The sequence below is a fragment of the Phaethon aethereus genome (assembly GCF_964289735.1).
Source record: "Phaethon aethereus genome assembly, chromosome: 2".
NCBI classification, from domain to species: domain Eukaryota; kingdom Metazoa; phylum Chordata; class Aves; order Phaethontiformes; family Phaethontidae; genus Phaethon; species Phaethon aethereus.
The window spans coordinates 171456979-171512938 of record NC_138582.1 but is presented as its reverse complement, the minus strand read 5'-3'; the positions used below and the strand labels follow the sequence as shown (position 1 = coordinate 171512938).

The following is a 55960-nucleotide window of genomic DNA, read 5'->3' as shown; positions in this document are numbered from 1 at the left end:
CGGCAGCACGGGCGCCCTCCACCCAGCGCAGCAGGGCGGCCTCGAGGGCCGCGTCCTTCCCCTCCCGCTTGCGTTTGCGCTCGGGGTCACCGTTGCGGTGCCACTCGCTCAGGATCCGCTCCTTGTTCTTGATGATACGGCAGATCTGGGGCTGCGACACCCCGAAGCGCTTGGCCAGCTCGCTCTGCGACACCTTGGGGCCCTCCAGCATCTCCAGCACCCGCACCTTCTCCGTCAGCGACAGCTCCTTCCGCTCCTTCCGGGGTGCTGCTGTCCCCCCCTCTGCCGCCGCCGGGGAGCGGCTGGCACAGGGGGCCGGGCGGCAGGGGCTGCCCGTGGCCCCAAACCCCGCCGGCTCGGTGAAGCCTCTTCCACAGCGGCCGCAGGCATAGGCACGGTCCCCGCCGTGTGCCAGCCGGTGCCGCACCAGGTCCGGCTTCGGCCCAAAGCCTCGGCCACACTCGGCACACTCGAGTGGTGGCTCCCCTGGTCGGCAACGGCGGCTCTCAAAAGCAGGGGGTGGGGAGATGAATCCCCCATTACCGGCACTGGCATTCAGCTCCGGCTCAGGGACGCCACAGTAGCTGCAGCCCCGTTCCCGTGGCGGAATGGGGAAGTCGCTGGGGCCCGCACGGCGGGACAGGGGGGAGCCAGGCGGCGGGGACACCCCCTCCTCGCTCTTCACCTCCTTCCCCAGCCAGTCCCCTGCGGAGACAGGAGCGCGTTGGGGAGCGACTGCCTCACCGGGAGTCCAGCGGGGCCAAGCCCTCTGGTTCGGCAGGATTCTGCCCATCACTGGAGCCCCATCCCCGGTCCCACCCGCTCCCCCGTGTCCCACTCACCTTGGGAGGGGCCAGCGGGCGCCGTGCGCAGCCGGGGGGTCCGGTGTGCGCTGTAGCGCGCCGCCGCCGCCTCCTCCCCTCGCTCCACCTCGGCCAGGATGTCGGGTTTGGTGATGGTGTAACCTGTCATGGAGACAAGAGGAGGGACAGCTGGTGATGCCGCCGGTGATGCTGCCGCACGGCACCATGGCAGCCAGTCCTGAAGGGCCTGGGCTGGCGCTCCCCCGCCACGGCTTCCCCGTGGGGATGGGGACACCGGCAGTCCCACCGTGATCCTGGAGCCGCCCCATGGCCGCCTGCTCCCGCCACCCACCGGGCCGGTGTCGATGTGCCGCCGGGCTCGCTCACGGCCAGGCCACGACCGGCAGGACCAGGGCTGGTGCCGGGCAGGCTCCGCGTGCCTCACCCAGGGCGACGGGGTGCTCGCGGTCCTCCTTCATGGCACCGGCACCGTTCCAGCTCCTCAGGGAGACGCGGCGGCTGCTCCCGGTGCCGCTCCCGGTGAGGCCTCACCTGCGGGAGAGACGGTGGCAGTTGAATGATGCGCCGCAGCAGGATGACGGTGCACGGCCGGCCGGCAGCGACCCCGCGGCGCGGGGGCACGGGCATCGGCGCTGCCCGCGGGGCCGCCCGTGGAGAGCGGCCGGGGCCGCCGAGGCCCGGTGGGCCGCGGTGACGCGCCAGTGCCGGTTCCGGTGTCGTACCTGGGGCGGGCTCCGTCCCCTCCCGTCCGGCCGGGCCCGGTGCAGCCCCGGCCCAGCCGCCGCCGCCCCCGCCCCCGCCCGGCGCGGCCCCGCTGCCGGCGGCGGGAGCGCGCGTACCGGCACGGCCGCGCGCCTGGCGCCCCGCCCCGCTCCGCTCTACCCAGTCATTGGGCCGCCGCCAGCGGGCGCCGCGCGGATTGGCTGAGCCGCCGCCCAATCCGCGCGGAGCAGGGGATGCTGCGGCTGCTGCCCCGGCGCGATCCCTCCCGCCTCAGGGGGCAGCCCTGGTGCTGCGCGGTCCCCCTGCCGCTAGGTGTCGCTGCGGTTCCGCCCGCCGCCGTCGCCGCCGCTCCCAGCGTGCGCCGCGCTCTCGGCATGGCCGCTCTGCCCCGCCGCTGCTGAGGAGGCGCCGGGCCCGCGCCGCCGCCGCCCGCTCCGCTCCGCCGCTGCCCCCGCCCCCGCCCGCCGCGCGCCGCAGGGCCATGGCCGACTGGGCCCCCGCTCAGGTAAGCGCTGCCGCTGCCACCTCCCCCTGCCCCCGCCACCGGCTGCCGCCCCCCGACCTGGCCCCCTCTCCTGTCCCCCGGGCGGCGGCCGGGCCCGAGGGATCAAGGCGCCGGTGCGAGCACGGCCCGTCCCCCCACGGAAGCCCCTTCACCCCGCGGCCGCCCGGACGCCAGCCGCGGTGCCACCTCGCTCGGGCGGCGGAGCCCACGGCCCTGTCTGTGCCCCCGCAGGAGCTGGAGTGGGACATGGAGTCGCAGGAGCTGGCCCTGGAGCAGCCCCTGCCCGCCGCCGAGCAGGGCCCCGCCGGCGAGGCCGAGCTGCCGGCCGCCGAGATCTCCCTGACGCTGGTGACCGAGATCCAGGCCGTGGACAGGAAGGTGGATGCCCAGGCTGCCCAGCTGATGAACCTGGAGGGGAGGATGAGGATGGCGGAAACCAAGCTGATCGGCTGCGAGAAGACGGCGGTGGAGTTCGGGAACCAGCTGGAGAGCAAGTGGACCGCGCTGGGCACCCTCATCCAGGAGTACGGGCAGCTGCAGAAGAGGCTGGAGAACATGGAGAACCTGCTGAAGAACAGGAACTTCTGGATCCTGCGGCTGCCCCCGGGGGCGAAGGGGGAGGTCCCCAAGGTAACGGTCCACATGTACTCTGCAGTCGCAGCCCTGTTTCAGGGCAGCTGTGGTGCTGGGTGGGACGCAGCTTCCCTGCGGCAGTGTCTTGCCTTTAGCACTTGGTGAGAAGCACCAGCACAGGTCCATTTGCGTTAATAACGCACCATTTATTATATATGTGTGATCCCCACCAAAATGCATCGCCCGCTCTGCACAGGGTTGCAAATTCCTTAGCGTGGCTGGAGCCGTGTTTGAGTTGTGCAGAATTGCATGGCTCAGTGCTGTGTGCCTGGCAGGTTTGGTAATGTGTCCCCAGTTCCTCTTCAGAGGCAACTGCAGCAGAGCTATGTCAAAAATGAAGTGGGAAAAGAGTCTGTGTTGGGCGCTGTGTACAGGATATCGCCCGCAGTGTGGGGAGGCTGAGCCGGGGGCAAGGTGCAGGCAGGTGATGAGGGGAAACTCCGTCGTGGCCCTCTCGGGCAGGCACGAAGCTGCCTGAGCCAGGCATGAGAGTCGAGTGAGGTGCTTGGGAAGGAGCAGGCATTGCTGCGTGGAACCGTCCTGTGTGGTCCTTTGAGGAGTTTGAATGAGAAAATGTCCACGGATGTTTTCTTCAAAAAGAAGCAAAACGTCTGAGCATACAATGCTTCTAATTGCAGGTCCCCGTGGCATTCAATGATGCTTCATTTAACTTCTCTGAGGAGGAGTGGAAGAGCTTGAACGAGTGGCAGAAGGAGCTTTACAGGCATATCATGAAAGGCAACTACGAGGCCGTCATCTCGATGGGTAAAGACAAGCTGGGGTTTGCCCTGAGCCTTCTGATGTGCTAGGCTTTCCCGGGGCCCGGCAGATGGAAGCACCGCTGTGCCTGGCAGGATCGGGGAGGGTGGATATGGCATGCTGGTCTGGGCACACGTTATGCCGACTTTTGACAGCAGCCCTGGCCATTAGTTCAGTCCTCACCGGTTTAGTTTAGCGGTGGATGGATGTCACGACCATTGCTGCAGTGACCGCATCTCCCTGACGGTCTCTGTGGCTGGTAGGAGCCAAGCAAGCACCTGGGTCGTGAGGAGGAGGGGAAGCAAGAGGACCCTCAAGCCAAGTAAAGATGGGGAAGAGGGGAGTTTCTTTGTCACGCAAAGATCCACAGATCCACTGCGCTGGGTGCATCAGCCCACTGGCCGCTTAGGGCAGCAGAGGGGTGCCCTGCCCCTGAGCTTCCTTCCAGCCCTTTCTGCGGGTGATCCGTCCTTCAGCTGCAGAGCCTCTTCTTTCGTAAGGGAGGAGAGCGAGGTTTGTCAGCTGCCTGCCTTGGTGCTCTGTCTGATGCCAGCCTCATCCCAGGGAACGTTTCTTGCGCTAGCCGCTGCCTTATCTGCTCCTGTAGTGCCAGGGTAGGGCTGGGGAGGAGCAGCAGGCAAAGGCCAAAGGCAGGCTCTGCCTTCTGCTTTCCCCCCCAGTGGCTCAGGGCAGCGTGTTCGCAGCTAAACGAATGTGCTCTGCTTGCTCCTTCCAGTCCTGGCTGCGGGGAGACACTCGGGGGGGGACGCATTGACTTCACGAGCACCTACGTGTGTTCTGAGAAATGACCTTGCCTTGGCTGGACGTCCGCGTGCAGCGGGTGGGAGCGCAGATGCCGTCCCCGGTAGGAAGACATCTCCTGCCTGTGCTCTCAGCACAGGTGTGCAGGGCTGGTGTGCAGGCTCACCCGCCACCCTGCCATCCAACTCTGGCCGATCAAGGCCTTTTGTCCTTTTTTTTTTTTTTCCCCTTTATTTTTTTGAATGGAGGTCTCCTGCAGTTCTTGTGTGCAGGGGAAAAGGGGAAGGATAAATACTGGCCCCCATTCTCCTGTTTAAAAAACAATCCTGCGTCCTGCTCTAGAGGCACAGGAACATAACAGTCCCGCTGAAGGAGATCTGAGCCTGGAGCTTAGAAAAATGTATCTGTGCTTCATCTGAAGGTTTCCTTTGAGTAATGAGGTTTAGAGGTTTAAAGGCCCTCATGTAAGGCAAACAGATCCACCAGAGCAGCGGTGGAAATTAATACCCAGAGACTCACGCTTGTTTGGAAATGAAGTTTTCCGCTCTCCGCCCTAGGAGAGATTGTGATTGTCCCCTTTCCCCCACCAAAATCCGCAAGCAGCCTGTGACTCGGACGAGTAGGATGGAGCGGTCCTGGCTGGAGGGAACCGCATGGGGAGGGCACTTCCCCTGCTGCCGCTGGCTGACAGCTCTGGTGCTGTCCCCGAGCTGAAGTCCCCATTGTAATGGATCCGCGGACCTTAGCAGAGAGGAGAAGAAAGGAAGCCTGGAGGTAAGCACAGATGCATTTTCTTATTCTCCTCCTCATGCTGCAGGCTGGGAGGTGCTCCTCACCTGAGCAGAGTGTGCTCCTGCAGTCCGCTCATGTTCCCAGGGCCCAGACAAGGTGAGCGGTGCAGATGTGTGAGAGCATCTTCTTCTTAAGCCTCTCTTTCCATTACCTGTCATCCCCAGCAGCGAAGGAAGGTTGGTGGGCAAAGATTTGAGAGTCTCTCTCCCGCGAGGGCAGAGGAAATGTTCTGATCCCCTTTTTATATGCAGATGCTGCCATTTCGAAGCCTGACCTCCTGTCACGGATTGAGCAAGGAGAGGATCCCAACACAGAGGATCAGGATGACTCTGAGGGAGGAGAAACCCCTACAGACCCCAGCACCGGTGAGCCATAAGGTTCCTAGGGCTCAGTGGGGAGGTGGAAAGCAGACACATGGTTGCCACCGACCACCTATGCTCTTCTGCTTGCCTCTGCTCTTGAGTTTTGCCAGCTCTGTCCTTGGGTATGGGGGTGACTTTGCTTTCCTAGTTGGCTCTCACCCCATGCGGCCATCTTTCCTGAAATCCTCTGTAAAGCAGCTGGGAGGCGTGAGCGTAAACTCCTGTCATTCTTTCTCTTGTGCACAGAGTTTTCCTTTCCTGGTCCCGATGACAGCTCGTGGAGTAAATATGAAGAGACTCTGGCTGAAAGCCACGAGGGCTCTGAAGAAGAGGAAAGCATGGAGGTCCCTAGTACATGTGAGTTAGAAGCGCAGAGCTTCGCCGAGCGCTGCGCAGAGGGGAAGATAGCGACAGCCTCTTGGCGCTTGCTGGGGATTGCGTGGGGTGAGATTCTGCCTTTGCCGTGGTCTCTGCCAGGCTTGCTTCAGGGGTCAGCATGGGAGCTGGACGGCAGCTGAGGCAGATGGGTAGCGCACATGCAGAAGAAGCTGTGGTACACGAGCAGCAGGCTGTAAAAGCAGCTGTGGGCTGGCTAGGGGCATGCAGGTCATCTGTACAGTGTTGCATCACTCGGTGTTTGGTCAGCCTTGAGGTAGAGGTGAGCGGGAGCATGCGTAGCACAGGCAAACTTCGGTGACGTGAGCAACAAAGCTCTTTAAAAAAGTCTTTTCCACAAATATGTAGTGATATTTTTCGCAGCTTTCTCTGTCAGCCAAATGTGAGGCTTCTTGTGGTGTGTTCTTGTCACCGCCCCATCACTCTGGGTCCCTGCTCTGAAGCATGGGGACACACGAGCTGCTTTAGGAAGCATCCCTTGCTAGGATGTGCCTTTGGCTTCCTGGCCATGTTCTCAGAAGCAGCTCACCTCTTCTGGCTGATGCTTTTCCAAAATTTCAGCCTGATGCAAACTAAGCAGCCCATTTTCAAACACCATGTGCATGTTTAGGTGTCTGACAAAGTGACAAGCAGATGAAGTGCCCTGTGACAGGGAGAGCCAAGCAGTCTTCTCTGGGCACGCAAATGCTTGGCACAGCTTTACCTTCTTACGCTCTGCGGAAACCTGTGGTGTTCAGCCCTCTCTGCTACATCCCCAGATCTTCTGGGCTTTTTTCATCCTCCCTTTGCGAGGGTCCTTGCCGGTTGCTTTGAGTTACCATTTATACCATGGGAGATCCTTTGGGCCCAGGCACCGTACAAGCCCAGAAGGAAAAGAGGTTTTATTCCCCTTCCCTCAATTTTTTTTTTCCTTTATCCTAAGTCACTAAGTGGCTATCTAAGTTCTCAAAGACCTGTTCTGCTTCACCTCCTGCTGAGGAACCCACTTTTTCCTTTTGTCTAGCTATATATAGGGATCTCGTCATTGTACTGTCTGAGCTTTCCCAAGAAATTTATTAGTGATCTGGACTGAGGGGACCGAGTGCTCCCTCAGTAAGTTTGCAGATGACACCAAGTTGGGTGGGAGTGTTGATCTCCTGGAGGGCAGGAAGGCTCTGCAGAGGGATCTGGACAGGCTGGATCCAAGGGCCGAGGTCAACTGTATGAGGTTTAACAAGGTCAAGTGCCGGGTCCTGCACTTGGGTCACAACAGCTCCATCCAACGCTCCAGGCCTGGGGAGGAGTGGCTGGAGAGCTGCCCGGTGGAAAAGGACCTGGGGGTGCTGGTTGACAGCCATGAACACGAGCCAGCAGTGTGCCCAGGTGGCCAAGAAGGCCAACAGCACCCTGGCCTGTACCAGCAATGGTGTGGCCAGCAGCAGCAGGGCAGGGATCGTGCCCCTGGACTCGGCCCCGTTGAGGCCGCACCTCGAATCCTGTGTTCAGAGTTGGGCCCCTCACTCCAAGGAGGATGTTGAGGTGCTGGAGCGTGTCCAGAGAAGGGCGACGGAGCTGGGGAGGGGTCTGGAACACAAGTCTGATGAGGAGCGGCTGAGGGAACTGGGGGTGTTCAGCCTGGAGAAGAGGAGGCTGAGGGGAGCCCTCATCGCTCTCTGCAACTGCCTGAAAGGGGGTTGTGGTGAGGTGGGGGTTGGCCTCTTCTCCCAAGTAACCAGCGACAGGACGAGAGGAAACGGCCTCAAGTTGCGCCGGGGGAGGTTTAGATTGGGTGTTGGGGGAAATGTCTTCACCCAAAGGGTTGTCAAGCCCTGGCACAGGCTGCCCGGGGAAGGGGCTGAGTCCCAGCCCTGGGGGGATTTAAAAGCCATGTAGGCACGGTGCTGAGGGACATGGTCAGTGGTGGGCTGGGCAGTGCTGGGGTGATGGTGGGACTCGAGGACCTTAAAGGTCTTTTCCAAGTGAAACGATTCTATGATTCTAAGTCAAAATACTTTGGCTTTGTTTGTATTCCAGTACTGCTTAGGTAGGTCCCAGGTGGGACTTGCAACCCTGTAGTGCCAGGTACTGTCCTGAGTGTGCAAAGCAGAGACCACCTCCGCCCCGAGAGAATTGCGGTCTAAATAATGAGGCAGTTCTTATCTCAAATGACATGAATGTCTCTGCTCTGCCAGATGAACAGCAGTGTGATGAGGAAGGTTCTGAAAGCCTTGAGCTTCCTAGCTCATTGGCAGGAAAGTGGGAAGAGGTTTTCTCAAGCCCAGAGGAAGAGGTAAAGCCCAGCAGCAAGAGCCGTAGCGGATCGACCTCGCAGCAGAGAACCGCAACGGGCAACGGCCTAAGGCGCTCCGCTCGCCGCGGGAGAGACTTGGCCAAGAAGGACACTCCTGAGGACGTGGCTGCAGTAGAGGGGCCCTACATCTGCTGCGAGTGTGGGGAGAGCTTCCTGGACAAGCAGCTCTTTGCCACCCATCAGAAAGCGCATGCCAGCGAGGAAGCCTGTACTTCCCTGGAGCATGGAGAAAGTTTCAGGCAGAAATCCAAAACAACCCCTACGAAAGCCCAAGGGCCCTCCCGCTCCAAACCGTCCAAGCGCCCCGATGGGGAGAAGAGCTCTGGTTTCAAGTACGGCTTCGTCAGGCACCAGGTGAACAACATGGTGGAGAGACCGTACACCTGCTCCCAGTGCAAGGAGAGCTTCAGCCTGGAAGTGAGCCTTATCTTGCACCAGAAGCTCCATACAGGGAAGGGTGACGGGCCGCTGACGTGCACCTACTGCGGGAAGGACTTCCGAGACCTCTCCAAAGCCATCCGCCATCAGCGCATCCACACTGGGGAGAGGCCGTACCAGTGCACCGAGTGCGGGAAGAGCTTCATCCGGCGGGACCACCTGCTCAAGCACTGGCGGGTCCACACCGGGGAGACCCCCTACCAGTGTCCCGTCTGCGGGAAGCACTTCCGCTACAAAGAGTCTCTGAATTGTCACCAGAAAATCCACTCCCGCAACCCCCGGCCCATGGAGGATTCGCAGCACAACCTGGAGTCGGCGACTCAAACCGGCCATTTCTGCGTGAAAAAGGAAACTAAGCAGTAGCGCTGTGGTGGGAGGCCGGGGCAGAAGGGCTCGCGGTTACGACAACGGTCTAGCAGGTGGACGTGCAGCATGATAGGAGGTGAACTTGTATCGCAGCTAATCCACTAAGTGGTCATGCTACAAAGCCCGCTTTGTTGAAGCATCAAAGGAATTCCTCTTAAAAACTGATCGGACGGCCTAGGCACCTCTTGGACCCCACGGGGTTACGTGAGACTTCCATAGCGGCGTAGGCCTTGTACTAGTTGTCCCCTACGCAGGTTTGGATTTTGCCTGTAGAGAATAATCTCGAGCGATTCTCTGGGGTCCGTATTTAGCAGGTGTTTCCCCACCTATCTTTGTGCATATTCAGGAGTGACAAGCTTTTGCTTTCTTTTTTCCACTCGTTTCACCGCAAGGCTGGAAGCGCGAGGGAGGGAGGGAAGGCGCCACTCCCAGGCAACCGGCCGCTCGCTCCCGTTGCGTTGCCGCACCTCGAGCAGCAGCCCCGTGCTGCAAGGCCAGGGCTGGGGTGCAGGGTAGAGAGGTGAGGCAGAGACATGGTATGGGGCACGACGCAGGATTTGTCGAAGGCAAAAAAGCGGAGGGGAGAGAGCAGCAAAGAGCAAGGTGAGAAAAAGTAGGTGCAAGAGGAAAGGACGTGCAGGAGAAGGGGCTGAGGACATTGGAGCAGGTGGAGTTGGGAAGGGCAGCGTGTGGAGGCGTGGTCGGGTAACTCACCGGAGAAGGACACGTCTCTGTTGTTTCGAAGGATGTTACTGGCACCAGCCGGGCTGTAGTTTCCCTCTGGCCCAAGGGAACGGAGCCTCTGGTCCGTCACATGAACTCCTGTCAATGAAGGCGATTTTATTATTATTTTTTAACTGGGTTTGGTCTCACACTCAGGTAAGTCAGATGAGTGAAAGCAACTTCTCCTAACCCCTGTAAAGAGCTGTTTGGTTTTTAGTTAATCTAGAAGTAGTGTGTTATTATTGTTATTATTATTGTTATTATTATTATTATTATTATACTACAAGGAAATGTGTGGCACTATATTTCACAGTTGATCTAAAACACTTAAATGTATGAGATAACTGACCAGAGTTTTTCAGACGTCTGTGTAAATATTGGTTGAGTTCTCGGAGCTAATCGGTGTTGTTCCTGAGGTGGCTGTAAGTGGTGTTTCTTCCGCTGTGTGTCGTCAGCTGCTGGTTCGTGATCGTGTTTTGTAATAACTTTTGTAAAGTCTGTCAATACAGTGTTTCCATTCTGAAGCCCGTGTCGGGTGAGTGATCGCAGCCCCGGTCCCCTCGCTGGCTGCTGTGTTTCATCCTTGCACGCCCCTCTCCATGGTGACGCCTGCAGCAGCCATGCCTGGCTCCTGGCTGTTATTTATTAGCGTTTTTCCAGGTAATTTGCAGAACTGGTGAACCGCACAAGCTGAGCGGGCTCTGCTCAGGTCCGTTACTGTTCCACGCTGAGCATCCGGGGAGCCACATCCGGCAAACGAGGCTGCTTGGCACGGCTCTTGGGGCTGCTGTGGTCGGTGTCCGGCATTTGGGGTTCATGTTTTTAAGCTCTTTCTTTGCTGCTGCTATGGCTAGAAGCAGACCCGTTTTATGTGAAAACAGCGTCACAGCTCTGGGAGCTGGCCTGCGCCACGCACAAAATAGGGCTGCAGCAGTGGCCGAGGAGTCACCAGCCCCAGCAAGGCTCTGCTGTGGGGCAGAGCTGGGACAGTCCCGTGCCGGCAGAAGCGCCGGTGTGTGCGGCTGCAGTGCTGCTCTGCACCTCGGAGCTGGGACGTCGTGGACTGGCCCTCCGATACTGACTGTGGCCCACTGCGGTGGGCGAGAAGAGCCCCGGTGCGCTCTGCTGAGGGTCCAGCCGCCAAGGCTGCGGCTTCGTCTCCCACCAGACAGGGTGGCCTGGCCCCACGGGGCCCCATGGCATCCCGGCGGAGCTGGAGGCACCTTGGCACGTGGGGCCGAGCTCACTCGTGCCCACTGCCCATTGGAGCCGCCGAGCCGGGCCGCGCTGGATTTGCATCGCCGTTTCCTCGCTCGTACGTACCCAAGCTTTGTACCGGGGCTGCCAATAAACGGTTCCTGCCAGGCCTGGCCCCGCCGGGCAGCGCGCCGTTTTGTCTCGCGCCAGGGCCTCGCGCGTCCCGGGGAACGCGGTGCTGGCTGGGGGCGGGGGGGGCGAGCCGCGGGGGGCAGCGGGTGCCCCACAGTGTCCCAGAAGGGGACAGCAGCGCCTCCCCCAGCACTGTGCCCGATGGGGCTTGTACCCCGTCTTCTCGCCCCTGCCCGGCCGTGGGGCCTTGCCTGGTGGGGGCGGTCCCCTCCCTCCCGTGGTGTTTGCGGAGGGGGGGGCTGGCACAGCCCCCTCCCCATGTGCTGCCCAGAGGCCGGGTCGGGCCTGCCTGGCACCAGCTCCTTGGGCTGCTCCTGGGTCTCTGCCCCCAGACCTCAGCTGTCCCCGAGTCCCCTCTTCCACGTTCCTCGCGCTTCCCCCCGCCCCGGGGGCCTGGTCCACAGCTCTGCAGCGTGGTGGCCCTGGCTGGTCCCAAGCCCTGGCTGGTGGAAGCTCCCCTTTCTCCCCCGTTCCCATCCTGGAGCGGGTACAGGGCAGCGGCTGCTCCCCTCTGCCGCTGCGAGGAGCTGCCGGCCGTGCCGGGGTGGTGCCGCACACGGGGTGCTGGGGACGGACGCACTGCGCCTCCGGCAGAGCCTGGTGCAGGGGGACGGTCCCCGCTCCCACCCCTGCCTGTGGTGCAGCCTGGCCTCCCTTGGGGGGCAGCCGCCGGCACCCCCGAGAGCTCTGACAACGCCCAAGGGGTTGTTACAGCTTGGAACCAAATGTGGGGCGTGAGTCAGAGCCAGTGTAGGGCCGTGGCACCCACAGGTCCCTGGTGTTGCTGCTGGGCTGAGAACGGAGGGTGCTGGGGCTCCTCTGCTGGCCCAAACTGTGCCGGGTGCCGCAGAGCCCGAGCGCGTGCCCCCGGCTGAATCCCCCCACGCTCTCTGGAGCAACCAGGCGGGCTGGGGCTGCCCCACGCAGGGACGGAGATGCCGTGGGTAGGGGGGAGGAGGAGGAAAAAGGCGTGAGCCCATGGGACAGGCTCCTGGCTGGGGAAGAAGCGTTGTGCTGGATTCGGCAGCTCGAGCCCCGTGCCCTGGCCGCGGCCGGTGGCGAGGCTGAGCACGGCTCCTGCTACGAGCACACAGAGACACCGTAACTATCCACATATGTACTTCTACGGTGTATACGTGTGCTGTGTGTATATATATACACCCACACATACATGGCCGGCAGCACAGACACGCAGCGCTCGCACAAACACAGCACCGGTGGCCACATCCTGATCCACCTCTGGCTGATCACGAAGATCCACAAGTGGGAAATAAACACACCTGATAAATACACATATGTATCTCTCCATGTGTACAGCGTGGGTCGCTCCAGCAGCCAGGCCCACGCCGTCCCTCTGCCCAGTAGCTGCCCTAAGACTCCAGTCTCCCCAGTTGCACTGGGACATCCGAGCCCTGGGGCCGTGACCCTCTCTCTGTCCCAAAGCTGCTCCCAGTGTCCCCTCCCAAGGGGTGTCACCCCCAGCCGGGGGCTGCGGCTTCCTGGAACAGCCTGGGGCGGGCAAGGACAGGGGGTCCCTAATTTGGGTCCCTGCCTGCATCACTCCCCTGGGCAGGTGGGGATTGGTGCTGTATGCCCCCAGCCCCAAGTGTGTGTGCTGGTGGGCAGCCCGTGCTCCTCGCCGTGGTGCTGCGGCTGTGCCACAGCCGTGCCCCCCTGTTCTGGCATCGCAGCAGTGACTGGATGCCACCTCGTCCCCATCCCCCTCATCTCCTCCCTTTTTCCGCAATCCAAAGGGTTTCCTGCCCTTCCCCATGTTCGTTGTCACCAACTTCCCCCCATTGGCACCCCATGCCGGGGGTTGCTGAGGTCGGGACCGGGGATGAAGCCATGTGCCATGGGAGTGCCACCATGCACAGGGTCCTGCTGGGGCTGTGTTTGGCACGTGGTGGCACTGGGATGGGAGAGGACAGGGTGGGACAGGACAGGGCAGATGGGACAGGATGGGATGGGATCACAGAATCACAGAATCATTGAGGTTGGAAAAAACCTTCAAGATCATCAAGTCCAACCATCAACCCAACACCACCATGCCCACTAATCCATGTCCCCAAGTGCCACGTCCACACGGTTTTGAACACCTCCAGGGATGGTGACTCCACCACCTCCCCGGGCAGCCTGTGCCAATGCCTGACCACCCTCTCAGTACAGAAATTTCCCCCAACACCCAATCTAAACCTCCCCCGGCGCAACTTGAGGCCGTTTCCTCTCGTCCTGTCGCTGGTTACTTGGGAGAAGAGACCAACCCCCACCTCACCACAACCCCCTTTCAGGCAGTTGCAGAGAGCGATGAGGGCTCCCCTCAGCCTCCTCTTCTCCAGACTGAACACCCCCAGTTCCCTCAGCCGCTCCCCATCAGACTTGTGCTCCAGACCCCTCCCCAGCTCCGTCGCCCTTCTCTGGACACGCTCCAGCACCTCAACGTCCTCCTTGGAGTGAGGGGCCCAACTCTGAACACAGGATTCGAGGTGCGGCCTCACTGGGGCCGAGTCCAGGGGCACGATCCCTGCCCTGCTGCTGCTGGCCACACCATTGCTGGTACAGGCCAGGACGCTGTTGGCCTTCTTGGCCACCTGGGCACACTGCTGGCTCGTGTTCAGCCGGGCAGCTCTCCAGCCACTCCTCCCCAGGCCTGGAGCGTTGGATGGAGCTGTTGTGACCCAAGGGCAGGCCCTTGCATGGGACGGGCTGGGGCTGGGGCTGGGCTGGGCCATGGCAGATGGGATGTGACAAGGCGGGACGGGACGGGGTTGCACAGGGCGCCATGGGACAGGGTGGACGGGACGGGACAGGTGCGATCGGCTGGGACGGGGCGGGATGGTGGGATGGATCTCGCGCGGTGGGACGGGAGGGGGCAGGCGGGACGGGGCAGGCCCGGAGAGGGACGGACGAGGTGGGGCGGGGGGTGGGGCGGGGCAGTGCCGCCCCCGCGGAACCCGACGGGCCCCCCCGCCAGCCCCGGTCCGCGCGGGAGCGGCCGGGGGGGCCGGAGGGGGGGGGGGGCTGTCTCCATGGCGACACCGCCCTCCGGCCGCCATTTCACGGGCCCGCAGGGCGCGAGGCCGCAGGGTGGGGGGGCGTGGCCGCCAGGGGGCGCCCGCGCCAGCCCCGCCCCCGGCCATGGCGGCGCCCGACGGTGCGGGCCGAGGGGGGGGAGCCGGGCCCGGTGCCCCCATGGCCTCCCCAGTGACCACCCCCCGGTGCCCCGCGTTACCCTTAGTCGCCCCTCACCACCCCCAGTTCCCCCCAGGGCCTCCCCAGTTCCTCCCCCCGCCTTTTCCTCTGCCCCTCCTCGGTCCTCCCCAGTTCTCCCCCATTCCCACCAGTCGCCCCCAGCCCTTCCCCAGTCACCCCTCAGTCCTCCCCGTCAGCCCAGTTACCCCGGGAACAGCCCCAGTTCTCCCCAGTTACCAGCAGGCCCTCCCCAGTTCCCTCCAGTCGTCCCCAGTCAGCCCAGTTACCCCTGGGGACACCCCAGTTACTCCCAGCCTATTCCCACTTATGCCCAGCCCCTTCCCAGTCCCTCCCAGCTCCTTCCCAGTTCCTGACAGCATCTCCCAGCTGCCCCCAGCCCTTCCCCAGTTCGCCCAGGCCCTCAAGTCACCCCCAGTCTTTCCCCAGCTCCACTAGCCCCTCCAGTTCCCCCCAGTCCCTCCCCACTTGCCCCTAGCCCCTCCCCAGCTCCTCCCCAGTTCCTCCCAGTCCTTCCCCAGTTACCCTCAGTCCCTCGCGTTACCCCCCGTCTCTCCTCAGTTACCCCAGTTGTCCCCGGTCGTCCCCAGTACTTTCCCAGTTACACTCAGTCTCTCCCCAGTCCCTCCCCAGCTCCTTCCCAATTCCCCCCAGTCCCTCCCCAGTTACCCCAGTTCTCGCCAGTCGCCCCTACTGCCTTCCCAGTTCCCCCCCAGCCCCTCCCCGTTCCCTCACCCCCCAACCGTTCCCAGCCCGCCCCCCCCGCGTTTCTCCCAGTCTCCCGGTTCCTCTCGCAGCCCCGTCACGCGCGGGGGGCCCACGGGCCCGATCCCGGAACACCCCGCTACCCCTCCCCCGGGCCCGCCCCCGTCGGTTTGCCCCATCGCGGGGGCGGCGGCGGGGCCGGGCCGGGCCGGGCGGCGCCGGCGGGGGGGCCCCGACGGTGCGCGGCGGCGGCGCGGTGATGCCGTCGGTGCGGCAGGGGGCGCTGCGGTGGCGGCGGCCGCCCCGCTCCGCCCCGCCCGGCGCGGCCCCCGGCGCGGCCCGCGCGGCGGCGGCGGCCCGCCCGCCCCCTGCCGGCTCGGCGGGGCAGCGGCGGGGCCGGAGCGCCCAGCGCGGAGCGGCGGAGCCGGGACCCGGAGCCGCACTCGGTCTCTCGCCGCTGCGCCCCCCCCCTCGCCCCGTCCCTCCCCTCCGCCGGTCGGGTCGGGCCGGGCCGCGCCCCGCCCCGCCGCGCCGCCCCGCCGCGCCCCCGCCCCGCCGCCGCCCCGCCGCGCCGCGCCGCCCCGGGCCCAGCCCGATGCCCGGCGGCGGGCGGAGGTGAAGGAGCGAGCGGGCGCTGGATCCTCCCGGCCGCGGCCCCCGGGGCCCCGGGCAGGGAACAAAGGGCCATGGCCGAGGGGGCTCCCGCTCAGGTAAGGGCGCCTGCCGCGCCTCGCCCGCCCGCCGCGGGTCGCGGCCCGGCCCCGCCGCCGCTCGCCCGGCGCCCGCGGGCCGCACGTCGGGGCGGGCCGCGCCGTCGGGGCCGCGGCGGGAGGCGGCGGCGGCGGGGCGGGCGGCGGGGCCGGAGGCCGGCGGGGGCTGTCAGCGCGCGGGGCCGCGGCCGCTCCCCCGGGGGGACGGGCAGGGACAGGCAGGGCCGGCGGCCGCGCAGGCAGCCCCGGTGGGGCGGTGCGCCCGGGCCGGGCCTCCGCGGCCGGCGGCGCCCGAGCTGCCGTCGGGGGCCGGGCCTGCCCGTCCCGCCGGCACCCCCCCGCCCCGGCGGCCGGGCCCTGCGGGTTGGGGAGCAGCCCCCCCCCCCCCCGCCGCCGCCGCCGCCTCCTCCCGGTGACAGGCCTCCCCCTGCCCCGTGTCACCGCCCCGTCCCCATGGCGACGGGGCGCCCTCGCCCTGACAGCCCCCCGGGGTGTCCCTTCCCCGTGCCCATGGCAACGGGGCTCGGCTGTCCCGTGTCACACCCCCTCCACTGTCACCTTCTCCCATCCCCGCGGTGTCGCGGCGTCCCCCGCCCCCTCCCCCGCGGCAGGTCTTGCCCGTCCCGTGGGACCGGCACGGGACCGCCGCTGCTGTAAGCAGCCTAGCGGGGACATGGGGTCGTCCCCCCCCGCCCCCGGGGTTCCCCATCGCCCTGGGGGGGCGGGGTGTCCCTGCCGTGACCCCTGCACCCCTCTGCCCGCAGGTGCCGGAGCCGGTGCTGCAGCCGCGCTGCCCCTCACCCCTCCGGCCGCCGGCCGGCCCCGAGCGCACCTCGGAGCGGGAGACGCAGACGGCCGAGCTGTCCTTGACGGTGGTGGCGGCCGTGCAGGCGGTGGAGAGGAAGGTGGACTCCCACTCCACCCGCCTGCTCGACCTGGAAGGTCGGACGGGGATGGCGGAGAAGAAGTTGATCGACTGCGAGAAGACGGCGGCGGAGCTGGGGAACCAGCTGGAGAGCAAGTGCGCGGCGCTGGGCACCCTCATCCAGGAGTACGGGCTGCTCCAGCGGCGCCTGGAGAACATGGAGAACCTGCTGAAGAACAGGAACTTCTGGATCCTGCGGCTGCCTCCAGGCAGGAAGGGGGAAGTCCCCAAGGTAACGGTGTCCTGGGGTGCTGGAGACCGGGTCTACACCCCAAATGCTCCCAAAACTCTCATGGAGGGCAGGACGGGGGGGGGAGACATGGTGGGTGAGCGGGGAGAGCCCCAGCGCAGGTGAGTCACTTGCCGTCGGGACCTGGAGGCAGCCGAGCTGCCCCTCGCAGCTTCCCGGTGTCTCCCTCGCTGGGACCCACATGCGGTGGGAGATGGACCCGAGGGGAACGACCCCTCATACTCAGGCCGGAGTTTTCAGTTCTGCTTCACCACGCTGCGCAGCCCGGGAGCGATTTACTCTTTCTTTTTTTTTTTTACCACTGTTTGGGAGAAACGCTGCAGATTTGGTTGTTGTGTTTTTGGTTTTTTTTAACCCCCATTTCTTTGACCACCTTGGTGCTGCGGTGGGGGTCTCCCAGGCCGAGGAAGGAGCAAGCAGGAGCTGCTGCTGCGGGGAAGGGGGAACCTCTGGGACTCGGGGGAAGGCAGATGAGCTCCCGGCGCTCGCGGTTGAACTTGGCCGAGCATCAGAAGGAGCCTACTGACAATATTCAGTTCCTGTTCACGTTTCATGACCCTCTCGCTAAAAGAAAGTTTGTGGACGGGACTGTGGGGGACGCAGCAAAGTGAACATCACCGCTTTGCTGGAGAGAGTGGAGGGATTCTGGAAGAGGGGGTTCATGCCCCAACACCCCGTTAGCACAGTCAGGGAGCAGAAGCCAAACAGAACCCAAAGCCAAACAGAGCCCGCTCGCGCATCCTGAATTTATCCTTAGAAATTATTACTCAACAAACAGGCTTGAAAGCTGCAGTCTGCTCCCAGCCAATTTGCACACAATAACTGGCGATCACTGGGAGCCCTTCAGGTCCAGGTAGAGTTTTCCCTCAAGTTCTGGGGTAATTGAATCTGTGTTTTTATGTCAGCTCATCAATGGAGATGAGGTCCAGCCATAGCGCCCGATTTTTATCTCCTTCATGCTCCCTCCAGGCGGGTGCAAGCCCGATCTCCTCTGCAGAGTTGTCCCTGCTGGTGCGGGGACTGAGAGGAGGAGGTGGGTGTCGTTTGGGGATATCACGGTCTGGGTTCATCACTGGGAACCAGCCATTTGGCCGAGACGTTTAATCTTGTAGAAATACTTCTCCAGGAGCTGTTTTAAACACAAAAACCAACTCGTCGATGGCTGTGAAGTAGCTGACGCCTGGCTGTGCCCGAGCAGGAGCGAGCTGCTTGCGCCGCCAGCCGGGGATACCGCGCTGGGCTCCTGGGGGGTGAGGCGGCCGCCTGAACCCATGCTGCTTGTGATTGCAGGTGCCGGTGACGTTTGACGACGTGTCCGTGTATTTCAATGACAAGGAATGGGAGAAGCTGGAGGAGTGGCAGAAGGAGCTGTACAAAAACGTGATGAAGGGGAACTATGAGTCGCTGATCTCCCTGGGTAAATACGGGGTGTCCTTGCCCTGGTGAAGGCAGGTTCTCTGGGGCTCCTGGCTGCCCGCAGGCTTGGGCACCTTCTGACTCCTCCTTGGAGATCCCCTTGGATCCCCTTGAGACCCACATGTCCTGTTTTAAGAGGAGACTTAAAAACACAGGAGGATGTTTCTAGGCTGGGTAAGGGCATCCGTCCAGCAACGCCCGGGTTTGTTCCTAGCTTGAGGCGAGTTGCTGTCCCGCTGGGGTGGGGGTCTCCCGTGGGCAAGGGGGCTGGAGACCCTCTGAAGCTCCTTCCAGCCACAGTTACTCAGTGAAAAAAACAGCACTTTCCCTGTGGCTGTTGGAGCGGCTTCCCTTCACCTTCTGGGTCTGCAGTGAGTACCAGCCCACGCACACCTTTAGAGGAAACTTTTGCAGAGGGAAAAAGTTGTCTGATGCGATCTCAGCTTTGCTCCTTTGGGGCATTTCCTACTGCAGCTGCAGGAGAAATCCCAGCCCTGCTGGGGCCAGAGGTGAAATGCTTTTGGTTTCAGGAGAGCCAAGAATTTGCCTAAGAAGTTCTAAAACCCTGCCAGAAAGGTAGTTCTGTGTGTGGCACCTCAGCTCCTGCCTCCATGAACCCTTTCTGCCCATCCAGGGAGTCCAGCCTGCCTGCAGCATTGGGCTTTTCTGCCTGCAGACCCTCTGTGGATGTTCCCGAGCGTCTTCACGTGTCTCTCCAGGCGCTGGGGAGAGGTGGAAGCTGATATTAGGATTCCCTGTGCAGTAATCCCTCCCTCCACCCCTCTGTCTCTCAACAGACTATGCAATTTCCAAACCTGGTGTTTTGTCTCAGATCGAGCAAGGCGAGGAAGTGCGGGTCAGGAATGAGCAGGACTTGGAGGAGAGCGAGATCATTACGGATGCCACTGCAGGTGAGACGGCAGCTTAGCGCGAGGGGAGCCGTAGGTTGCGTTCAAAGAGCTGCTCGCCCCGAGGCTAAAGCAGCCGTAGCTGAGACCTGTGCCCAAGGACATCATCAGGAGGAGCCTTGAAGGTTTGGTTCATTAGGGATTTCATGTCCAGCTGTGGCTCGACATATAAACCAGGGCAAGTGGAGCCCGGAGACTTGGGCACTAGGAGCCATCAGCAAGGGAAACATCTGCAACCAGACCAGGTCCTCAGGGAGCCAGCATGCCTGGCAGGAAAGGAGAATTGGGTCCCAGTGGGAAAACCCAGCCACCCAAAAGACCTTCTCCACCTTCTCTGGTTGTGTGGATGGTGCCTGGGTTTATCCTTGGAGCATCCCCCCAGCACAGGGAAGCCTGCTCCCATCCTGCCCGCAGGGACCCGGGGTGCTGAGGGATTTCTCCAAGGGCTGGGCTGGGAGCAAGGGCACCAAGGACCCCCGAGTCCCAGAGCAACTCGCACCCTGAGATAAGGGGCTGATAAAGAGGAGTCCTAGAAGAGATGGTGTCAGCTCTGCTGCGAGTCTCTGGCCCTGGGCTGCGGACATGGGGTCACTCCGACCCCCTGCCCGTGCTCTTGGTCACGAGGATCTTGAAGTTAAATCAAGGCCAGTGGGAAGAGAAAAATTTGCTGCCCACAGGGAGCTGCTGGCTGGCATTGCGGCCAGGGAATGTGGGGTGGCAGAGGGATGCTGAGCTGCAGGGGCTGAGCCCCCAGGCCGGGCGGAGGGAGGCCGCTGTGCCTGCAGAGCGTGGCAGGGAGAGTTGAAGGGCAGGGGCTGAAGGCAGAGCAGGAGTGGCTGAGCAAACGAAACCCATCTGCGGCTTCAGCAGCCCACGGGGAGCCGGTGGGGATCGTTGTGAGTGGTTTCTTCACCCTGGCTCCCGGGAATGATGGCGGGCGGGAATCTCTCTTTGCTGCAGCTGGTATAAGGGTTGTGATCAAAACGGAGGAGCTCCTTCCTGAAGACAGCCCCGAAAACCCCGAGCTGCACGGGATGTCGGGGCAGTCGGAGGGGAGCTTCCAGAGTCCGGACGAGGAGGCAGCCTGCGAGAGCCCCTACGGCTCCGTCTCCCCTCCGAGGGACCTCCCAGGAACCAGCCTGGGTGACTCATCCGAATACGTAGCGGACTTCAACGAGATCCAGAGAGTCATCGTTCACCACGGGAGCTGCACAGGTGAGACGCTCGGCATGGGGCTCAGCGGCACACGGCACGTCGGCAGGGCTGGAGGCCCAGGAGGGGCTGTGGTGGGTCAGGCAAAGGTGGGGCAAGGGTTGGACAAAAGAGAAGGGTTAAATCGCCCCAGAACCAGCACCAGAAGGAAAGTTTCTGGCTGCAGCAACCTCAAGAGCAGCTGCGGTGAGACCCTGGGCCAGGAGAAGGAGGCAGCACAGACATGGTGGACCTCTGAGTGTGGTCTCTGAGGGCACCTGACCCGCTCCGGCGCAGAGCGAGCAGCGGCTCAGTCCCCCACGGGTGGGAAAAGCCCTTGTTGCACGTGGAGACCAAGGGAAGCCGTGCCCCAGGCAGCTGTTTATGAGAGCTCCAGTGAGCCCCCGCTGCCAGAATCCCACCGTTGCAGAGGGCAGGACACCGGTCGAGGACTCCTGCCCTGGTGTTAGTCATGTGGAGGAACAGTGTCAGCCGCTCAGGCGCGTATTCCTCCAGCACAGTCTGGTGTGTGTGCGGGGTCCTGCACGTCGACCAGCGTGGGGGTCGCTCAGGGCAGGTCCAGAGGATGGGGACAAGGGTGGCCGGAGGTCTGTGGCATGTGAGCTGCTGAGAGGGAAGGGTGCGGTGGTGTTAGTGGAGAGACGAGAAGGTGGCACCAGGCTCTTCATGTGTAGAGGTTGGGCAGTGGATGCAGTCCGGGTCCTACAGGCGTGCTTCGAGGGCGAGAGATGGGAAAACGCAGAGATGGGCTGTCGGGAATGGTGGGTTTCCTGCCTTCTGATGGGTTTGCGATGGTGTAATGCAAACCAAGAAAGATAGAGTTGAGCTCTTGAGGTCCTCCTCAATTCTGTGTTGCGGATCTTGTGGTCTCTTCATGGTTTTCTAAAGGAAACCAGTTAAGCCACCAGCAGGGCTGGAGCCGATCCTTGTCCGAGACCCAGCGCCTCGGCCGACGTGTGTGGCCCCAGCCAGTGGGGCTGAGTGGGAGCTGCGGCAACGCTCTGACCGGGGTGCGGGTGCCGGCAGCCAGCGCTTGGGCAGCAATAGCCCCTGCGTCCGCGGAGGGGAAGCTCCTTGCTGCGAGGAAGTGGGAAGAAGGACCTGGGGATGTGGGTTTTCCCCCACTGGCCCCTCCGTCAGAGGGGAGAGGGCTGCAGCTTTGATGCATCCTACGCCTGTCGGCTGTCTCTTCTTGGGAAAGTGTGGCTGCTCTTCCTAGAAAAGTACATAGGCCTGGCTCAAAGTCCAGCGCGGGGTGACGTGCAAGGGATCCACCGCAGGCCTTTCCTCAGGGTGCGCTGGCTGCTGTCACCAAACAAAAACACCAGGGCACCTCCGGCATCGGTGACGCAAGGGGGGAGCCTGACGTCCGGCCGTCCATCCCACTGCTGCTTGTCTCTGGGAAGGAGGAGAGTCTCTCCCTGCGCCCCATCGCTGCAGGGCCCAAGGAAGGGGCTGGTCCCAGGCTGGCGTGTCATCTCGGGAGCGGAGCTGGAGCCCGGCAGCACCGCACTGTGTTTCCGTCGAGCGGTGCCGTGCCGGGCGTGGGGAGCGTTGTTGTAGCCCGGCAAAACGGCAGCAGATGGAGCTGCTCTGAAATCACTCTGCCGCCCGCGTCCTCACAAATCCGTGGCACTTCTATTCCCCCGTCTCGTAGCGTCATCAAATTGCGAAACCGTTCAGCAGGCAGGTCTCGCCGCACCCCCCGGAGGAGCCTGTCCAGGAGGCGGCTTGTCTGTCCTCCCTGTCGGGGGCTGCGCGAGGACATGCCGCGTCCCAGGGCACAGGGCTCCAGGCTGCAGCCGGCGCGCGGCCGGGCCGTCGGGCAGAGCAGGCAGGCAGGTGCCAACAGCTGCAGAAGCCCACGCAGATGTTTCTGTAGCAGCCCCCCAGGTGTGCAAAAGGCCACCCCATCCCACTCGCTGACCCTAACGCTGTTCCGGTTTTCCCCCGCAGAAGATGGGATCGTGATCAAGACAGAGGAGGAGGAGGAGGAGGATGACCCCGACACCCTGGAGCCGTGCGCCATGTTCTCGGGCAGGACCGAGCCGCCGGTGTTCCCCAGCCACGAGGCCGGACTGGGCTGCGAGGCGCAGTGCAGCTCCAAAGCGCAGCCCCGGAGCCTGGCGGCCGCCCGCGTGAGGAAAACCCCCACCTGCGAGAGAGACTCCGGGGAGATGAAGCCGGCCATCGCCCAGCAACGGAACCGCACGAGGGAGAGACCCTACATCTGCCCCGAGTGTGGGAAGAGCTTCATGCTCAAGATCAACTTCATGATCCACCAGCGCAACCACCTCAAGGAAGGGCCCTATGAGTGCCACGACTGCGACCTCAGCTTCCGCAACAAGCAACAGTTCCTGCTGCACCAGCGCAGCCACACGCGCCGGGGCGTGGGGGTCCCCCGGCGCCCCGAGCATGGCCTCAAGCCCCAGGCGCGGCCCCCGCCCCCGGGGAAGCCCTACAAGTGCTCCGAGTGCGAGAGCAGCTTCAGCCACAAGTCGAGCCTCAGCAAACACCAGATCACCCACGTCGGGGAGCGGCCCTTCACCTGCGGTGAGTGCCGGAGGAGCTTCCGCCTGCAGATCAGCCTCATCATGCACCAGAGGATCCACGCTGGCAAGAGCGAGATGGCCTTCCTCTGCCCCCAGTGCGGGAAGAACTTCACCCGGCCCTCCCACCTCCTGCGGCACCAGCGGACTCACACCGGCGAGCGGCCCTACCAGTGCAGCCAGTGCGAGAAGACCTTCAGCGAGAAGTCCAAGCTCACCAACCATTATCGCATCCACACCCGGGAGCGCCCGCACGCCTGCGCCGTCTGCGGGAAGGGTTTCATCCGCAAGCACCATCTCCTGGAGCACCAGCGCATCCACACGGGCGAGCGGCCCTACCACTGCACCGAGTGCGGCAAGAACTTCACCCAGAAGCATCACCTCCTGGAGCACCAGCGAGCACACACCGGCGAGCGGCCCTACCCCTGCACCGAGTGCACCAAGTGCTTCCGCTACAAGCAGTCCCTCAAGTACCACCTGAGGACGCACATGGGAGAGTGAGGGGCTGCCGACGGCTTCCTCTCCCTCCCCTCCCTCCCTCCATCCATCCTTCCAGCCCTCCTCTTCCTCCTCCTCCGCTCATCTCTCTCACCTTCCCTCCATCCCCCACCCCTGGCTCAGGGCATGGACATCAAGGAAGCTTTGTGTGGTAGCGCCGCTGGTCTGGTGGAGACAGTTAGGCTGATTGGAAATAAATTAATTAATTAAAGCAAGCAACGCGCGGCAAAATTAAAAGATTATATATATATAAAATTAACAGAAGCAGCTGATTTAGGGGGAATCCTCACCATCAGAAAAAAAGCAAACAAACCAACAACAAAAGAAACCTGTACAGGGTGTTTTGCCGGAGTAGGACTCTTAACTGCTTTTTAAATCTACTGTTTGGTTTTTTAATAAATGTGGAGGAACTTTTTATTTGATAAGCAAACTTAGGATCGCCAAGATTTTTTTTTTTTTTTTTTTTTTTTTTTTTAAATGCTCTGTAGGCTGATTCTGGCACAGTCACTTTTGTCCAGGAGCTCTGCAGAGGCGCTGCCTCGTCCCAGCTTTCTGGGCTGGACGCGACAGCCGCTCAGCAGCGCGTGGCGACAAGGAGCTACTGGCCAGGGGGAGGTGAGTAATAAATAGATCCAGATGACGAGGAAGTTCTCCGTCTGTCTAGATTTGAAGCGCTGATAGGTGCCTGCCCGGCTCTCGGGGCTGTGATGCACTCATGAATTATACAATAGAATAAAATACTAGTTGCAGTAAAAGAACCTTTTTCTGATAGGACCCCATCAGCAAGGCTCCTCCAAACACTCATTTCTAGCGCTTAATCCTTCCGCAGCGGCAGACGCCTTTCCAGCGAGCGGCGACCCCAGGGTGCCCGGCCCTCCCGCCACTACGAGAGCTGCACCGAAGGCATCGCTGGCCAGCACAAGACGCGGGAGCGGTTTGTAGATGCGGGTCTCACCGCAGGGTGCTTTGGGGTCACGATGTACCTGTGCACAAGACCTTGACGTGTTTCGCTGCTCTTCTGCTCCCTTTGAAACGCGCTGCGGCGAGCAGGGTGCCCTCACCCTCGCCAGTGGCGTCAACGGCATGCTGCCCTGCAGCAGGAGCAGCAGGACTCCTGCCCCAGATGGAGGAGTGGGTCCCAGGCTGGCTCTTGAGAACAGCCCCGGCCAGCTCAGGGCTGCCCCCGGGAGACCTCCTGGCCCCCCAGCGCCCGCTGCCGGGATCCCTTGCCACGTGGCTGTGGCTGTAGTTGCGGTGGGTGGGACGTGGGTCCGTCTCCGCGCTGTTGGTTTGAGCTCCCATCTCCAGCAGCTCGGTTCTCTGCGCTCCTGGCTCGTCCTCACTGCAGTTCCCGTAGTTGGGCTGCAGCTGGGTGAGCTGCACCCAAAGGGCTGCGCCGTGGCCAGAGCAGTGACGCCAGCTCCCCGCTGCACACCGGGCTCCTGGCAAATGGGTGCTGTGGGGAAGGTGGTGTCAGATCTCATGTCGGACAGTGGCATCAATAAACAGAGCGATGATGGGATAAGTTGTTGGGACCTATTAATGCCTTTGCAGAACCAAAGTCCTGGCTGCATGACTTGTTGTGTGTATGAACCCCTACTAAATCTGTGATTTACAGCCTTTTCTGTGATAGAAGGCGTGCGGAACTGCTGAGAGCCACCAGCCAGTCACCGTTGCGGAGAATTTCGGGGCTGCCAGGGCAGGCTCCAGCCCAGGTCCCTGCCTTCCTGCTGCCGGGGTGGTGCCTGAGAATCCCTGGGAGCAGTTCGGGGTTTTGGGGTTTTTGCTGCATGCAGTCTGTCGTGGGTTAAATGTGCTGCGATGCGGCTGATGTCCTGGGGTCGGAGGTGGTGGCGCAGGACAGGAGGGCCAGGCTGCAGCCCCCAGCCCAGCTGGCTGCCCCGTGCCCCTCGGCAGCCTCCCCACATCCCCCTCATCAGGGCTAAATGCAATTAGGGGGAATACAGAAATTACACACGGAATGCCTCTGGTTCTCAGCAGCTCGTGTTCATCACGCTGGCAGCACCACGGATTTGGCACTGTCCTTTTTTCTTCCTAAAAACGGATGGATTTAGCTTTTTTTTTGGCAAAGCAGTCCCCTCAGTGCCTGTACCAGCAAAGGGAGCCTGGCTGCCCCTTTGCAGCACCAGGACCTGCCCGGGGAGCCCAGGGACAGGCAGCCCCTGGCGTGGCCAGGCTGGCAGCACCCATGCTCTGCTCAGTATTGCTGGGCCCCGCACAAGCCACTGCTCCCCGGCTCATGCTGATCCTCACCAGCCACGCACGCACCTAGCGGCAGCAGTCACTGGACGCTGCCAGGATTTAACAACATCCAGGTGACCTTCAGCAGCTCGAACGTCAACAGCACGCCTCCAGCTGCAGTTACCGCGCTGGGGGGGACACAGCCATCGCGGCCCCTGGCCGGCGGCGACCTTGGGGTGGCAGCGGCACCGAAAAACCGCAGAGGTGGCGGTGCTGCAGGGCACAAATCTGGGTGTCGCACGTGCCTCGAGCAGCCTCAACGCCCCCCAAGATGTCTGAAGGTTATCGGCACCCCCCACTTAATTGCAGGTGAGTGCGTTCAGGGAGTGCTGAGTGCTGCCCACTCCTCACCGAAAACACCACCCAGCTGTGGGGGTTAACAGCGCTGTCCCACAGCAGGACAGACGCCTGCAGGGCTCTTGTCCCCGTGGGTTCAGCCCCGTCACGCTCGCGCCACCCTACCTGGCCCAGGGTGCTGGGGGAGCTGCACGCGGCTGCACCCAGCCCTGGGGACAGGGGACGAGCAGGAGCCACCGCTGTCCCTCCTTGGGTGTGAGGTGGACAGTGTTCCCCTGGCAGCCCTCCAGCGCCCACCCGCACCACAGGCCAGCGGCTCTGGCCAAGTGGGTTGGCAGAGGAGCCGAGCCGACGGCTACACACGGGGGTCTGATTCTGGGTACCTACTGCCCGCAGGGGCTGAGCCCACTGGCGGCAGCACAGAGGGAATGTGCCCCGGCAGAGGCACACGAGGGGACTCGGGGCGGGGGGGGGGGTTTACCGGTGGCCCTTTTCTTGTCCCCAAGCACCGCTGCTGCCCTCCAGCTGTTTTGGGGCTGGGGTGAGAGCAAAGGAGACATTGGGAGAGCTTGGTTTGGTGGGATTTCATGGGTGCAGGAAGGGGCTGGCAGCACGCAGCAAGGCAGCCAGTCCCGGGGACGTGGCTCACGGACCAGATTACACTCGGCTCCGCGTGTCACAGCTGCCACGCCAACATGAATCCCGTAAACAGCATTAACCACCAGCCCCGGTGGGTGGGAAGCAGCTCCCGCAAGCGCGAGGCCTCGGGAAGGATCCCGCTCTGTGCCTCCGACCTGCTCACAGCAGCCTGGGCTGGGGCGAAGCTCTCCGGTGCTCCTGGGCACGTTTTGGGCTATAAATGATTAAATTTATTTAAGCAGCCAGAGCATCCAGGTGGCTGGCAGCACCGTGCCAAAGTGTGCTGGCTGGCGGCCCTGGAGGGCCCTGGGGAACCGCAGCATCCCTTTTTTAACCCATTTATGAAGCAGAGAGGGTTAAAGCCCAGCGGCAGGCTCCAGGCTGGGTGTCCCACCGGGTTCAAGGGACCTTCCCGCCACGGAGCTGCTGGGCAGCGTTGCTGGAGGGCACGGGCTGGCAGCGGGGTCTGGGAGCAGCGACCGTCTCCCCACCCCGCCATACCCTACGGCACGCTCTGGCTCTTGCACCGATGCCCCGGTGCAGGGTGGGATGAGGACTCAGGCTCACGCGTGCACCCGTGTTGCAGCCACCCAGCCTGGATTTATTACTTGCACGGGGATGACGCTCGCTGCGGATCTCCTACGCAAAATGAGAGCAGTTTTGCAGCAAAACGTACTGGCGGGGGCCAGGCTGACCCGAGCCCCCGCCCCACACGGTGGTGGCCGCCGGCTGCGCCCCGGAGTGGGGACAGGCAAGGGCCAGCACTGGAACCGGGACTGGTGAGGCCGGCGCCCCCGGTGGGGCTGCGGTGCTTCCCGGGCCCCCCGAGTCCGGCTGCCCAGTGGCAGGGCCAGGCCCCTCCAGCCTCCCCTGGGCTGCGGCCGCCATTTGCCGGCGTCATCCCCACTCCCGTGGGCTGCCCTGTGTCCTCCCCCCCACCGCCGTTTCCCTGTGTGTTCCTCCCTGGCTTGCACAGGGACACACAGACACGCTGACACGCGTGTGCTGAGATCCAGGCACACAAATGTACACACAGAATCACAGAATCACTAGGTTGGAAAGGACCTTTAAGATCATCAAGTCCAACCATTAATCCAGCGCCACCATGTCCCCTAAACCATGTCCTGAAGCGCCACATCCACACGTTTTTTGAACACTTCCAGAGATGGCGACTCCACCACCTCCCTGGGCAGCCTGTTCCAATGCCTGACCACCCTCTCAGTGAAGAAATTTTTCCTAATACCCAATCTAAACCTCCCCTGGCGCAACTTGAGGCCATTTCCTCTCGTCCCATCACTAGTTACTTGGGAGAAGAGACCAACACCCTCGCCGCCACAACTCCCTTTCAGGTAGTTGTAGAGAGCGATAAGGTCTCCTCTCAGCCTCCTCTTCTCCAGACTAAACAACCTCAGTTCCCTCAGCCGCTCCTCATAAGACTTGTGCTCCAGACCCCTCCCCAGCTCTGTTGCCCTTCTCTGGACACGCTCCAGCACCTCAACATCCTTCTTGTGGTGAGGGGCCCAAAACTGAACACAGGATTCAAGGTGCGGCCTCACCAGTGCCAAGTACAGGGGCACGATCACTTCCCTGCTGCTGCTGGCCACACTATTCCTGATACAGGCCAGGATGCTGTTGGCCTTCTTAGCCACCTGGGCACACTGCCGGCTCATGTTCAGCCGGCTGTCAACCAGCACCCCCAGGTCCCTTTCCGCCGGGCTGCTCTCCAGCCACTCCTCCCCAAGCCTGGAGCGTTGCATGGGGTTGTTGTGGCCAAAGTGCAGGACCCTGCACTTGGCCTTATTAAACCTCATACAGTTGGCCTCTGCCCATCGATCCAGCCTGTCCAGATCCCTCTGCAGAGCCTTCCTACCCTCCAGCAGATCAACATTCCCACCCAACTTGGAGTCATCTGCAAACTTACTGAGGGAGCACTCGATCCCCTCATCCAGATCATCGATAAAGATATTGAACAAGACTGGCCCCAGAACCGAGCCCTGGGGAACACCACTTGTGACCGGCCGCCAGCCAGATTTAACGCCGTTCACAACTCTCTGGGCTCGGCCATCCAGCCAGTTCCTCACCCAGCGGAGAGTAAACCTGTCTAAGCCACGAGCCACCAGTTTCTGCAGGAGAATGCTGTGGGAGACGCTGTCAAAGGTTTTACTAAAGTCCAGGTAGACAACGTCCACAGTCTTTCCCTCATCCACTAGGCGGGTCACCTGGTCATAGAAGGAGATCAGGTTGGTCAAGCAGGACCTGCCTTTCATGAACCCATGCTGGCTGGGCCTGAGCCTTTGGTCGTCCTGCAGATGCCCTGTGAGCACTGTCAAGACCAACCGCTCCATAATCTTCCCCGGTACAGAGGTCAGGCTGACAGGCCTGTAGTTCCTGAGATTCTCCTTCCAGCCTTTCTTGTAGATGGGCGTCACATCGGCAAGCCTCCAGTCATTTGGGACCTCCCCTGTTAACCAGGACCGCTGGTAAATGATGGAAAGTGGCTTGGCAAGCTCCTCCGCCAGCTCCCTCAGTACTCTCGGGTGGATCTCATCAGGCCCCATAGACTTGTGGGTGTCCAGGTGGTTTAGCATGTCCTTGACTGCTTCCTCCTGGATTATGAGGAGTACATTGTGCTCTCCATCCCCATCTTCCAGCGCAGGGGGCTGAATACCCTGTGGATACCTGGACTGGCTATTAAAGACCGAGGCAAAGAAGGCATTAAGTACCTCAACCTTGTCCTCGTCCTTGGAGACAATGTTCCCCGCCATGTTCTCCCACGAAGGGAGAGACAGAGACACCTCCAGGCGTGCACACACACACACTTGTAATGACATGGACGCACACACACGTGCATGCACGCATGCAAACACATGGGTGCACACACAGGCACACACACAGACACATAAATGTACACAGATGTATACAGACCCTATACACAGACGTACACCTACACGCCAACAACCAGATGCATGTATGGACACATGCACACATGGACACATAGAATCATACAATAGTTTGGGTCAGAAGGGACCTTTAAAGGTCATCTAGTCCAACACACACACAAATACACACGCGCATACATGCATACACATACATGTGCACACAGACACACAGCCATGCACAAATGTGCACCCACATGCAGACACACATGTACAAAGCCATTCACACCTGCGTGCATGCACACATCACGCACATGCATGCACCATACGTGTGGACACACTATACACGTGCACACATAGGCAAACAGATGCACACAGACATGCTTGTACACACGTGTGTACATATGCACACACACACAGACACGTGCATAGGCACATCAGTACATACAGACATGCACACACATGCATGTTCACACCCACATACATGCATGTGTCAACACACAAGCACACCTGCACAGATATACATGCATACACACATGCCCAGATCAGATACAACATCTATGTGTCCACAGACACATGTGCGTGTACATGTACACACATGCATGCACATGCCAATGCAAAGGCACATGAGTACGCACACGCATACACACACGCACACACCAGCACATACATGCACACGTATGCATATGCACACATACATGCACACAGAGGTGCACTGACATACATCCACATGCCGACAGACGTGCATATACATTCATGCACATACATGTGCATTCAAATACACATACGCACACACACATGCACACACCAATGCAAAGGCACACACGCATGCGCACATCAACACGCAAACAGTGTTGGAAGAGACAGTCCCGAAGGGAAAAGGGCTCCAGGGCGGCTGGACACCCTTCAAGAAGGAGATCTTGTATGTGCAGGAGCAGGAGGTCCCTATGTGCCACAAGACGAGCTGGCGGGGAAGGTGACCGGCCTGGCTGAACAGGGAGATTTTGCTCCGACTTGGGGGAAAAGGAGAGTTTATCACCTCTGGAAGAGGGAGAAGACAACTCAGGAAGAGTACAGGGATCTCATTAGGTCAAGCAGGGACAAAATTAGAAAGGCAAAAGCCCAGCTAGAGCTCAATCTGGACACAGTCGTAAGAGACAACAAAAAATGTTTTTACAAATGCATTAACAACAAAAAGAGAGGCAAGGAGCATCTCCATCCCTTATTGGATGGGGGGGGAACATTGTCACCAGGGATGAGGACAAGGCTGAGGTACTTAATGCCTTCTTTGCCTCAGCCTTTAATAGCCAGACCAGGTATCCTCGGGGTATTGAGCTCCCCGAGTTGGAAGATGGGGATTGAGAACACAATAACACCCCATAATCCAGGAGGAAGCAGTTAAGGACCTGTTAAGCCACCTGGACACCCACAAGTCTACAGGGCCTGATGGGATCCACCCGAGAGTACTGAGGGAGCTGGCGGAGGAGCTTGCCAAGCCACTTTCCATCATTTACCAGCGGTCCTGGTTAACAGGGGAGGTCCCAAATGACTGGAGGCTTGCCGATGTGACGCCCATCTACAAGAAAGGCTGGAAGGAGAATCTCGGGAACTACAGGCCTGTCAGCCTGACCTCCGTACCAGGGATGATCATGGAGTGGTTGGTCTTGACAGTGCTCACAGGGCATGTGCAGGACAACCAAGGGATCAGGCCGAGCCAGCACGGGTTCATGAAAGGCAGGTCCTGCTTGACCAACCTGATCTCCTTCTATGACCAGGTGACCCGCCTAGTGGATGAGGGAAAGACTGTGGACGTTGTCTACCTGGACTTCAGTAAAGCCTTTGACAGCATCTCCCACAGCATTCTCCTGGAGAAACTGGCGGCTCGTGGCTTGGTCGGGTTTACTCTTCGCTGGATAAAGAACTGGCTGGACGGCCAAGCCCAGAGAGTTGTGGTGAATGGCGTTAAATCCGGCTGGCGGCCGGTCACAAGCGGTGTTCCCCAGGGCTTGGTTTTGGGGCTGGTCTTGTTCAATATCTTTATCGATGATCTGGATGAAGGGATCGAGTGCTCCCTCAGTAAGTTTGCAGATGACTCCAAGTTGGGTGGGAGTGTTGATCTCCTGGAGGGTAGGAAGGCTCTGCAGAGGGATCTGGACAGACTGGATCCAAGGGCCGAGGTCAACTGTATGAGGTTTAACAAAGTCAAGTGCCGGGTCCTGCACTTGGGTCACAACAACCCCATGCAACGCTCCAGGCTTGGGGAGGAGTGGCTGGAGAGCAGCCCGGCAGAAAGGGACCTGGGGGTGCTGGTTGACAGCCATGAACACGAGCCAGCAGTGTGCCCAGGTGGCCAAGAAGGCCAACAGCGTCCTGGCCTGTACCAGCAATAGTGTGGCCAGCAGCAGCAGGGCAGGGATCGTGCCCCTGGACTCGGCCCCAGTACAGCTGCACCTTGAATCCTGTGTTCAGAGTTGGGCCCCTCACAACAAGGAGGACGTTGAGGTGCTGGAGAGTGTCCAGAGAAAGGCAATGGAGCTGGGGAGGGGTCTGGAGCACAAGTCTGATGAGGAGCGGCTGAGGGAACTGGGGGTGTTCAGTCTGGAGAAGAGGAGGCTGAGGGGAGCCCTCATCGCTCTCTGCAACTGCCTGAAAGGGGGTTGTGGTGAGGTGGGGGTTGGTCTCTTCTCCCAAGTAACCAGCAACAGGACGAGAGGAAACGGCCTCAAGTTGCGCCGGGGGAGGTTTAGATTGGGTGTTGGGGGAAATGTCTTCACCCAAAGGGTTGTCAAGCCCTGGCACAGGCTGCCCGGGGAAGGGGCTGAGTCCCAGCCCTGGGGGGATTTAAAAGCCATGTAGGCACGGTGCTGAGGGACATGGTCAGTGGTGGGCTGGGCAGTGCTGGGGTGATGGTGGGACTCGAGGACCTTAAAGGTCTTTTCCAAGCGAAACGATTCTATGATTCTAAGTCAAAATACTTTGGCTTTGTTTGTATTCCAGTACTGCTTAGGTAGGTCCCAGGTGGGACTTGCAACCCTGTAGTGCCAGGTACTGTCCTGAGTGTGCAAAGCAGAGACCACCTCCGCCCCGAGAGAATTGCGGTCTAAATAATGAGGCAGTTCTTATCTCAAAGAAATGACACAGGCATACGTTTACACACACACACGCACACACACGGACTGCCTCTCCGCAACCACACGGCCTCGCAGACCCCACGGGCGCACCGCACACCCCCCCGCAGCTACACACACGGCCCCGCAGACCCCACGGGCGCACCGCACACCCCCCCGCAGCCACACACACGGCCCCGCAGACCCCACGGGCGCGCCGCACCCCCCCCCGCAGCACCACACCCACCCCCGCAGGCCCTCCAGCCCCGCAGCCGCCCCGCCCGCGGCCCGGCGGGGCCCAGGCCGTGCTCCGGCGCCGCCCGTCCCCCGTCCGCCCCCGCGCCCTTTCCGGGAAGCGGGCTCGCCGCTAGCATGGCGCGGGCCGTGCTGGCGCTGGGCGAGAGCCTGCAGGCCGAGGCCACCTGCCCCGTCTGCCTGGAGCTCTTCTCCGAGCCCGTCATCACCGAGTGCGGCCACAACTTCTGCGGCCCCTGCATGGCAGCGGTGCTGGGGGCCCCGCCGCGCCCCGCCGCTTGCCCCCAGTGCCGGGCCACCGTGGTCCCCGGCTCGCTGCGGCCCAACCGCTCACTGGGCGCCGTGGCGGGGCTGGCGGGGGCCCTGGGAGATGAGGCTCGCCGGCCCCGCTGCCCGGCCCACGGCGAGGCCCTGGGCCTCTTCTGCGACAGCTGCCGCGTCCCGCTCTGCCCCCTCTGCCGGGAGGGGCCCCGGCACCGCGACCACGCCGCGCGGCCCGCCGAGGAGGCCGCCCAAGGGCTCCGGGTACGGGGGGCTCTGGGGCGGGGGCTGCGGGCCTCTGGGGAGTGGGCGGGGGTCCCCCCGGGCACGGGTGGGGTCCCCCTGCGGCACAGGCTGGGGTCCCCCCGGGCACGGGCCGGGGTCCCCTTTGGTCCCGGGTGGGGTCACTCCGTGGCACAGGCTGTGGGCTCCTCCGGGCACGCATCAGGGGCTCCTTTCCAGGCGCGGGTCGGGGTCCACTTGCGGCACAGGCTGGGATCCCCTCTGGGCATAGGTCTGGGTCCCCTCTGCACGTGGGCTGGGGTGTCTTCTGAACATGGGCTGGGGTTCCCCTCCATTCATGTGCTGGGGTCCGCTCAGGGTCCCAGTCCAGCCACGGATTTGGGTGCTCACGCAGCTGCTGGCTGGGGTCCCCATCTGGGTATGGGCCGGGGTTGTCATCTTGGCTTGGAGTCCTCATCCAGCCGTGGGCTGGGGTCCCATATCCCCGGCACCCTGCTGGGGCTGCTGGCCCGTGGCTCCCACTGCGCATCACCTGCCCCCAGCCCCTCCAGGAGCACAGGTCCCTCTCGTTGCTCACCCCCAGAGCCCCATACGTCCCCAGCCAGGGCTGGGGCTGGGGCTGCAGCTACAGGGGACACGGTCTCTGCCCCCCACATGTGGGCTGGGGGTCCCCCCCCTAGCAGCTGGCTCTGCCGCAGGGCATGGCTTGGAGGAGCACCAGGGTTGGATTTTTTTAATACTGCAGTGGATTTATGGAGTGTGTCTGAGACACAGTGCTGCTGTCACTGCAAACCTCTTCCCACAAATCCCACTTCCAACACCAAAAGTTGTTTTTCCTAATTAAAAAAAAACCACACACAAAAAAACCCAACAAACCACAAACTTCAGGCTTTCCACATGAAGCTATTCCAGAAATGTTTCTGGCCAAAGCAGCTGCTCCCAGGGATCTCCCCAGCCTGTCTGTAACGGGTGCTTGGAGAGAGGTGGATGCTGTCTCCAAGCTCTTCCCTTTCCACAGAGCTGAGCTGAAAACCCACCCCAGTGACCCTGCAGAGCACTGTTGTCCCCACAGGGGCTGTTTGGTGATACCATCTCATTAATGTAACCCTAAAATCACGAAATAAGCTTTTCTTTTTCCCCCTCTCTCCAGGAGACACTCCAAAACGACCTGGTTTTTCTACAAAAACAGAAAGAAGAATTTAAGCCCCAAGGAGAAAAGAAAAGCGATGGCCTGCTGGTACGTGGTTCTCTCTCCGTGTGCATGCTGTGCCCTCCTGCCTGCTTACCCATCCATCTTCATGGTCGCATCCTGTCTTTCCCTTTCCCCAGGTGTATTTATCTTCTTTTCCATAACAATGCTATTTTCTCTCTCCTCCTCTGTCCATCCCATGTATCCTGCTTCCATCCTGCTCTCATTCAGGCTCCCCTGTCATCTTGGGTCAATCAACATCCAGACATGCCACCCCTCTTCCCGCTCCACTCTTCCAGCTTTTCCTCCCCAAAACTCTTCTCCTTTTCCCCATGATCCTTGCCCCCCTCTTGGCAGCACCGGGTGCCCATGCCCACGCGGAGGCGGACGGAGGATGGGGTGGCTCAGGGACCTCCGTGTGGGTGCCTTGCAGGGGAAGGTGGCCTTGGAACGGCAGAGGCTGCGGGACGCCTTTGAGCAGCTGCAGAAGTTCCTGCGGGAGCAGGAGGGCATCCTGCTGGCCCAGCTTGATGGGGCACACGGGCAGCTCACCAAGGAACGCCGCAAATACGTCTCCAGTGTTTCGGAGAGGAAATCACTGCTGGACACTCTGATTGCGGAGATAGAGAAGAAACGTGACCAGCCGGTGCTTGAATTCCTTATGGTGAGGCTGGGAGCATCCCCCTGGCACCCTCTGCATCTCAGTGCCCGTGCAGCCAGCGCCTGGGAGCGAAGGGCAACACGGTGCTGGCCAGCGTGCCCACGGCCAGGCTGTGACACCGTGGGGTGTGGTGTGGCTGGTGTGAGTGTGGGCCTGCAGCGTGAGCTGAGGGAAGGCAAAGATTTGGGTGAGCAAGTCACTGGAGAGTTGCCAGGAGAGTGGTGTGACCCTGCTTCATGCATCAGGAGAGCGACTGTAACTCTGCCCCGGGGACCACGGTCCTTCTTGGCAGGGCCAGAGCTGACCTGGTGTTTTCTCTCTTCCAGGATGTTGGCAAAACCCTGAGCAGGTACGAAACAGGCTCAGCGTTGCTCTCCTCCGGCGCAGCTCTTTTGGGCAGAGGTTTGGAAACGCTGTAGGCGTCCATGCAGCAGCAGCTGCGGGGAGGTGGCTTTGCCCTGCTGAGTATTTGGGATTTAATGTGATGTTATCTGGAGCCAGAGGTTGTTGCACCCCTGTTAAAGACGGGGTTCCCATGCCCAAGCTGGGACACAGCTCCCTTGAGTTCTTCTTGTTGTAGGGGATTTTCCCCCCGTTTCCCTCCTGGCCCCGGGTGCTGGCTTACTGCAGGGGTCAGAGCTCCTCTCTGTGTTGTGTTGTTTCCCCCTCAGCTGTGAGGCGGCGAAGGCCCCGATCCCGGAGCCGGTTTCCCCGGAGCTGCAGAGGACTGTTAGGAGTCTCTCTGAGATGAGCCAGCTGGTCGTGGGTGCAGTGGCCAAAATCAAAGGTAAAGCAACGAAGTGGCGAGTGATGCCTTGCTGTGTAGCCGGTGTCCGGGCCCCACGCGGGCATGCTGCTGCCGCAGGGACTGGGCACTGCTGTCGCCGTGCTGTGCTTCCCCTTGGCCTGGCTGCAGCGGGAGATCCTCACTGCCAGGTGCCTCTGCCCGGGGCTTGGGGGTAAAACATACCTGCTCCAGACAGGACCTGGCCCTGGGATGGGCTCTGCTGGAGCCTGGAGCAGTTGGAGCTGGGGAGCAGGCTCCACGTCTGGCTTGCTGTCCTGATGGGGAGCAGGAAAGATGCCACGAGAGGAGAGAGACTCATGCGTCTTCCTTTCCTTCCCTAGTGAACCTGCTGAGCGAGATCGACAGAGAAAGGGGTAAGTTTCTGGAGCTGGTGGGCACAAATGAGGGAGAAAAGCTTTCCAGAATGAGTTTCCGTATGTCCTTGGGGCAGAGACGTGTTCACACCACAACATCTAAATCCAGCATCTGTCTAAAACTGGGTCCCTTTGTTTTGACTACGCCTGCTATAAAAATCCAGGTCTGTCCCCATGCCAGGCACCACCCAACGACACTGTCCTCTAACAGGAAATGAGGGCCAGGGCAGCGCGAAGCCCTCAGCTTCCCTGTCTCTGGAGACTTTATTGTCTTTTGCTGTGATGTGTAAGACTGTGACTAGTTAAGTAAAGGAGCCGTATCCATTTTGAGCTGGCTTTTAGGCACAGATCAGAAATGCCTTTGCAGGTGCCTGGAGTCCACACAATCCTGGTAGCATCGCAGGGCTTGGGGCTGGCTGGAGCTGTTTGTGCCAGTCTCTGCTCTCTTAAGTTTTCGGGATGAGGGACCTGACGTGCAGGATGGGTGTGCCTCAGTTTCCCCCATGCTGTGGTCCCCTCTGTGAGCCAGGCCGGAGAGTAGTGGGTTTAGCAGAGGGCCTGGGGTGGTGGTACTGTGTGGTGACACCTCTGTGGCCTTGTGGGATGGCCACGGGATGGCAGCAGAACATCCCACATGAACGGGTGGCTCCGGCTCTGCAGTGAGATTTGGCAGAGCCGAGTTAGGAGCTGCTTTCCCTTTGGTGAGTGCTTGTCACCCTTGTCACTGGAGCGGGGACTGGCCTGGCACCACTGCTGCCTTGCGGGCAATGCTTCCTCCCATGCCGGGGATATATTGCTGCCCCACACCCAGCCTGGCTGCAGCCCTATCACACTTAGACCCAGCAATATCTGGCACAGGATTAGCAAAGCAGGTTTAGCAAAGTCTATCACGGCTGTCCCCTGCGTGTGGGGACGCTGCCTAGCTCAGTCCTGCTTCAGGGAGCGTTCCTTCGCCCATGGGTCCCAGTGGGGAGGGCAGCAAGGGCCCTGTGTCCCGTGCTGCTCGAGCGGGCTGCAGGCGCTGCGTGTGTATGCTGGCGGGGAACGAGTACCTGCTGTGCTCATAGGACATGTCCCAGCCCCACGGAAGAGGAGGGAGAGGTGCTGGTTCACTCCTCAGTGGGCCATGAGCTGATGTTTCTCTCTATTGTGCATTAGTGAAGGTGATGCTGGACCCAGAGACAGCAAGCCCATACCTGATCCTCTCGAAGGACCGCAAAACCGTGCGGCTGGGAGATGGACAGCAAAACCTCCCCGACACCCCCAAGAGATTCATGGGCAGCCCCAGCGTTCTGGGCTCCCAGGGGTTCACGGCTGGGAGGCATTACTGGGAGCTGGAGGTAGGGGACGGGGACAGCTGGGCCGTGGGGGTGGCCGCGGAGTCCGTGCGGAGGAAGGACTCGCTCAGCATGGCCATGGGGAAGATCTGGGCCCTGCGCCTGGACTGGGATCGCCAGTACACAGCGCTCCACATTCCCCCCGCCCCGCTGACACTGAAGGAAGAGCCCCGGCGAATCAGAGTCCACTTGGACTACGAAGCAGGCCAAGTGACCTTCTACAATGCGGAGAACATGATGCAGATCTTGCAGTTCAAGGCCTCCTTCACCGAGAAGATCTTCCCATACTTTTGGCTCTGGTCACAAGAAACCTACATCCAGCTGTGTGCCTGACAGGGATGGATGCCTCCCGGTCCCCTGCCCGTGCCCTTGGCTAGCTGAGCAGGCAAGAGGTGTGGGAATGATGCAGCATCGCGTTGCAAAGTCACTGGAGCTCTGCCTGGGCTGGATCCCCTCTGCACATTGCTGCATTTCCTCCTGCCAAGTCCTTTGGAGCATTAAAGATGTGTTGTCCCTGCCTGGGGGTGTCTGCATGCTGGTATCCTGGCCAGATCTCACAGTGAGGGTGTCCCACCTGTCCCTGCAGGCACTGAGGACACACACAAATAAGCAGGAGAGAGGCGGGGAAGATGCTTTGATTGCCCATGCTGGTCTTTGGCAGCGCTGCATGGCTTGCTTTGGCTTGGTGTGGTGTGCTGTGTTGTAGGCAGCATGGGGATGCAGCCACCCCACACCCAGGAACTCGGGGTAGAGCCAGGGGGGTGCTAATAGTGGTGGTAATGGCTCATAGAAAACTGTAAAAACTGTTGCTTGAAAGGAAAATGTTCAGGGAGGGGACTGGATAGCTGGAGTGAGGGCACAGCTTGAGCCTCTCCAGGCTGGAAGACTGACAGGCATGTGATGGGGGTCTGTGAGATCCTGGGTGGTTGTTGTCTAATCCAGGAACTAGGAGCATTGTGTGAATCTGATGGGTGGCAAGGCAGAGGGACGTGGGTTGTCCCATGAAGGTGTGGGAGCCCCTGACCAGGCTTTTATGCCTCTGCGTTATGCTGAGAACACTGGACCCAGTGTGATCCAGCCCTGCAGACAGAGACAGCAGTCTCTGAAACGCCCACAGGGATATCTGGCAGAGCGCATCCACCAGGAACTCGGCTGGACAGCAGAGATCTGCAAACCCTTACGTAAGAAGATGCATGACCCCCTGGAGCCGTGCTTTGTGTCCCGAGTGCCTCACTGTATCACCCTGTTTCTCCACCTGTAAAATGGGTCCATGAGTTCTGGAGCTGGGACTGCTCCCCCCCGCACCTGCAGTGTCCACAACCTGTCAGACCTGAGGGCTGACCCACGCAAGGGGTCCCCTCCTTTCCACAGCATGACGATTGCTGCCTCTGTCCTGCTCTGTGACTGTAGGCAGGGGACAGGGCAGGGAGAAGGCAAGGTGGGGCAACAGGTCGTCTGAGAAGCTGGGCATGTGTCCATTTTTAAGGCAAATAGCAGCGTCTGGGTAAATATCACAGCCTCTTGCAGGTAGAGGACACAAGCGAGCTCTGTAGAGGTTATTTGGAGCAGCCCAGTTGGGCCTGCTTTCTGCAGCACCCCGCATGCTGACGTGAGCACGCGGTGCGTTCAAGTCTCTGCTCTCCCACTCCAGTAGCGCAAGTGCCATGGCTCCATGAGCCCTGTCTCGGCGCCGGCTTCATATTTTCATGCTGTCGCTCACCAAGCACCTGACGAAAGCAGCCGCCGCTTCCCTGGTGATGCCGCTCGTTTATTGTTCTCACAAAGATCTCGTTTGAGGAGAATGAAGTGGGAAGGGTCCCTCGCCTCACCGAGGTCCAGTTACCTGATGAGTTTATGCCCTTTTTTCCTCATCTTTCCCCGTTTTAACACGTCCCATCAGGCGCAGGGAAGGTGGAGGCAGGCGGAGATGTGGCGGCAAAGCGGGCGCCTCAGTGAAGCGGGAACTACATTTCCCAGCATGTAACGCGTCAAACACGTTGCCCTGCTCGGCGTTGCATGCTGGGAAATGTAGTTCCCCTTTGGCACTCGTCCATGCTACTTGAGGCACCATATTGCCTGGCTTCTCTATTGGGCAGGATCGACGTCAAGCAGCAGTTGGGAGGCGGGGAGTGAGGCGCCCGCCGCCGTTCTTACTGGTCAGAACGAGCGCTGTGGGCGGGGACATTCGACAAAAAATTAAAAACCACACCCCAAACCACCCGCCCCCCTTCAAACGTCGCGCAGGGGAGGGTTTTGATTGGTGGAGGGGAAGTTTGGCGCCAGCTTCGGAGCGGGCGACGGGTAGCGGCAGGGGTCAAAGCGGTGCGGGCCGCGCTGACAGGAGGACGGCAGGCATCGGCTTGGCTCGGCTCGGCTCGATGGATCCCGCACCGGGCGGCTCCTACCGCCGCCGCCTCCTGCTTCTCTCCCCGGCCTCTCCTGCCTCACCCGCCGTGGTCAAGTCTCTCTTTCCCGCTGAACTCTCGCCGGTCTCCGATCTCCGCCTCACCCTGGAGCAGCTGGGACGTGGGTCAGTCAAAGCGCTGCCCCTCGGGGTACAGCCCCCCTCCCCCCAAAGGCCTCTACTATGCCCCCTCCCTAAAAAAACCCCACAAATAAGCGAGGCCGCGAGGGCCTCTTCCCCCCTTCTTCCTTCCCGGACCCGAAGCGAGGCCTAAGCCCCCCGCTCCCCGCCATGCGAGACCTTGAGGCCTCCCCCCCCCAAGGGAGGCCTGGGGGAGCTCTTCTCCTCCCCCCTCCACAAAAAAAAAAAAAGCAAGGCCTCGAGGGTTTAGTCTTCTCCTTCCACCACCCCCCTTCCGCCTCAGGAGTGAAGCCTTGAGGACATTCCCCGCTCCCCCCTCCCCCCCCCCGCCCCAGAGGTTTTCTTCTACCTCTGCTTCCCCCCCTGCAACTGCAAGGCCTCGAGAGACTCTTCTTCTTCCCTGCCCCCCTTCCAGAACCAAGGCCTCCAGGACCTCATCTACGCACCCCCCCCAAAAAAAATGCGAGGCCTCGTGGCTCTTTTCTCCCCCTCCCTCCCCACCCCCCGAATCGAGGCCTTCAGGAGCTCTCCTCTCAATCTCCTCCCTCCAGAAGCGAGGCCTTGAGGACCTCACACCGCGTTCTCCCCTTCCAAACACACACCCCCCCTTAAAACTGAGGCCTCGAGGACCTCGTCTCCTACCCCTCCCCCAAAAAAGCAGGGCCTCAAGGAGCTGTTTCTTTCCCCCCCCCCCCCCCGAAGTCCTGACTAGTTCTTCCTATCCCTCCCACCCCAAACCCGAGGCCTCCACCACTCCCTTGCCCACCCCCCCGCTTCCTGATGCCTCCAGCCCTGCAGAGCTCTTTCCTCACTCCTGCTGCTCCTCTGCCCCTCCTCCGACCAAATATCCCCTTTTTCCCTAGGGCGCCCCAAGACTGGGCCTTCCCCCGTCCCCTGCCCCGCGGGAGCCCCACACGTGGTTGTGGCTCCTGCGCTGCGGGCCATCTTTCCCCTGCCCGTGGGCCTCCATCTTCCCCTGGTTCTGCTCCGGGCCCTTCGCTGTGCCTGGTGCCAGGACAGGGTGCTTTCCTTTCTCCCCCACATTAACGCTGGTACCTTTGTGTCTGTCCGTCCTGCCTTCCATGCCAGGTTAGCTGCATCATCTTGGCTCCCACCTGTGACATGACTCCTTGAACCCTGCTGTGCACCCTTGCTCAGTTGCTGCGCACCCCTCCTCTCTTTACTGCTCGCATATTCAATTCCTTTAATCTCATTATTCCTATAGTAACCTCTACAGTTTTTCTCTTGTATGGCTCCTGTTTTGTCCTGGCCCACTCTGGTCTTGATGGCCCTCCTGGTATTTGTCCTTTGTTTGCTGTTTTTAGATCATTCTCATTTCTGTAATCACCTCCTTGCTTTAATGATCCTTCCCTCCTTCAGATTCACGGAATTCCTGTAAAGGATTTGCCCCGGTCCCCTCCGCATTAGTTATTCTGCTCTTTGAGTTTGTAGCCCTAGCTTGTGCCCTGGTACATTTTTTTTTTTTAAATTAACCCATGGGATGGAGGAGCCACACTCAAGTAACTTTTCTGTTACTTAAGGTAATATCGAGTAAGGCTACATATGATATGCATATCTCCTTGTAGTGAAGCTGCCGTGACCCCTGCCCACGCATGAAACGTGTGTCTGATGTGGCTCAGCAGTCAGGCAGGAGAGCTGCCTGCTCGTGGACGTGCGTTGGGTCAGGGGCTGGTGTTCCTCAGGCCCTGGATGCCTCAAGCCTCTTCACCTACAGAATGATTTGACTGGTCTGATGGTTATGTGAGCAGAGAAGAACTTGCTTAGTTGATAAGGCAAAAATTTGAGAGCTAACTACTTATAAAAATAAGTTTGAGTTAGAAGTTTGGTAACTTTTCTATGCAAAGTAATAATGAATTGAGTGGCTGCCGGAGAGGGTTGCAGTCCCAAGAAGGATAACGGGGCTCCGATATAGATGTTTCTGGAGAATGGTTTAGGGGGTGCTGATGTGATTCCAGGCACCAATAACCTATTGCACACTTAAATTGTTTTTAGTCCTAAAGTTTTATTGCAAGGTCTCATTTTGTTGTATTAGGACTTTTGTTTGTGAAGGCACGAGCTCAGGACAGTCTCTAAAACATTGTTCCAAAAAAAAAAACCAACCCCCCAAAAAACCCCAACACCAAAAACCCCTCACTAACTGCACGTCACGGGGAAAAGCTTGGTGGTTTGGTGCAGGGTAACCAGAAAGGAAACCAGGATACTTATTGTCTTAAATGACACTCTTCCTGTCTCTGTTTTGGAAGCCTAACTTCTAATATTATTAGCACTGCATGTGCAGGTTTAAAAAAAACAAAGCCAAAAAGCTGAAGCTGAAGTCCCCATAGGTGTTAGATCTGCGGCTGTTTGTAAGCGTGGTGATCTGGTGGTGATGGTAGTGTCCATGTACTCAACAGCACACGGAGCACAAGAGACTGCAGTCTGCAGGACTGCCAAGCTGGAATCCTTTCACTTGGCTGCTGCTGAAAGGTTTCAGGTTGTGATTACCTGTGCTGTATGTCTCTGTTCAGGCACTCCTGTATTGTATTTCCCATTTCAATGAGCATTTAAAACAAATACCTAACTTCCTTTACAGTCAGCATGACAACACTGAGCAAGATCTGGGGAACAAGAATACTAACGGTTTTCAAAGAACAGTGTCATCAGAATCAACAGACTCAGGTATGGCTTTCTCAATTAATAAATAACAAATAAGAAATGAAAAGCATTGTATCTTTACGTGGCTTCTGCTGCAAGCAGCTTCCAGGGTTTGGATAGAGAACTAAGGCTGCCTGCCTGCCATCCCTGCAGCCACTTCCCATTCTTATGCCCTTGAAAAGAGGGAAGCAAGCAAACCATCGCTCAGCAAGCTTCTGCAGTTCATGGTTTGGGTTGTGGGTGGGTTGGTGGTTTTTTTTTTTTTTGCTTTAGTTGTCCTGGAATATGTTAGCAGTAGAGCTAGCATGGAGGAAAAACTGGTTCTGCCCCCACAGGCGGACTCTGACAGAGATGGCTTTTTCCTTTTTTTCCTAGGGTGGCTGTTAAGACATGGTTGCTGACCTGTCATGCTTTGTACTCCAGCATGTTTATCACTGCCATTTTCTGATTGCCTTGATGTTCTGCTCTGTACATGGTAGTAGGTCAACACCTTATCGTGAGTGTATCAGCTTTTCTTGCAGGCTGAAGATGAAGGCTGCTAAAGATAACCCAAGATATGCTTCACTAGGGAATTGGGTTCCCACCATTCTCTAGTCTGTGGTGTCTTGCAGATGTTGGCTTGTGAGTGTTTATAGTTGTGTGTTGGGGCTGTGGTCTCGAAAACGGGTAGATAGTGTTTCATCCTTCATTGTTAGGATCTGGTGTGTATCTGCATTCAGCTCTGACTGGGACAGATTTGAGTTTCTGCCCTTTGGAGGGTGATAACTTTGAAAGCAAGTCATCGCTGCGCGGTTTCTCTCTTTAAACCCAAACTGTGCTAACCTGCTCAGCATGCTCGGATCAAGGCTGCTGAGCAGGGTTTGTCTTGTGGCGTGGGTTTTTATTGTGGCTTTTTTTTAACACGAGCTGATTGTTTATCTGAAACCTGGGGAGCTGCATTTTAGTACTGATATTTGCCCAAAAGTTTGGGTTTTTTGTGGTTTTTTTTTTTTCCTTGTCTGTCCCGTGCCGCCCCCCCCCCCCCCCCCCCCGATTAGAAGTTTTATCAGTGAAAATGAAATACCCCATAACTTGTAGAATCAGGGAAACTTATGATCCTTCATTTGTCCAGCCCAGTGATGGAAATCAAGTGTCTCCACCTGAATTTATGCACCAGTCTGACTGTGCATGGTACTTTCAGCCTTCAAAGGAACTTTACGAACTGCTAAAACACGAATATAGCTCACAAACCACAGAGTGGGATAGAATAACCAAGCTTGCTAAGTCTCCACTTTCTTCTTGTCTTTTTTCTGCCCCCCTCCGGAGGTCTTAAGTGCTTACAAAACACTTGTGATTATGGTTTCTGCTGTGCTCAGACCACTACCTGTCATGTTAGTGAAATTAATTCTTTGTAGTTGTTTGTTTAGATCACAGTCACTGAAGTAGTAACAAGTCTGGTCATGATGGTATAAGAGTGTATTCTGGTAAGCTGTTGGCCTATCACTAGGGCTTGTGAATACTACTATAACACAAAAACTCCTCAGGGATCTGTGTTTAAGTAGGCTTCGTATTTGACGTACTTAAATGCTAGGTAGCTGTAATGTTTTGCTTGGTTTGTGCTTACAGAGTGCTTGCTGTTATTTCCAGTACCCTCGCATGCATTAAGAAGGGCCTTTTGACTACTTTTTTTGGCATGAGACCAGAATTTCTTCCTGTGGAGAGGTGTAACTAAAAACATGGATTAAAAAACCCTAAAGGACTAAGTTGTTTGTTAAGAGGTGTGTGTGTGAGAGAATAAGCCAAGAGTATTCCCTGTTTTCTGGTAGCACTCTGTTCCATGTGACATTCTAGGCAGGGCTAGGGGTGCTCTTCTTACTGACTCCTGTTTTTCCCCAAGCACTAACACTTGATTATCTATGGCCAAAACCAATGGAATGGAGTATCTGTAACTGTAATTTACTCCTATGTGGAGGTGAGGCTGTAGACGGGACTTTCTACATTAGTTTCCTGTCTGAGCTCAGTGTCTTTCTGAGGAAATCTGAGCAGTGTGCAGTACTTTCCCTTTCCTAGATACAACTCAGTAGAAAACTCTTGTCTCTCCTCTACAGGTTGTGCTTTGGATTCGCCCGGTCCCGCAACCTCGAATGATATCATGGAGGAAACGTATGTAACTGTATGCTAAGCCTGACTCCTGGCATTTCACGTTGCACCATTAACAAACGTAGGCTAATGAGAGGCTTGACGTGGCTTTTCCTTTGCTGGCATGCATGCAGTGGGCTTTTCTCTCTTAAACTTCTAGAAGTGTGGGCTGTACCGCTCTGCGGCTTGAGCTGCTAGGCTTTCTGTCTTGTCTGTGCCCTGGAGTACTTACCAAGTATTGGCTCTGAGTTAATGTGTTGTACCACCCAGGCTGTTTGAGCATGACATTGGCACCTTACCAGGAGTCTGAAGCTGCCCCAAATTGCATCTACGTTGCAGTTTTCACTCAACACTTACATTATAAGTTATGCTTGTATATACCTTAACTGATACCAGGCAATTGCTCTTAGCTTTGAATTTGCCACTCTCGATTAGATTATTTTTATTCTCCTAATCTTCTATCCCCAGAGATAGGGGACAGATGCCCTTGGTCTCTGATGTACTGAGCTTTTCTTCCTTTAACCTAGCTTCTTGTCTAAACAATACTGAGAAGAATTTGGGGAAAGGAAGGGGAGGAAGAGTCTAGTGTTTCAAAAATTAGGATGGGATAGGCTGGCTATAAATAGCTTTTGAGAAAGGCAAAGTGTCATCAAGAAGCATGTTGGTTTATCCTTAGCATAACACTACATGGCTTAAATACAAGGTTGATATTTAGTATGCTATCCTTCGGTGCTAACTGTGGGTCATCTCACTTGCTTTTAGGTTTGAAAAAGCAATTCTTGAATCTAGCAGGCTGAAGTAAGTATACTTCTATTTCTTTGTCAGTGACTGTTGTAGCTTATGGAGTTTTATTGCTGGAAGAAAAAAGTGGGGTTTACTTATGTAACTTTTAAAACAAAATACTGAAATAAATCTTGGTTCTTTTTCATTGTAGCATTCGAATGCCTTTCAGAAGAATACATTCACTGCCAGTAAGTGAGGGTGGTATTGGTCTTGTAGACATGTTAAAGGATTTAGTGTGTTAAGTGTTTGGGTGTTTGTTTTTTTTTTTTTGTTGGATACATTCCATAACTTGTTAATTTTCTGTCTTCAAGAACAGCTGCTGTGGTACTTAATGAAAACCATCAAAATTACAGCTTGTAAACTCGAAATCTCATTCAAGTTGGTGTGAAATTTCAGTGATGTGTCTTTGTCACTAATGCAGTCACTAAAGCATTTTGGTACCTGTACCGAGATGTCAGCATAAGTCTGCTGTACATAGTTTGCACAAATTTGTAGTCAGAGACCTTGTAGTCTTTGTAAACACCTCTCTTGTCTAAAATGTAGTTGTGGGGAGACATGATTGCACGATACTGAACTGGCACTTCTGTCTGAATGTTGTAGCAAAGCCTCCTGGGATGCAGTCCTGCTCTGAAGAGAAACCATTCCGATTCTCTGGACAGTGATGCTTTTCAACTATTAGAACAAGATGAAAATAAGGAGAATGTAAGTGTCGCTTTCTGTGGCCTGCAATGATGTGTTGTAAGAGGTGGTACCAAGGAAGCTGAATTAGCAAACCCCTTCAACAGTGGACGTGGTGGAAAAGGCTTCTTTTACTCTCTGCCAGGCTGTAGTTAGACTTAAGATAAGCCATGCAAAACTTTGTTAGGGGAACTAGCAGTGAAGTGCAACAGCACCGATTATAGCGACTGCAAACTGATCACATGTTAACAGAAAATTGGGAAGGCTTTGACTGTGCAGCTCTGCCTTTGTGCTACTGAACCTGACTCCTTTTAGGCTGTGGCAAGGGAAAAACATATCCATACTGCTAGCTTTAGATAGCTACAAGGGGTGCCTCCAGAAAGCTGTTTAGGTAGATCACCTCATCTCTTTCCACTGCTGGCATCGGGAGCCCTGGTTCCTCGCAGCGCAAATGTCCTTTTGCCTGCTTGTCTGAGGGGCCTTGCTGCTGGAAATCCCATCGGTAGGACTCCGACAGGCCTCTACCGGTGAGCGGCTGTCAGGAGACAGCCTTGGCTGCCCTTAAAAATGGTTTCTTTTGCAGAGAAGTTAACTGACAAAAGAAATAGAAAAGCCTTAAGCCTGCAGGTGATATCAAGAGAATGAAAGCTTGATTATGTTAAATGAATTGCTATTGTAATGTCTTTAATTTGAAAACGCTCGCCTTCAGACTCTTCCTGTTGGTAGCAAGGAACTTAAATCCAAAATTTAAGGTAGCTTTAAAAAAAAAAAAAAAAGAGAGAGAGAAAAAGATAAAATGATCCTAGCAGCTTATGCCATTGGTAATTTTGGTAAAATGATCACTTTGCACCTTTTTAATTCAGGAATCGTTTGAGTTTAAGAAGCCAACCAAACCAGCTTCTCGTTGTTCCGCGCACGTCCATTGCCGTGATGGAAAAGGTGTTCCTGGACCAAAGCAGAATTCATCTCCAGCTCAGATGGTAAGTAATACAGTGTTCTTTGCAACTAATTCTCACCCAATCCTTTGCATACTTACTCTCTGGAAGGAAGAAAACTTGCATCAGGATTCTAAGACAATGCTTGTTAATTACCACTATTCATGTGCCAAATAGAAAAACTTGTCTCTCTGCCAGATAAGAAAAGTCTCCTCATATTTGGCTCATGAGATGGTTAGAAATTTGAAATGTGGATTGTTCTGCAGCGTGTGAAAGATTAGTCCCTATAGAGCCGAGGTTATGCTGCCATAAGTCGAGGAAGTGTGAACATCGATGTGGAATGGAGGAAGCTAGTTGGAAATTGTTTTCACTATCGGTAAAGCAGATGCTTATATTGAGGCAGAGGCACTTGGAACAATGAAGCCAACTGTGCAGATGCAACTGGATCTTATGTCCAGATATGGCATCCAGGAAGAAAATAGTATTTTATATTATATGTTTATATTATATATAATTTTAATATTTACATAGAATATTTAGAATATAAATAATACAATATATTTACTATTTGTATAATATGATATTTATATATGATATATTATACATTTAATATTTATATCCAATATATTTATATAAAAATATTATATTTATATTTTTATATTGTATTGCTTAGAAAAAGCAACTGAAAAAACATGATGGGCCCTTACTGGGGAGCTAAGTCTTAACTCCACTCCTTGAATCTGGTAGTCCTTCGACTTGCTTAGCGCTCTTGAGCTTGTGCTTATCAACTGCAGAGTTTATATTTTTTTATATTTATTGAAATATATTAATTACACATAATCGTATATAAATTAGATAAATATAATAAAAATAATAATTAATGAAGCATATATTATATAAAAATTATATATTTACTATATGAAGATATTTATATTCTTGATCCTGTTGACACCACCCATTTCTGTCCTTTGCACCTTTGCTGGATAGATTCTTCCAGAGAAGAGACTTACTGCTTAATGAGGCTAACGAAGCACTCTGCTGTTGTAGGGATCAAATAGAGGTGTTTGAACTTACTTTGCCGTTTGCTCAAGTTATTCCAGGTGGTGGAATAACCACCGTGTTTTCTGTAGTGCAGTGGGAGGCACGGCATCATCTGTGGTTACAGCATCCTGCAGTAAAGAGGTGGAATGTTGTTAGAACTAACTGTCGTGTCTCAGTTTCCCATGGGTGGAATAACCACAGGTGAACAGGAAAACTACAGGCCAGCTTTCCTGCAGCAGTCTTCTCTGACTTCCTCTGAAAGCGAAGATGATGATGGATTCCTAGAGCTGTTAGATGAGCAAGATTTGAAGGTACGTACAAAGGAAATGCGATGGACATTTCAAAATCAGCTCTGTCTAATGTTAATAGCCTGCCAACGATATGTGTCCGTGGTGCGCATATGTTCTAGCAGAAGTCCGTGTGGTAAGTCAAACCGCAAAAAGCTAGGTACTAGGGACTCCTGGATGATGAGTTATCATCATCTTTTTCAACTCTAACATTTCAGTGTCTCCATCTCTTGTGTGCTGTTTCCTAGCACAGACAGTGGGATTTACTTGGGGTGTGAACAGCAGTTAAGAATTGCTGCTGTTCCTATCGGTAGATGAGAATTGCATTCCTAGAGAGAATTATTTGAAGAATTGGTATTTTTCTTCAGAAACTTGCTGAAAGAGCTAGAGGTGATACTTGCTTTAGAGCCACTTAAAGAGGAAACACTTAAAGCTTTGGAGGAATGTCCTTGTTAATCGATGAATTGCTATAACATGCCTCCTTCTGCATGTCTCAACTTGGTTCCATTATTTCATTGAGTATTGGGCTAGTAATTGCGTTAAATTCCTAAAACTGCTCTGACAGCTGAATTCAACTGGGTTGTTTGCCCGAGCTGTGTAGAAGCTGTAGATATTTACAGTCTCTGCCCACAGTGAAATAGATGAGAAGGAACTTTCTTTTTTTTCCTCAGAACGATGAGGAGATGCCATCTGATGTGGCGAGCCTCTGGACTGCACCACTAGTCATGAGGAAAACAGACAATCGGGTGAGTGTTCTGGGAGAGCAAAACAGAACAGAGATGGGGACTTTGTTCGGGCACCCATTTTCACTACTGGGATGAGTGATCACACTATCTGTGATCCTGTATCCCTAATAACAACAAAACAAGACAGGGCATAAACCCCCTTCAGCATTCTCTTATCTCTAAAGCCTGTTTACCTGGAAGACTTTGTTAGTGTGGAACAATGCTCATTGTGTGCCTATATGGGCAGTAACTTTCTTTTTACAAAAACATTTCATAAATGCAAGATCTTGACTTCCCTTATCAGATACTTGTTGACATATCTTGAATACGTTCTGCACAGGCTTACCTGGAATGCCTGCAGCCTGATCTTCTGATAATAGACTGCAAAGGGAGGTTAGACAAGAGCAAAAATCTCCTTAATCTGCTGATAGATTGTCTGCTAATTGGTATAAAGCACTCTGCTAACACATCATATTGCTTATAGTGCTCCAGGCTCACCCAATCAGCAAGAAACAAGTGTTACTGGAAATGTAGGTCCTGAGTTTAGATGACCTTATTGGCATCCTGCTGTTGCTGTGCAGTGGCAGTGTCTTATATAAGGCAAAACTTGCAATAGTCTGAAAATCTGAGGCTTGCTTGGTTTCTAATCTAAATCTTTGCTAGGCAACTCTTAACTTCTCTCCTTCTTCGTAGGCCAAACGATGCCGGTTGTTTGGCTCTTCATCTCTGCCAAGTGGTGTAGGAAGAACCACCCAGAAAAGGATGGAGAGGTCCCAGGAGGAGAATTCTCCAGGGAAAAGCAAGAAGAGGAAAAGCCTGCCTGGAACACCTGAGGATTCAACGGTTGGTGGCTTGGCATCTGATGTTGTAGCAGAGAATTGATTAGGAGAGGATCTAATACAGGTGTCTAGTTCATGAAGGTTAATGAGGGAGAGCTTGTTCAGGTGAATTGCTGACCTAGCAAAACTGCATTCTCTGTGCAGTGGGGATTAGGGGAGCTGGTGCAGTGGTTGCATTCTCTTGAGCCTGAGTTTTGCCTTAATCCAAAGGGGAAGCTGGAGGGGTTGTAGTTCAGGGCTTCAGCGTGAACTCTTGAGTTTTCTGTTATGCTCTGGGAAAAGGGATTCTCCGCTGTCAGTGCGCGGCGTTGATCTCTAACCTGTGTTCCTCTAGAGTTTGAAAATAGTAAGGACACAATCCTCCACAGCAGAGATTGAAAGCATTTTGGACAGCGACCAGAGAGATCTTATTGGTGACTTCTCAAAGGTAATTCGAATGATCTGTTTTAATGGTCTCTTTTTGGTTGAAATGTCTCAAACCAACCCAAGTAAAGCACTTCTGTTCTTCAACAGTACGTATTCAAATTACTGGTAAAGGCTGTCAGCGAGAAGGGTGCTTTCATACATTAGACATGAAATAATTCATTTGTGGTTATTCAAAAAGATCTACAAAATCCTTTCAGTATAGGAGTGAAAAAGAAAAATTTGTCCCTGAATTTTTAGAATTCTTAGTTTTAACTCAAGCTTTGCTGAAGAGATTCTTGTCAACAAAGCATCTGTGTTACAAAATTAACTGCTGAGCACTGTGCTGTTGCCTATGTGGCTCACACATGGAATTTTCTCAGTAAAATGCTGTCTGTTTTCTAGGGTTATTTATTCCACACTGTCGATGGGAAACATCAAGATTTAAAATATATTGACTCAGAAATGGTATGTGTTCCAGGGACAGTAGAAAAATTCTTTACTGGGAGGGGAGGAGACCAACACAAAAACATCTCAAAACAACTGAACTACTTTTTTTTTTTTTTTTGCAGATTGTGTCTGTTCTGACGGGGAAGTTTGCGAGCTTCATCAAGGAATGTGTGATAATTGATTGTAGATACCCATATGAGTACGAAGGAGGACACATCAAGGTACGTTGATCCTGCAAGAGCAACGTAGAGTTGTCTGAAGTTGCAAACTGGGGTCACTTGGCACTCCTACTAGCGGGTACCCAAGGCCATGGGGATATGTTATAGCTGAGATGCCCAAGTGCCCGACTGGGGTCTGCGATCCTGTTACGCTTGCGCACAGCATGATTCTCAGGACACCGAGCTCACGCTGGGTTCGCAAAGTGACTTTTCCCTTAAGGAGGGAACATTCTGCTTGCCTTAAGCAGAAGAGATGGCCTGTGTGGCAAGCAGGGAGACCGTTCCGGAGGAGGATGTAAGACACTCGGTGTCCAGCAGCCTGATATCTAGGGAAGCTAAAATTAGATTAGGAAATGTCATTTCAACCACAGACTTCAAAGAGCTGTGCAAAACATAATTGATCTTGACGTTTGCTGCTTGAGCAAGTTGGCCAGCCCTCTCAAATACAATGAGATGGGAAGGGAAATCCAATGAGCCACACATACGGCTGTTGAAATGGCCATCTGAAACTGGTCTGGGTCACCCAGAGTCAGCATTAGAGTATCTGTAATATTCTGCTTGGGTTGGGAAATTTGTTCCCAACAGCTAGAGAAGGTTGCCAGAACTCCTGTAGGAAACTCTAGATGAGGAGGGAGCTTGCAAGGAGGTGGGATAGAGGTTTGTTACTGTTCTCCTCCACTCACTGCGTGTGCTCGGGCATGACCCTGCCTTTACAGGGTGCTGTAAACCTACATATGGAAGAGGATGTGGAAGACTATTTGCTTAAGAAGCCAATCCAGCCATCGGGGAACAAACGAGTGATAATAGTGTTCCACTGCGAGTTCTCTTCAGAGCGGGGTCCTCGAATGTGAGTTATCCTACACCCCCCTAGATAAGAACTTTCTGCTGTGCTAGTTGAGAGCAAAGCTTCCAGGATGGCACCGGTTACTGTGCTGGCATGCTACGTAATACGCAGTTTATCCTGAGCAGATGTTGGTTGTCACCTCTGGCAGGGCTATGACTCAACCCATGGTGCGAATGGCCCCGTTGAAGTTGGGCTGGTGCGCTGGGACGCTTAGAGATGGGAAGGGAAAACCAGTTAGCCACAGCTTTGCAGCCACTGTGGCTTCTCCGCCTGTTCCGGATAGGCGCTGGCTTGCTTCTGTAACACAAGGAATGGGGAGTTTCGGGTGAGTGCTCTGTAATGTGTTACTTGTTGAATGTGAGATTTAATGGAGGATTTTTTCCTGCTACAGGTGCCGATTTGTGAGAGAGCGGGACAGGCTGGGTAACGAATACCCCAACCTCCATTACCCAGAACTGTATGTCCTGAAGGGGGGTTACAAGGACTTCTTCTTAAGATGCCGCGTAAGTAATGTTCTCTTAAATTTGGTGCTTTCACACTCGGAAGAAATGACAGATCAGTAACACCGATGTACTCAATCAGACTTCTCTTCGGAGTAGAGTGTTTTTTGCTGGGGTAGCTTTTCCTGTCCTGTTTTGCAGTGCTCTCCTGTACTGAGAGCAGTTAAAATTTGGCAGTGAGGTTGCCTTCACTTCTCTAAGCCTATGCCATACTTCAGGGCTGTCTTGCTGCCATAGCTGAAAGGTTTTTCCACTTGTCTCAAGAGTAAAACATAAAACTGGTTTCTGCCCTCTTATAATAACTAGGAGTTCAAAATGTCTTTTGGAGAAAGAACTGAAGGCTGCTCAGCCTGCAAGGACTAGGAGAGAGGAGAGGCTTGACAGTAACTGCCATATAACAAATGAAAACCTGACACATCATACTGCACTAAAATAGCAACGCTGGAAAAATCCAGCTTTGACTTTTCAGCCTCTAATTCAGAAAAGGAAACTAGAAAATGCCCAGCAGCTCTCTTACCTGAAACACCATCCTCACGTTGCTGGTATCACTTGGCTTCTGCTGCTTCAGCATTTCAGTGGCCGTACTCTTTCTCCAGCTAGCTCTTCCTGCTGTTCTGACACAAACTAGACTCTGGCCTGACTGTCACTTTCATCCCTCTCAGACCCTCACACTTCAGAGTATCTCGTAGATTACCTTCCTGTTCTGTGACTTGGTGCATTTTCAGAGAGTTGTGAGAGATCTCACCTTTCTGTGACTGGCTGGGTGGGGTCATATGTGGTTTCCCAGTGGGATGTTGGGTCTTCCAGCATTGGGGATGCTGGTGTTCATGGCAGTGAGTGCTGTCCTGTTTTTTGGCTCTCCCTGCGATCTGCTGGCTCCCCTGTGGCAGTGGACACTTGGGTTTTGTTTTGGGCCCTGTGGGTATCCTCTCCTGAGGTAGGAGGACCGAGGGCCTCAAGGTGGCAGCATGAAACAGCCGATGGCAGCCTTTAATGCTCCGTGTGTGACCAGGAGCTGGCCGGTCCCCAGATGCAAGTATTCTTCAAATCTGTGCTATTTCAAGGTGAATACGGATAAACTTAGTTTGTGTATTGACGTCTGCCAGAAGATTTGGCCTGAGAGCTCTGTACACAGGGCTGAAGGTCCTTCGTTTAAGAGCTGTCACTTCTGAAGTAGCTGTAATCTGAGTATCCCTTGGCTTTGATTCAAATATCGCTTGGCTTTGTTCATGAGCGCCTGGTATGAAGCTCCTGCACAGAGTGGGGGGGTCTGTTTCTGTTTATTCTGGTGGTAGTTGTTCAAATGGTTGCTACCAGCCTCTGTCGGTGAGACTCGGAGATCATCGCTCCTGTGACACATTGAAGTGAAACCAGGTTCTCTTTCCCCAGAGCTTCTGCGAGCCCCAGAGCTATCGCCCCATGCACCACGAAGACTTTAAAGAAGACTTGAAAAGGTTCCGCACCAAAAGCCGAACCTGGGCTGGCGAGAAGAGCAAAAGGGAACTGTACAGTCGGCTGAAGAAACTCTAAGGGCTGAACTGAACAAGCAAAGAGAGCCCATCGTGGGGGGAGGCTGCAGTGGGAGGGGGACGTGTCTGTTCCTTGCTTGTGGTTCTCAAGTACCGGCTCTCTCCTCGTCTGTTGTCTTACTGGGAACACCATGGAACTTGGGGCCGCAGGCTTGAACCGAGAAACCTGGTTGCTGGCTGGGAGCTGACTCTTCTGAATATTCGTTATGCTGCATCATGGAAATGGCTTCTTGTGTTCTGTGACATCCACAGACTGCCCAACAGTCTGCCCAGGGAGGGGTGGGGAGAGGTGGTCGTGTGCCATCTATATGGGGCTCGGCTGGTACGTGGTGTAAGCAGGGAGGATATTTTAGTGCCTGTTGGTTTTGTTGTTTTTTTTTTTTAATGCCTTATTTTATTTAAATACAGTCAAATGAAGCTAATACCACTGCAGTTGAAACATCTGGATTGTACTCAGACCTTGTTTCTGCTAAAGGGCAGCCTGCTGTTGGGGGATGTGTGTGTGGTTAATTTTTTTTTTTTCTCAGCTGCAGCTTTGATTCTGTGTGTTGGAAGCATAATGCATCGTGGTAAAGTAAAATAGGAAACAGTTCATTACAGCCTGAGGTCCCACCTCGCTGAACTCCTGTGTTGCGCTGTGGGAAGCCTCTTGAAGACAGTTGAAGGGGAAGTTGCTTGTTCTATGTAGATATCATGTTCACCTCCTTTACTTAATCTAGGTTGCTTTATTGCATAGAAATTTGAATTTAGCTGCTGCTTTAGTTCTAGAGGAGTTGGTGTTTCAAAGTAGGGGAGAACTTCTGAGAGCTGAGGGTAATGCAGAATTTGGCTGTCTTGAGTGATCCCAGAAATACTGGGTGGCAAAGCTGTTACCAGGTTTTGCGACAGCAGCAATTTACTGCTGCTGCTCCCTCTGAGGCTGTGTATTACCATCGTGAAATGGGTCCAGAAAAGAGCCTGGCTATGAGGAACCACGCTAATGATCCTGGGAGGCTGTTCTGAAACTGCTCCTGCTGCTGTGGCTTTGACTTCGGTCACTTCTCCAGTAGCAGAAGCACCTTCTGCCAGGAAAGGCAGGAAATATAATTAATCCTTGAAGGAAGAGGAACTTCCTCAGCCAGTGTTATATCTTCCTGTAGCTGAGCTCTACACTTTGCCCACCTAAAGCAGAATTCGTGGTCCTGTGGCACAATAGTGCCAGTCCTAAAACTGCTTTGCTGCTAATTTTTGGTGTCACGCAAGACCCAACTATTGAACCTTGCAGTAGCTCCGTGATGTCAGGGTAAGGCTTGCTGCTTGCTGCAGCAACACTCTGGTGATTGCTGTAGCTCGTCTTCCTCACACACTACTTCTTGGTGAAACTAGTGCTCCTGAAGCCGGGCGTGCAGCCTGGGAACAACCACATGTCCCGGAAGCTCTCGGCTCTTTAGCAGAAATCCATGCTTCGCACAGCTTGGCTGGTCTTGCATGCTGTTGTATCTGTGTCAAAAAAATACTGAAATGGAGGTGCTTTATGTGGAATTTTAACTTGTTTTTTTTTTAAAAACTGCGTTTCATAAAAACCTGCTGTTAAAACTTTTGAGAACTGAAAGGATAAACTTTGAACTCTTTCTCATTTAAAAAAAAAAAATAAATCTGATTTTGCTGGCTTCCCTCAAAGCTGAATACCTTGAATGGGAAGATGATGAAATGCTAAATCAGAAATGGCCGTTACCAAATCTCCCGCATCTCACCTGGGAGGTTTGAGCTCCCAGAGGAAGCCGGTGAGGTGCCTGGGA

General features: G+C 56.6%; 4 protein-coding genes across 4 annotated transcripts in view; 3 read left to right on the top strand and 1 right to left on the bottom strand.

The window, feature by feature from the left end:
- LOC309402677 (uncharacterized protein) overlaps positions 1-1282 on the bottom strand; it is a gene marked incomplete at both ends in the record, with an annotated part of 2073 nt that extends 791 nt beyond the window's left edge. Inside the window, 4 exon segments of the mRNA XM_081996537.1 lie at positions 10-769; positions 771-825; positions 827-965; positions 1249-1282. Coding sequence (XP_081852663.1) covers positions 10-769; positions 771-825; positions 827-965; positions 1249-1282 — 988 coding nt within the window.
- A 746-nt stretch (positions 1283-2028) lies between these two features.
- On the top strand, positions 2029-8847 carry LOC309402676 (zinc finger protein 783-like; the record flags this gene model as incomplete). The annotated part of the gene is made up of 6 exons (XM_081996536.1): positions 2029-2052; positions 2284-2682; positions 3324-3450; positions 5250-5363; positions 5607-5804; positions 7928-8847. 6 exons carry the CDS (start codon positions 2029-2031, stop codon positions 8845-8847), a joined length of 1782 nt encoding a protein of 593 aa, XP_081852662.1.
- Positions 8848-32779: 23932 nt separating this feature from the next.
- On the top strand, positions 32780-38024 carry LOC309402798 (E3 ubiquitin-protein ligase TRIM7-like). Its single transcript, XM_081996734.1, has 7 exons — positions 32780-33306; positions 34436-34522; positions 34908-35138; positions 35462-35484; positions 35807-35922; positions 36264-36296; positions 37455-38024. Exons 1-7 carry the CDS (start codon positions 32899-32901, stop codon positions 37964-37966), a joined length of 1410 nt encoding a protein of 469 aa, XP_081852860.1. The 5' UTR covers positions 32780-32898; the 3' UTR covers positions 37967-38024.
- Positions 38025-40011: 1987 nt separating this feature from the next.
- CDC25A (cell division cycle 25A) lies at positions 40012-55163 on the top strand (the record flags this gene model as incomplete). Its single annotated transcript, XM_081996409.1, has 16 exons — positions 40012-40167; positions 42776-42857; positions 44921-44975; positions 45714-45749; positions 45886-45922; positions 46335-46436; positions 47276-47392; positions 48565-48699; positions 49347-49421; positions 50094-50243; positions 50574-50666; positions 51047-51109; positions 51214-51312; positions 52026-52156; positions 52545-52656; positions 54043-55163. The coding sequence occupies 16 exons, from the start codon at positions 40012-40014 to the stop codon at positions 54181-54183; spliced, it is 1584 nt and encodes a 527-aa protein (XP_081852535.1). The 3' UTR covers positions 54184-55163.
- Positions 55164-55960: the final 797 nt, after the last annotated feature.

Coding starts and splice junctions, on each gene's coding strand:
- LOC309402798 (XM_081996734.1), top strand. CDS start 32,899: ATGGCGCGGGCCGTGCTGGCGCTGGGCGAGAGCCTGCAGGCCGAGGCC. Junction 35,139..35,461: donor CGGTGCTTGAATTCCTTATG/GTGAGGCTGGGA, acceptor TCTCTCTTCCAG/GATGTTGGCAAAACCCTGAG. Junction 35,923..36,263: donor TGCAGTGGCCAAAATCAAAG/GTAAAGCAACGA, acceptor TTCCTTCCCTAG/TGAACCTGCTGAGCGAGATC.